This window comes from Amphiura filiformis, chromosome 13, assembly GCF_039555335.1.
Source record: "Amphiura filiformis chromosome 13, Afil_fr2py, whole genome shotgun sequence".
Taxonomy (NCBI): domain Eukaryota; kingdom Metazoa; phylum Echinodermata; class Ophiuroidea; order Amphilepidida; family Amphiuridae; genus Amphiura; species Amphiura filiformis.
Genome location: NC_092640.1, coordinates 36,298,266 through 36,360,368, shown reverse-complemented (window position 1 = coordinate 36,360,368; position 62,103 = coordinate 36,298,266). Strand labels below are relative to the sequence as shown.

At 36.2% G+C, this 62,103-nt stretch overlaps 4 protein-coding genes across 4 annotated transcripts; 3 read left to right on the top strand and 1 right to left on the bottom strand.

Annotated features, from left to right (window-relative positions):
- Positions 1-16,561: 16,561 nt before the first annotated feature.
- Positions 16,562-18,433, top strand: LOC140167621 (uricase-like). Its single transcript, XM_072190918.1, has 3 exons — positions 16,562-16,672; positions 17,220-17,437; positions 18,278-18,433. The coding sequence occupies exons 1-3, from the start codon at positions 16,588-16,590 to the stop codon at positions 18,431-18,433; spliced, it is 459 nt and encodes a 152-aa protein (XP_072047019.1). The 5' UTR covers positions 16,562-16,587.
- A 37-nt stretch (positions 18,434-18,470) lies between these two features.
- Positions 18,471-19,004, top strand: LOC140167619 (craniofacial development protein 2-like). Its single transcript, XM_072190917.1, has one exon. It carries the CDS (start codon positions 18,471-18,473, stop codon positions 19,002-19,004), a length of 534 nt encoding a protein of 177 aa, XP_072047018.1.
- A 2,506-nt stretch (positions 19,005-21,510) lies between these two features.
- LOC140168278 (uricase-like) lies at positions 21,511-26,001 on the top strand. Its single transcript, XM_072191632.1, has 5 exons — positions 21,511-21,569; positions 21,915-22,098; positions 22,986-23,109; positions 24,437-24,520; positions 25,499-26,001. The coding sequence occupies exons 2-5, from the start codon at positions 21,947-21,949 to the stop codon at positions 25,556-25,558; spliced, it is 420 nt and encodes a 139-aa protein (XP_072047733.1). The 5' UTR covers positions 21,511-21,569; positions 21,915-21,946; the 3' UTR covers positions 25,559-26,001.
- Positions 26,002-44,078: 18,077 nt separating this feature from the next.
- Positions 44,079-44,486, bottom strand: LOC140167618 (uncharacterized). Its single transcript, XM_072190916.1, has one exon. The coding sequence runs from the start codon at positions 44,484-44,486 to the stop codon at positions 44,079-44,081; it is 408 nt and encodes a 135-aa protein (XP_072047017.1).
- Positions 44,487-62,103: the final 17,617 nt, after the last annotated feature.

Sequence of the window (62,103 nt, the reverse complement as noted above, 5' to 3'; positions counted from 1 at the left end):
GAAGTTTTTGTAAGGCTGAGTAGCAATGATTAACTGACATTCCTCGTAAAATAATCGTGAATTATACGATCACCGGTACGATCTTTAGCTTCTTTTCGTTGTTGAAAGGGATTCAATCATGTTTCAAAAGCTGCCCGAGCGAAGTAAACCACGCAGACGGGCCGGACGCGAGTTGTTAATCGGTGATGAACAACGGTGAAACATGATTGAATCCCTAAACAAATACCGTAGAAACCCGTCTATAAGGAATAGAAGCGACTGTGATGATAGCATATTTCACGCTAGCGCCCTCCACAATATTATATCATTATGGAATTTGAGCAAATCATTTACCGACACAAGCAGGTATACAATGTATTATTTATCTTTATTTCGCATCTCACGAGCATAGCTCACTTACATTTTGGTTCTTTAGATCGGAAGATGGTGAGTTTGAGCCTCATCACGGTCACACAAACTTTTATAAACAAAATATTGTTCAAACTTTTCATTTATATTTTCTTGCATTTTCTAAAGACTCCTTTCGTGATCATTTTTTTTTTCATATTTAGTTTAATTTATTCTATTGTTTTTCTTTTATTGTTTCTTTTCTTTGTCTTTTTTTCTTGTTTAATTTTATTTTTTCTTTATTTTTCTTTGATTCATATAATATTGGCAGGATAAGGAGAGGAGGGAACTAAAGACCCATTCAGTGATTTGCTCATCCGGACGATCGTAAAAATCATCAAAATTCATAGCCTGCTAGTGGTTCAGCAGAAAACCGTGTGACACATAATATAGGCTACATTTTATTATACGATAAATACGAATTTATTAAACACGGTAACAAATATTCTCTGGCAGATCGGTTATACGATGGAACTGGTAGGCATAGGCCTATTATAAATTCGGGATATTAAATATCTTCCTGACGAGACAGATCTGCGCATGTGGTCAAAGACGATTCCTTACTAGCCACAGACCGTCCGCTGGAATTAGTTGAACATGAACCATTCGCTATGGCTGTTGGTCGGACCTCTCATCTCTCCACATCGATTGTGACCTATAATCCCCGACATTGTCCTTATGAACTCACATCCTCCTGTTTTATTCAATACGCTGGCGAAGTTATTAATAATCGGATTAACTACCATAGCAATAGGTGAAAACAATTTTTGAATATACCGCGTTATACACTGATACGTTCAGGCGGTACCTCTTCATTGAACCATATCATGCTGCACCTGTAAGATTTTTGAAAAGACCAGTATTGTATTCAATCTATGATTGCAGACATACACAGTACAGGTGATGAGTGTAACCTGCTTGTAGCGCAGCGCGAATGTTCAAAATTGTTTTCACCTATTGCTTAATTAATCCGATTAATTACGCAATTTCACCAGCGTATAATGGCCGAATAAATTCTGACCATCACTTGGCTTGTTGGATTCGTCTATATTACAATTCGCTGTCGAAGTGACGTAATAATCGCAATAACTACCGTCAAGCAAATTGCACTAATCACCCGCGTATGTCACCAAACATAGATTGAATACCACTCTTTTCATAAATACTAATCTTACATGGCGAGTGATTAGCATTTCTTTGACAACTATGGTTTAATGCATAGGTGCCACGTGAACGATGAAGTGCAGGGCTATATATTCGAAATTGTATTCACCAATTGCTATGGTAGTTAATCCGATTAATTACGTCACATCGACAGCGAATAGCCTATAGTATGGGTTCAAGTGGAACAAAAAATAGTGTATGTCCATTGCTAGCTATGGTAATTAATCATGTTAGTGTTTACATCACTACTTCGGTGAAGACAAGAGAAGTGTGCCTTCTCTACCAACGCCTGTGATATAACAGGTGCAAGCGAAACAAAATTGAATGACTAGAATAGTTTCCTTTGTCAGATGAATTGATTGAAGTTTTTGAAGACACTCTATTCTTGATGGGACAATAGATTCAAATATGGAATAATTATTATTCCTCATCTATTATTGAAAAACTGCAATTGTGGCAACAGAACAATATTTATTTTGATTTCATTTCAAGTAGAAACAAAATCGTGCTTAAGCCAAAAACGCACCCTACCTACCATTCCTCAAGAATTGGGATGGCACAAAGGTGCAACATAGGTTTATATTGCAAAGACGAGGACAGACAAGTAGTTACAACACATCTGTCTAACCGTGGGTTTCGCTATTATTTAGAATAAATGCTTTTACTAGTTTCTATAAAACCACAAAATTACTAAAAAAAACTATAAAAAAACTAAAAAAACACAAAAAAAACACACAAAAAACACAAAAAACACACCTAAAATTAAAAGTAGAAAGGTAGATTTGAAGAAAGATAAAAAGAACATGTCAAAAGTTAAAATTAAACGAGAATGAAAAAAACGGAACCGGTGCCCGGACCATGCTCTCTTCAGCATGTCTTCAGTTCCAAAGTCTGACGCTCTATCAATTGAGCTATACGATCCTGATATACGAACAGTCGTTATTATGTCAATACAATTGATTGGTGTTACAACATACTTAGATGGAATGCATAGCCACCCAGTGCCAGTATATATTTGCTCAAACTCCAAATACAACAAGCAACCAATTTTATTGAGGGCGTTTCTTAGGTATATCCTTGTAGACGGGGTTTTACGGTATTGGTTTTCCCTCGCTTTTTACTGTTGTCTGCGCTAAAATAAAATTTTCAGTGCAGTAGTTGTAGTCCTAGCCCCTATAACATACATATCTTACTTGTCACCAATGCGCTATAATTTTTGAGAAAAATGCAAAAATAGGCACAAAATTTGCCAAGGGTGTAGTACCACCTTAAGTTGTTATTCAGAACCTTTTTCATAGAGATGGTGTAAACTAAGCTTCATTATTTATGGCAGGTTCTTGTATTGAACTCCCAGAAACATTCTACAGACATGTCAGACTTAACATGCTTAATTGACGAATATACACGTTTCTATCACACGAACGAATTTGAAACACACACAAAATAATTATGACTTAGTTTTAGCCAATAAAGCTCAGGAATTATTATAATTCCAATTCTATAATTAATACATGTATCAGGATAAGTATAAACTTTATATCAGTTGTATTTTGTGTGTAAAATTTACATTGTAAGTTAACGATATGCTCTGTCCGTAATAAGTTGTGCTGTTTCAACATCAGCCGGTTCATGATATCAGAATACTATTAATATCTGCTCAGTGTCGTGACCTAAACCTAAACTTGTTCCTGTAAAACTCTTTGGCACTCTTCTGCGTAGCTTCGTAAAACAACGGATCCAAAAGTGGGTTTAACTGCGATACCAGTGACACTATAGCAAAACTGAATCCTCCTCCCCCGGCGCCAGATTTTCCAACACTGCTGTCTGAGAACATTCTTGTGAAGATATAGGCACATAATGGAAACACAGTCGGAGGGCCATCATGCGCGTTTTCCGTTAAAGGTCAAATTATTAACGGACGCGACCTTGGCAAAAATGACCGTCGCACTCTTGGGTATGCTTTTTTACTTTTCCCGCGGAAAATTTCGATTTGAAATGTATCGTATTATGTGTAGCCAATCATCTTGGGCAATTAACAAATAAGTTTTATTAGAAAATATCTTCACAATTCTCTACTTGATTTCCATTTTGTCTACTTTTTGTCGTTAGAATTCGTGATTTTGCGTTTGCTTTACCTTCAAATTTATTTTCGTTGCTAAGGACTTCTAACCCGGATATTTTCTGTCTTAACGCTTTAATCATTCTAATTTTTAGCCAGACAAGTAATTTCAACCTTTATCTATCGATTAGTCTTTGTCCCAAATTTTGAACTTAAAATTCTAAATTGTTATAATAGTTTAAATTGGTTACCCAGATTAGGCCCATCGACGAAAATTAAGTAAACAACTTCATAACAATACCGCGTGACTTGACACCATGAACGAGTACACGCGCGTGACTTTGTTGCGCCCAAGCGCGCCATTCATCTGCGTTCAGTGAAATACGCGCGCGCAGTTTAACACTGCTCGCATGAACCTTCTCAATGCTGTTGTCGCATGGCCTACTGTTTACTGGTATTTTTCCGTCTTGTAAAAATACCCTTTTCATCCCGGCAGGTTTTGTCTTAACCAACCAAAAATCTTGATTTTTAATATGAGGATAATAAGCCATGTTTCTAATCATATGCAAATTCCTGATTTATGAACTCGCACCATTTTTAAAATAACGCAGTTTTTCTTACTCTTTTATCTCAATTCATGACAAAAATTTGTGTTTATGTGCTGTCCATATCATATTCCTTGCAAAGTTACGGTATTTTTTGTGAACATATATGGAATGTTGAAAGCCTTTCTTGTAGTTATATATAAAATATATAGCTATTAGGAGTTGTAGAGAGAAATTTGGAAGCTTTTAAAACTGCAACCCAAATCAAGCAAATTTAAATTTTCGTTGTGTGCGTATTCATAGCGTACAGTTTAATAATAGCGCGTCAAAGTTGAATGGCCCTCCAACTGAACATACTAATTCCAGCTTCCGCGACGAGGGCAAATAGAGTGACGGCGGGCTTAATATATCGATTTCTCATGCGTAACTCTTCTGGACTCTCCTCATTTTGATAATTGTGTTGGCTGGAATTCTGTGCGCTTGTCACACTTATGGTGCTGATATTAGAAGGTGCTTCGGTAGCTGCCACCTGTCTGTTCTGCTTGATGCGACGACGAAGAAGACAGAAGAACACGGCACTAAGGATACCAATGAGCACCACAGGGAGGCATGTTAACCCTATAAAATACACCAGTGCGAACCATTTCAACCTTCTAGTCGGGTTTTGGCAAATATGTTAAAGTTAATACTCGCAGCATCAGGTTCGGTTACTCTTGCGTATTTCCAGAGACCAAGATCTGTTAAAACCGCTCCAAGACCAACAACATAGCAACCAAAGATTACCACCTTTACGCGGAAAACAGTAAGACATTTTAAATATCGTGGGTACGGCAATGAGATAAGCATAAGGCTGATGGCTAACAATGTAAAGTTCGCTAAAAGCACTTGTTAAGAGACAACCGATTTCTCCATAAGGATACCTATTATGAAAAAAGTATGGGATTGCTAGGAACACACACTCATAGATCCCGTACAGAAGATCGGTCACGGAGAGAGCAAGAATGAATATATTTCCGGGTTTATGTTTCATGCCACGAACTTGTAAAAACGAAACGATTATAAAACCGTTCAGTATGATCGTGAGAAGCCCAATGACATAAGAAGTTACCGAAAATGTGACACGGCTTGAAGCATTTGTCGTTGCTTTTCCCGTTTCCGACTTGGGTTGTGATGACATCAATGTGCAGAATTAGCCTATTGTTGACGCCTTCTTATCTGAATACCGCTGTATCGGCTTGTTCTCACTCTTAATGTGTTAGCACTTTTGCAAGCAAGCCGATTCTCCTGATACGCTGACGGCTTAAATTGTTTCAAGTTGCTTTAAACTTTGCTCATGTGCAATAAGAGTTTTCAATTTCTGATGCGATATTGAAACTTAAAACCAAGTCTGAAGAAATCCGTTTATAAATCTTCACAACGCATGCGCACGTACTCGGCTAAAACACATTTCAATTATGCATCTATGGACATACTTAGTGATTTAAAGGCGAGTCGGGGCGGTGCCTGAGCTAGAATTGTCTGTGCTCAAATATTGAGAAAAAAAGCCCACCTTCACAGGGAAATGCATGAGTTCAACACGTCAGGTCCCTAGAATCTTTTTATTAATTGTTTTTCCCCCATGTGCACGATTCCTTCCTGGCCTATTATTTGCATAACTCAATAACATAATTATAGAAATATAAATGTGACCATCATTGACTCATTTTCCTCATTTAACATGTATTAACCCTACATAAATAAACTGTATTATTAAGTAAAATAACCAAAGCTGGAAAAAGATGACACGAAGGCTCCGACTTCACCCGATACACACATATGTACATATGTTTTTATATTCTATAGTGTTATATTACCTCAAATATTTCTTCACTACGTTGAAAATACGTATTAACGTGAATTATGACCAACAGAGGGCGCTATTACTGTACTAAAGTACGTGGTATTTTGACAACGGGATACACCGTGACCATACGTATACTGTAATACAGAATATCCACCCCAGCACGGCATCTACCGTGCCAATACGGCCGTATTGACACACTGTGTTACGTGTACGATATGTGTGTATTGGGTCCCGACTTGCCTTAAACAAGTTAAAAATTGCTCATCGTTTGGATAAAAAAGTAAACACTAATTGAATCTTGATCAATGCGCTTGTGAATGGAGTTCTTATCAACGATAAATACCTTACTTGTCAATTTCAAGTAATATTTTTTTTTGAATATGGTAAATGTTATGATAACCAATAATACTACTGTAATTATGAAGTAAAATGTCAAGGTCACCATTTCAAATATTTACTAAATAAGAATGTTTACTAATATTCATTCATTCGTTATTTCTCGTAATTCATCTGAATAAGATTAAAAAAGTTGAATTATGGAAGAGAGCGTCAAACGGGGAATAGAGGAAAAAAACGTCAGTGGTTGTCGGTGGTTTGTCATCTTGAAGATTAGTTTCTCGCTTGTAATCATGAGAAGTTTAAGCATAATATCGTAGTTCAGACATTTTGGTGGGAAAAATATAGTTTTGGTGATTTTGGCCAAGTTCCGAAGATGCGTCCCGGGACAGGGGAGCATTGTCAACAATTGGGGTACAGTGATGTCCCCTCATATGAAAATGTTTGCCGTGAATTTCAGCAGAGAAAATACCTCTAAAGTATAAAAATTGGGCTCATTTGACCAATTACCTCCCAATTTTGACACAATTGGAACCTTTTTGTGAAAAGTTGTTAATTAATGGGTCGTAACATTTATTTCTGGATAGGTGTAGAGAAAGTCAAAATATTCCTCCCGGCACACCCTGTACAAAGGTTTTCTTGTAGACTAACAAGTATCAGCCGCTCGTGGCGTTAGGTGAGGCCACGTATCCATGATGATTTGGGCTGGATAACCGGATATACCATACGTGAAGAAATAAAAGCTCCTCAATGCGTACATGTTTAGAAAGGAAGACGTGCTCGTTTGCGGCTTTGCCAAAAGTATTGCTATCAGTGCCCGACGTCTCTACGAGCACCGAAGTTGGTACATGGCCGAGTGTGGTCTACATGCTCTGTTCTTATTAAAGCCATAATGTGTGATTTGCTTCACAGCGACGCCCCCAATTTTACTCGGATTTCTACTTTTTGCATAATTATAATGCCCAGTGGTGTACTAAAATACCACGTAAAAGACTAAGCCTGACCCGGTTTTATTCAGAGTTGATCGATCGAGTGCTTGCTAACATCTCCCGTGGATGTCAGCTTATGTGTACACACGTCGAGGGCGAGCGTAGTACACGCATGGCAGGCGCTGCAATGAAATCGCAATTTACTTCGTTATACCTCATTTGTTTGGCTCGAAATTAAAAGAGGATAATGTGATCAGTGAAACTAAACATTTAAATAGGAATCTATTCTTTATGCAAATCACACATTTATGCTTTAAGGCACCACTTCTGTACACAAACATTCTTTAATCAAATTAAAATCATTTATGTTTGCCTGAACTCTCTTCATAGGTGAAATGATTGAGCTCCACGGATGTTTATGGTCTATAGAGGCCACGGTTGTTTCATGTGATCGCAATAAAGATCGTTTATTACTAATTTCACATTTACTTAAAACTGACTACATTTTTACATGCCATTAAACATCCGTGAGGCCGTTAAGTTATTTAGCTAATAATGTTGGTTAATGCCCACGTATCAAAATAAAATGATCCTTGTGAAAAATATAAGTGAATTACGGCGTGTCCGTCCGTCCTCTGTCCGCGCGCTATCGCGTTCTCGTCCCGCGAGTTTCGCGTTCACGCGGTGCACTATCGCGTGCTCGAAGTGCGCTATCGCGGAATATCAACGGGAGTGTGCGCGGAGTACAGTGCTCGCATCGGAAAAGCATTACAGTGTGACTAACAGGTGCATCTCATCGGACCAATAATTATGGGCCTTATTTTCAACACATATTTCAATACCGAACACGTGCACACCCCAAACACGTGCATATAGGCCTATTTCAGCAGAACATGACTAATGGTTAACATAAACAATTATCCGTTGTGGTAAGGCCTATAACCGTTTTTGCGTTCACGTTTCTCGCGATTGATTTCATTACTTTAGTAACGGCCTATATCCACGTCCAGATACTAATTTCGGTTTCTCTAAATGTGGTAACATTTTTACATGCCATTAAACATTAAAAGTTATTTAGCTAATAATGTTGGTTAATGCCCACGTATCAAAATAAAATGATCCTTGTGAAAAATATAAGTGAACTAGATTTCGCGGTTCTCGGGTCGGGCGCTTCTCGTGATAGGCCTATTTCTAATTACCCAAACCCGTTACCCATATACCTACCCTGACTTTTTAAACTACTATGAAATGCGTCTCTCAATGATCAAGACCAACTTGACACAACTTAATCAACTCTATTTTATAGGTGTGATGCTTACTTCGGTAGCTCGGTAGGCCTACCCATAATCTAGAAACCAATCATTCGCCTCTCCCAAGCCCTGCCGGCCCTGTTACCACATTTAGAGAAACCGAAATTAGTATCTGGACGTGGATATAGGCCGTTACTAAAGTAATGAAATCAATCGCGAGAAACGTGAACGCAAAAACGGTTATAGGCCTTACCACAACGGATAATTGTTTATGTTAACCATTAGTCATGTTCTGCTGAAATAGGCCTATATGCACGTGGTTGGGGTGTGCACGTGTTCGGTATTGAAATATGTGTTGAAAATAAGGCCCATAATTATTGGTCCGATGAGATGCACCTGTTAGTCACACTGTAATGCTTTTCCGATGCGAGCACTGTACTCCGCGCACACTCCCGTTGATATTCCACGATAGCGCACCGCGAGCACGCGATAGTGCACCGCGTGAACGCGAAACTCCCGGGACGCGAACGCGATAGCGCGCGGACAGAGGACGGACGGACACGCCGTAATTAGTATTAAGATATGCTATAAATGACTATATCATGAAACGAATATAGGTGCCATAATTCTCTGGTCCAAGTGATTATCTTATACGAGTACATTTTGCCCATAAGAAATGCGAGACGGGAAAAGCAGGGAGAATATTTATTGTTAATCTAATCAGCTCAGTCATAGGCCTATTCAAGCCATGGATATGGCCTATTACTGTACTTGGAGTTTATACCCTTATACTACTTTCACTACGGAAAGGGAAACTCCAAACTATATGGTACTTACAGTTAGATTGGGCTTTACCCACGACGAACTTCAATCAAGTTACTCGTAATTAGATGTTTCTTATTCATCTTAGTAACATTTTGAAACGTATTTTAGTGACATATTTTAACCTAATTTGATGATGCACCTAACTACTTACCGTGTCGTGATAGGTAAAAAAGTGATGAAACGTACTTGAAAAATGCAATTTTTGCTTGTTGCCATGGTAACAGCAAAAACTGTTATTGGATGGTTTATTAATGAAGTCTTCCCTTAGCTAAACCCAGCAAACACAAAACGTTTTCGACATCATTCGCAAAAGGTTATAAAAGGTTGTCAGAAAACGTTTAAATGTCGGGTTATATAAAGGGTATATTAAGAGTATAAAACGTTTTCATAACCTTAAAAACATTTTTGATAATCTACTGCTTAGCAAACAAAAATGTTTTACAAAAACGTTTAAATGTCGGGTTATATAAAGGGTATAAAAACGTTTTAATAACATTCCAAAAACATTCTTGAAAACTTAATACAAAACATTCTAAATAGAATGTTATTTTGGGGTTGAAAAAATATTTTGCGAAAAATGTTTGCCCAAAATATTTTCAATAACGTTTTAAAAACGTTTTCATGACCTTTATATAACCCGACATTTAAATGTTATTAAAAGGTTTTGAAAAAACATTTTAAGAACATTTCTGTGTTTGCGGGGTTCAAATATTTTAACATAATGTTATTTAAGTATTGACACAATATTTGGCAGAAATGTTTGCCAAAAATAGTTTACAATAACATTTTTTGAAAACATTTAAAAATATTGTTGTAGTGTGTTTTCATACAAAACGTTTTAAAACGTTATCATGGCCTTTATATAACCCGACATTTTAATGTTATTAAAACGTTTTTACCTAAACTAAAAGCCAAAATATAACTTATTTAAAATGTTTTTAAAACGTTTTTGTGTTTGCTGGGAACGTATAATATTTTAACCATTAATGTTTAAATATCCATTTTGTTCTTAAAAAGGTTTCCCTATAGTTTAATTATACAGATGTAGAAACTAGTAAGTTCAGACCATCGACTAACATTGTTGAAGTTGGCGTGACGTGAATCATCTAAACTTTGTTTGTTGTTGGGGTTTTTTTTGGGGGGGGGACAAGGGGGCACCGACCATGATTGGGGAAGGCAGGACCGGGCCTGGTTGGGGGCACAAGCCATTTTTTGGCAATTTTCCTGTGGGATTTTCTAAATTTTCAAACTGATGGGGGAATGACCATGTGCCCCTATGACGATATGCCAGTCTCCGGTTAATGCTAGGTCTATTATTGACTTTTGTGTTAGCAATGGGTGAATGACCAGTGATGATCATTCTAATGATCGGTCATCAACGGTAAGTGCCGGAGTACTCATTCAAGTGCATGAGGTTTAAACGTGCTCCAATGTTATTGTAATTATTTGTGTTAACATTCGGTCATTTCAAATATTGAGTTTTAGTTTTGGTTTTGGTCACGTGGTTTCCTATTATCCTGCCTAAGCTCTTGAGTGACGTCATTATCGATAGCTATTGCTATCTTTGTCTGTACCATTTGTTAGAAACTTAAAATTTGTAGTAAGCCGTTTTGGTTTGGTTTGTTATGTAATCGGCCATCGAAATATTTCCACCGATATAACAAAAGAATACCCTGAAAATAGACACTTGAGTGATATATACACTATTATACACTTCTCTATTAATTTTTATGTATATCGCATGCATACGATTGATAATAGAAAGCTATATTGACTTCCACTATCTAGGCTGGTTGACTATCTAGGCTAAATATCTAGACTTTTATTTGTTACTCGAGATATTATAAAATGAGAAGAGGGAGAAAGAGTGGTGTGTGTGTGTGGGGGGGGGGGGGGGGGGGGGGGGGTGGGGAGGGAGAAAGAAAAACATATGGGAGAGAGCTTTGGAAGTGGAAAGGGAAGGGGGAGGAGAGCTCGAAATAGAGGAGTTATTGAATGTAGGGGGGAAGCGAGGAGGGGGGGGAGGAGACACTTGGGAAGAGAATGTTATATAGGTGGGGGAGAGGGCTTAGGTAAGAGGTATGGGATGTACTTACCGGGGACAATAAACTAATTCATTATCAAATCCTCTCCATCATCATGCATCGTTTATGTTTTAAACAAAGCTCCCCACCGCTCAATATACGCGCATGATTTCTAGGCCTAGAACTCGGGTGTAATTATACGGTGACATATGAAAGTATACCACCTACGACAGACTTCTCTGAAGTAAAACTAAGTCAGATTTCAAAAATCATTTACCGCCCGCAGTGATAGATATCCGATAATAATTATGTTGGCACATTAGGCCATTATATACTTCTGGTTATATACCCTATACTGTGTCCTCCCAGCACAGACAATAGTGTTATGATTGCAGACCAGATCTGCTCTACTTTTTAATCCCTTGATTTTTGGTTTCTGAACAAAAGAGAAACCAGAATTTATAATTTGAAATGAGGGAATGTGTGTATGACCAGTGATGACCATTTTACTATGATCGGTCATCAAATAAAGGTCATATATATTGCTCGGCAACATCATATCATTGGCAAGCTAATATTATGAGGACAATGAAAATGACTCCTTTTTGAGAAAATAAGACGTAAAATTGATATTCAGCAAAAAGCAACTTAAGCGGCGAGTTCCTTCGAACGAGATAGATTTGACCAAGAAAAAAGTTGACGTCATGATATGAGATGTGCGCTCAATTGTTGATAACTGCGTGTTCTATATACAGAAATCCGACAATAAATGAGCCTAAACATGCACAACAGTTTGTTCATACATTATATCGATTTTGACTCGCACGTGGCTACTCGCCGTATATGTCGGTCGGTATGTGGCCTACCATTTTTCTTGTGGCTTCTTGTATACGTCGATGTTTTGATCATTTATACAAGAAATCCGCATTAGACACCTAATTTTATTTCAGGAAATAAAAGATTAGATTACCATAAAAACGAAACAGTAATCTTTGGCGGGGTCTAATGTAATTTTTACATGGAAATTTCAACGTTTTTTTTTCTATCGCCATTCTTGTTCAATTAAAAAAAAATATTTTGGCGTATATAAAATTGAAATAAAATTCTCTGCCTCATAAACGACATCAAATGTGCCACAATTGGGTATCATGAATCGTTATATGTGACCGTCCACGGCGAATGAGCCGTAAATTCCTCCCCGTTCAATTTTGTTTTATTTCGTGTTTAAAAAATAAACATCATAAACTTAAAAATGGTATATCATTTGACTTCAAACGATATCCAGAAGCGGGGTTATGGTTTGTTAAACTTTGCTCCTTCAACAAAATTATAGCTTTTTACGTTTTTACACGTGTCTCTTTTTCCACATTGCTGGCAATAAATATCAAACAGTCATAATTGGCGGTCATTTCAAATCATCCCCAAGTCAACGAGGTTTAAGAAAATTCTCTCATTGTTAATTGTTGGTTATGCATACCTGTACAAAATACAATGCCCGGTAACCCACCACTTGAACAGGATTTAGCAAAAGCAAACAAAGACCTGAGCTATTAAAAGTTCTATAGCCATCTAAGGTAGAAGCTTATTATCCACTTCAACAATAGGAGAATTGATTAGTTTTTGACTATGAAAATGAGACGGATGTCGGGCCAGCTTAAGTTGCCGATGAATATGACCTTCGTACACATTTTACACCGTAACTCAGAATACAATTTAGGGAATTTACGGCTCATTTGTGCTGCCGGGTCACATATATGAAGTGCAGTTAATATTCATATTTTTCTTTTATACAGAGGATGCTTCAGTTTTGACAGGAAAAATATTTTATTGAAAACCCTCTCACTCGGTCATTTCAAAAAGGTAACCACGCTTCCGTAGAATGTGCAATAAATTAGCATTAAAAATTTTCTTATTTTAACAGCATTCTAGAAACTTTTGGCGTTTGGCGAATAGAGGAGTAACATGAATCATAGATCATCTAGATGATCTATACATGAATGAACATAAAAAGAGCTCTATTATAGCTCATGTGTTATCGTGATCATAGCTATATAATGTCCGCTTCATTTACTTACGTCATCAGCCCGCTGCCTTGAACATTAATTTCGCATCGAACGGGGGAAGGACCCGTACGAGCCCGAACATTACCAAAACAATTTCTCTTTTTTCCGGAGAAATACGCCGAATTGCAACGAGTCTCAACTTTTAATGTAATAATTATTCTCTTCGAATGAAGTTTAACTTGTTTTTTGAATAGATATGCCCTTTAGGTACTGGAAATGTTACCATTCGAGTGCAAGAGGTTAAAGCGTGCTTTATGTTATTATCATAATTACTTATAGCAGAAACGTTTCCTGGGGACAGCCAATACTGACACACTTCTGCATTTCATTGTCGATCTGCTGCACATATTGACAACCACGCACACGTATCACCAGGGCGGTTTTCTAGGCATTTAGGTAAGTTTGGTTTACAAAAATTGTATATTACAATGTAGACAATTTTGTATTAACATTGTAAGGCCCATGAAATTTATGTAGGCTAAAATCTGTATGTCAAATGTTTTGTGGAAAATCAGTCACCCCTCACAAATTTTGGTACAGTCCAGTGAGTTGTGAAGATGCTTAAATTGGAATGTCATCACTCTACTGAATGGCATCACTGATTACATTTGGTCCTTGCATCATTACAGGTATGTGCAAATTATTTGATTATATTAAATAAAGTGCTTGATATGTGATTCTTATCATTAAAATGAATATTAAAGGATATTCTGAAAGATGATTTTGAACTATTGATATTGTAAATTTGGTATGCCAGTACTGATATAGTTACATGTATTTCAAAGTGTTTAGAACTTATGGTTGCTACATTATAACTTATTAAGTTGAAACTTGATCGATCGCTCATAATATGTTTCAGGACCAAAAGTATAAAAGAAATAATATATCAGTACATGATGTTCTTAACAAATTAAGGACATGCTTCAAATGATGTTAATATTATTAACTTAATTATGTAAGTCATTTCATGTTAGTCAGAAGACTAGTAATCATGGTATAATACTAATAATATGAACATGAACACGTAGGCCTTATAACATGCTATCGCTCTCGATAGAGTATATTACATCGGCCTAATTAAGGTAACTACTAACTATGCAAAGCTACTTTTTAATAAGATTGGATTTTAACAACCAGTTGATATAGATATTTATGGCCAATATCAAATTGTGAGTTTCCATAATAGTAACTGCAAAACTTAGTAAAGTAATGCGAAACATTGTATAAAGATGCTATGTGTAGGTGTGGTTACTGCCACTGGTGTAAGTAGGAGTAAATTGGGAGTATTAAGCAAGAACCCAAAACTAGGTGTGTTATCTAAGGAATTGTCCTTAAGTTTAAGCAGTCATGCATAGTGAATAACCAGTAAAACAGAATATTCTGTTTTACTGGTTATTCTATTGTAAGTGATTCAGAAGTTAGAAATCTCCTTTTGTGGCAAGATAATCGTATCAAAACATTGGCTGGCTTGATTTCAAGGCGTAAGTACTTCTAGGATAGTGGTTTCTACACAAATACAACTTTGAGAAAGTACGTTTTAAAAACATTTTCATGACCTTTATATAACCCAACATTTAAATGTTATAAAACGTTTTGAAAAAACAAAACATTCTAAAAACATTTCTGTGTTTGCTGGGTGCAAATATTTTAACATAATTTTATTTAAGTGTTGAAAAATATTTGGCAACAATTGTTTGCAAAAATAGTTTACAATAACATTTCCGAAAACATTTTTAAAATATTGTTGTTAATGTGTTTTCATACAAAACGTTTTAAAACGTTTTCATGACCTTTATATAATCCGACAATTTAATGTTATTAAAACGTTTTTACCTAAACCAAAACCCAAAATGTAACTTATATAAAACGTTTTTAAACCGTTTTTGTGTTTGCTGTGATAATTTCCGCGAGGGTAACAATTAGTTATTGCAACATTCTCTTACTATTTGAGCTACTAGAGTGAGTCTTTATTATGTACAAACTGTAGCTTTTGCATGTGATGCACATGTCTATATGTTACCCAATATAAACATCTCAAAAAAAGTAACTAACCCCCTTAAATAATGACCCTTATTCAAAACGGGTGATTATATTACAAATCTGTAAAATGCGTTGGAAGCAGAATTTATTTCTGCACATTTTGACACCACATTTGCAGCAATTGACTAAATATTGACGTCACAGCGTACATTTAAATCAATGTACCCCAAGATTTGAAAGTTGCAGTAACTTGTATTGATTTTGTATTCAGTGTAATGGAAGGAAATCTGTGTAATGATATCTGAGTGTTTTTGTATTGTAAAAATTTGTATGTAAGTGCAACTTTCAAATCTGGACCTCACTACATTAAATTGACCGGTGGTTTATTGTTTTCTGGGCTATCGTATCAAATGAGGTATCAACATGCGCAGAAATAAATTCTACTTCCAACGCATTTTACAGATTTGTGATATAATAGCCCGTTTTTGTATAATGGCCATTATTTAAGGGAGGTTAGTTACTTTTTTTGAGATGTTTGTTTGGTTAATCCCATCTATTACCATTAAATACATAATGTACGGTATTCAAAGGCAAATGAAAAAATGTCTCTCGTAAACATGTAAAAAAAGTGTTACGCTGTGCGGGATTTTTGTGTGCGGTATGGGTAGGTGTTGTGTGTTAACCCACTTTAAATTTTTCCCTTTAATAAATAATAAAACCTGTAAAAGATCCACAGCGCACAGAGCTACGCTAGGCGCTAGGATTGCTTTCACATAGCTACATACCTAACACGCGGGTTTAAGAAACAAACGTACATTTTTTTTGCCAAAAAATAAATTCGGTTTTGTGTGTTTTTCTTCTAACAACCCAACCAACACTTAATTAGAATCAGCCAAATTTGTTGTATTTGTGAGATGTAGAAGAACATCAATTTTGTAGTATTAATGTAGAACTAACGAAATTAAGTCCCCATGGATCACCACAAACCATCTCAAGTCTTATAATAAATCAATTTTACCTTGACAGTCGCGGGGGTCGTTTTGAACGTTCCAATAAGTCCAAGAGGGCCTATAACTTACGCTAGATGGTTGAGAACTTAAGCAATCATTGTTTTTTTATCTCGCTTGGAATTATTATATTATATATTTGTTTTACAGACATCACTAACACCCACTGTAAACGATGAATACAACCATAGTCAACGTTGCGGTGATAGGCTTGCTCTGTCTCCTTCTTGTTGAAGCGCACAAGAAAAAGGACAAAAAAGGTAACCGAACCGTTGCTTTTAGACATACAAATTTGTTATACAACAGTCATGTTTTGAGGGGAAGCACTACTTCTCGACGCGCCAGCCGGATGGAAGTAGTTCAAATCAACCAATATCGAGGCCGTTGGAAAAGGACACACATTTGACAAAGTTTGTGTATCGACTGTGTAAAAGAAAATAGGAATAATTTTTATTGACCATATATACCGAAACCAGGTAGAGCGGCACATTCACGGTCGTTTTGCTTTGTTTTTCAAGTTTGAAATAGCGAAAAATATTTTTGAGGTAAAGTAATAGAATTCGGGAAAATACATTATGCTGAAAACTATTGGTCTGATTACGAGAAACAATCAAGCGGATGCTTTTTTTTTACAATAGTCACATCCACAAAATCGTCTGTGTGTAGCAACTCTCTACCGTATGTGGTCTATAGAACAGTGACGATCGAGGTGGGGTTGATATTGGTAATTGGTTTTGTGTGTCATATCTTTATTTTGGTGGAGTGTTATATCTTAAAAAGAAAAAAATACCATATTCTCTTTGTCAGATTTTGAATTCATAGAAGAACTCACTAATTACGGCAAGGAAGGAATACGTGTTATGCGCATGCGTCAAGAAGGAAATGTTTACTTCATAAAGGAAATCGTTGTTGATGTCAAAATGAAGCTAAAGACACATGACGAGTATAAGTATGGAAACAACACCAACGTTTTTGCTACAGATACCATGCTTAACAGAGTTTATGCATTGGCAAAGGAGAAAGGGGTAAGTTTCCCGGAGCGTAAGTTCCCGGAGCGTGTTTTCTTGCAAAAATAAAAGTGATCTATAGCGAGCAACGCCAAACAGTTCCAACTCATTCAGAACCCTAATCAATATACATCTAGAAACCATCGCAACCAGGACTGAAGTGAGACGATTATTGCATGTTAATGGGATACTATTGCCACCTTCTATTCAGGTCATTATGGTAGTTAAGCTTGCACTAACATTTGGCCTATATTCTGGTGGATTCTGGTAGAGCAGCGCTAGCGATTTTCCCTTGACCGTTGGCCATAGAACAATAATTGAGAAATATATTTGAGAAGTTATTTAGTCCAAACTCGATTGGTCCATATCCTATTTAGTCCAATCCCTTCCATTGCCACTTGTCCCAATTGCAAGTTTGTCCAAACCCCATTCGGAAAAATTCTCACTTGGAACCACTTCAACTTCGTATGATATTTTACATAGACTAGGCCTATTATGTAGCCAGGAAAAATGCGAAATTCGTAAAATTGGGATATTGTTTTGAATCATAGGGAAATGGGAAAGGTCGTACATCTATAATATTGTTCAGTGATGTATACCTTTAATGTTGTATGTTAGTCAGGGTTAGAGTGGACTTGATTTTTGGAATTATGTTTTTGAGAAAACCAATTCGTCCTCATCCTTCTTTTGATCCTCCTCCTCTTCTTTTTCTCCTCTTCCGCTTCATCTTTATCGTCATTTTCTTCCTCCTCTTCCTCTTCCCGCTCCTACTTCGATTTCTTCTGCTACTTCGATTTCGCATTCTTCGAATTCTCTTTCGGAAGTCAATTATACTGATTTTTGCTTGCTTGTTAACAGATAGAGACCATTGAGCAGTTCGCCATAGATATCTGTCAAAATCACCTTGACGCTTATGGACAAGTTGTTAAGTGTAGAGCACACATAGAGGAGGTACCATGGCGGAGAATGGACAATCTTGGGGTTGAACATAACCATGCGTTTATCAGGGCATGAAAATGATGATGCCCATCACACAGAGGGCGTTGGATTTATGCTTTCTAAACAGGCTCAGAACTCACTAATAGGTTGGGAAGCTCATGGATCAAGAATTATCAGGGCTGCATTCAGGACAACAGAGAAGAAAATCAAGTTGAATGTTATACAGTGTTACTCACCAACGAATGAGAGTGAGGACGAAGTCAAGGAAGAATTTTATGATCATCTGCAGAGTGTCCTAGACAAGTGCTCAGAGAAAGATGTCAACATCATCATGGGAGATTTTAATGCAAAAATTGGAAATGACAACACTGGTTATGAGGATATTATGGGAAGACATGGAATTGGAGATATGAGCGAAAATGGAGAGAGGTTTCTCAACACATGTGCATTAAATAAATTTGTAATAGGAGGCAGCGTCTTTCCACACAAGAGAATCCACAAGGCAACATGGGTATCACCAGACCACAAGACTGAAAATCAAATTGACCACTTCTGCATTGGCAAGAAGTTTACATTACAAGATGTAAGAGTGAAAAGAGGGGCAGATGTAGCATCAGATCATCAAGTCACAAGGAAACAACTATAAAGAGACAGAAGTACAATGTAGACCTCCTGAAAGAGGAACAAACAAGAAAAAGACTTTGGCTTGAAACTTTCCAACAGGTTTCAGGCATTGCAGGATGGAAGAAGAAAATACCGTTGAAAACCAGTCAAAGCATCAAAGAGACAATAACATCTACTTGTAAAGAAGTAGGGGACACAAAGCATCAGCAGAAAGATTGGATTACAGCTTACACTTAAGATAGAAGTAAGAAAACAGAAGAAATCATTTGGCAAAGGAAAGAATATGCAAGGGCAAACAGGGAGGTTAAGAAAAGCATCAAAGCTGATAAGAGGAAGTACATAGATAAGATGGCAGATGAAGCAGAGGCTGCAGCAAACAATGGAAATATGAAACATCTTTATGACACTACAAGAAGGTTGGCAGGCAAATATAGTAAACCGGAACGACCAGTGAAAGACAAGACAGGGACAAAGGTCGCGGAATCGGAACAGCAACTGGACAGATGGGCTGAACATTTTGAGGAGTTGCTTGACATTGAACCATCTTCAACTGTGAAAGACCAAGTAAATTTGAAATCAGAAAGGCAATTTCAAACTCAAGGCAGATATTGACACCACAACTGAGCTATTGTACACACTGTTTGGAAAAATCTGGGATGAAGACAAAGTTCCATCAGACTGGAAGGAAGGCTATCATCAAACTCCCAAAGGATTTCAAAGAAAATACGGGTGAAACCAGAAAAGCATCAAGAGACAATAACATCTACTTAAAAAGTAGTGGGACACAAGCATCAGCAGAAAGATTGGATTACAGCAAACACTTAAGAAGCTAGACTAGACAGTCAAAGGCTTTGGCATGCAAGGGCAAACAGGGAGGTTAAGAAAAGCATCAAAGCTGATAAGAGGAAGTACATCTGCGGCAAACAATGGAAATATGAAACATCTTTATGACACTACAAATTGGCCAAATATAGTAAACCGGAACGACCAGTGAAAGACAAGACAGGGACAAAAATTTTGGACAAGGAACAGCAACTGGACAGATGGGCTGAACATTTTGAGGAGTTGCTCAACAGACCAACACCACCAAATCCACCAGACATTGAACCAGCAAAATCAGATCTCAACATCAACTGTGAAAGACCAAGTAAATTTGAAATCAGAAAGGCAATCCTCCATCTGAAAAATGGTAAAGCAACAGGACCTGATTCAAACTCCCAAAGAAAGGAGATCTCAGTAATTGCGCTAACTACAGAGGAATTACACTCCTGTCAGTGCCTGGAAAAGTTTTCAACAGAGTCATCCTCGAAAGAATTAAAAATGCAGTGGATCCACAACTTAGAGATCAACAAGCAGGTTTCCGCAAGAACCGATCTTGTATAGACCAGATTGCAACTATCCTTAGAATGGAATTCATCAATATATGTAAACTTTGTTGATTACGAGAAAGCATTTGACAGTGTGAACAGAGAGACTCTTTGGCAACTTCTACGACACTATGGCATACCCACCAAACTAGTCAATCTAATAAAAAATAGCTATGATGGTATTCGCTGCAGGGTCTTACACGAAGGGCAGTTCACCAGACAATTTGAAGTGAAAACTGGTGTCAGGCAAGGATGTCTGCTCTCTCCTTTCCTGTTTCTTCTAGTCATCGACTGGATAATGAAGACAACAACGAAACAGAAAAGAAATGGAGTTCAGTGGACATTGTGGGAACAACTAGAGGACCTGGATTTTGCTGATGACCTGGCATTACTGTCGCATACTAGACATCAGATGCAAGATAAGACCAACACACTTGCAGCCATCTCACATTCAACAGGACTCAATATACACAAAGGGAAAACAAAAGTAATGAAAGTAAATGCAAGTAGTACTGAACCAGTTACATTGGAGGGTGCTGCTCTGGAAGAGGTAGAGTCATTTACATACCTTGGCAGCATCATTGATAAGAAAGGAGGCTCAGATGCCGATGTTAAGGCTAGGATTGGAAAGGCAAGAACATCATTCATGCAGCTTAAAAATATCTGGAACTCAAAACTATTGTCACAACGTACAAAACTCAGGCTTTTCAATGCAATAGTCAAATCAGTACTGTTGTATGGTGCGGAGACATGGAGAATGACGAAGAGCAATACACACAAAGTGCAGACATTTATAAATAGCTGTTTAAGACGAATTCTCAAGATACATTGGCCAGACAAGATCAGTAATTCTGACTTGTGGAAGAAATCCCATCAAGAACCAGTGAAAGAAACAATAGGCAGAAGGAGATGGAGTTGGATAGGACATACGCTTAGGAAACCAAGAAGTAACACAACAAGACAGGCACTCACCTGGAACCCTCAGGGAAAGCGGAGTATAGGCCGACCAAGAAACAGTTGGCGAAGGGACTTACAGACTGACACTAAAAAGATGGGATACAGCTGGAGTGAGATTGAAGTCAAAGCCCAAGACAGGCAGATCTGGAGAACACTTGTTGGCGGCCTATACCCCGGGAAGGGGTGAAAGGCGATAAGTAAGTATGCGTTTATCAGCAACTCAGAAGCGATCAGATTCACTGACGTGCATTATGAAAGAGAAGGTAAGAGGCTCAAAATATGGTATTGACCCGTATGGTGTAAGAGGCTTTAAAAATCGACAATGAGCACCACAAGTCGAATACTTTACAAGGATGGATCCCACACGTCTTACATTCATGTATATAATTATGAGATTTCATTTCAAAGTACTCGACTCGGCAAATGAACGTTTTATATTATCGTTGATTCAAACTATCACATATACCATTATATTACAATATTGGTTTGTTGAAAAAGAAGAACTAAAAACAATAAGAAACGAAACTTTGTTAAAATATCATACGTTTGTGACCATTGACCTTTGATAATTTATTTCATTACATTGTATGTCATTTTTAAATATTCAGAGCAAGCCAAGATTTTCTCCGGTATTAAGGGCATGCGAATCTTGAAGACAACCCAATCGGGGTTTGCCGGGTTCTTTAAGGATGAATACACTTCTCTCCCTGATGCGTATGACAGGGTGCTGTCAACTGTTGCATATGTCAAATGGCTGTACATCGATACTGCTGAAGACTACGACGAGACATGGTAAGCAACGCAAGAAGACCGTAAGTCCACTTGGCCCCTCAACATGTATACACTAAAGTTACGTATAGTTTCTTAGGGTTTTATAATGTTTAATAGTTACATGTTCCAGGGTGAAAACATCATGAAAGGTTGTGAAAGATTTGCTTTGGCCCCTGAACATGTATAAAACATTACCAAACTATACGAAACTATACGCAACTTGAGTGTATACATGTTGAGGTCTTCTTGCGCTCACATCTTCAGTTGCTTTTATACTGACTAATCTAAAAGAGAATTGGGAGTTGTTGTTGTAATAAAATGTCTTAACCCCAATATGGGGGAGGATGTACAACCTGTTGCCACAACCCTATCGGTACTACCCCCACACAACGTTTTACATAAAGGGTTTAAATGTCGGGTTATAAAGGGCATAAAAACGTTTAATAACATTCATACTAACATATTTGAAAACGTGATGCAAAACATTCAAACAAAATGTTATTTAACTGTTGACAAAATATTTTGCAAAAATATTTAATGTTTGCCCAAAATATTTTACAATAATGTTTTAAAAACGTATTAAAATATTATTAAAACAATAAACGTTTTAAGAACATTTTTGTGTTTACTGAGATGTTCTGCGCATAGCTAAAATATGCCGTGATGTCATAGCGCGTACTGATGTGGAAGATGTTGGTACCTTATTGTATCACTGGTTAGAACTGACCCTCGACTATCCATTGATGTTGAAACCAAATAGAAAAGCATAGGGCCCGGTGTTGAACCTTAGTACAGCATATTACCAAGAATAAGTCAACGTAGTAAGAATAAGTCTCTTATTGTTATTAATTTTTACCCTCGTTTGGTGTTGAGGCAATGTATTGTTTTGCTATTTATTCTTAACGCAGGGAGTCAGTGAAGAACGTTACATTAGAAGTATTCAGCGGTCCTGCAGAAACTGGAGAGTTCACTGAATCCGTACAACGCACAGCGTATAAGACTGCTGAGAAGATACTGAAGGAATTCCCGGGGGTATGGAAATTATTTTTTTATAAATATAATGGGTTAATGGTGTTTAACCAAGACTCGATCATTGACTACTTAAAAATCCCAGCTGGAGCATTGAAAAAAAGTTTTATCATTAATATTAACCAACACTCATAGCGCCTTTACCGCTGGATTCAAAGCGGAAACAAAGAAGCAAAAGCAAGAGAAACGAAACATAGGCAATCTGAAACAGATAAGTTTTGAGAGCAGATTTTAAGGGGTTAGAGAATTACGGATATGATTTGGAAGATTATTCCAAGCTTTGGGGCCAGCCACTGAGACGACCCCGTCTCCAGCATATTTGTGACGTGTCATGTCAAAAGGAGACACTTTTGGGCAGGTTATCAATTTTGAGGTTTTTAAATATCTTAAATAAAGAGATATTTTGATCCACAACGCCGTTTTCCCCAATGAAATCGGACATTCCTAAGCGAAGATATTGAGTTCGTAAGTTACGAATTACCTCGAAAAATGTCTCAAAAATACAAGATGCCAGTTATATTCCGGTCTGAAACTATCACACAATATTTTTAACATTAATAACATCACAAATTTGCAACAAACCCAAATTGTGAAAAAATCACCCCGGCAGATTTTTGGCTATTTCTCCATTTATATATATACAGACAGCTATACAGTGCTCATAATTGGTAGAATTAATTAGAGCTGGTGAAATTTTAATATCTGTGTCTATATTTATATATATATATATATATACATTACATATATATATATATATATGACCTGTAATTTGGGTTTTTCACTGTTACGATATATTTACGGCACGCGGCACTTCCCATGTAAACGTAATAGAAGATACGTCAAGACAAGTATTTAAAAGGTGTCAAAACAGAAGGAACGACAGTGTTAATATTAAATCATTACAAAAGCTCGATTTCATTTAGCTACTAGTGTCCGTGCGGACAAATTCTCAATCTATCTGTTGTTAGCACACCCCCAATTCTCGTGCAAAAATCATTTTGATACATCCTGTATGAGCTCAACCGCAGTGGAGGGACCCCGACAGAACTCTAAAAAAGTAAAAAAGTCATTGCATATCATGATATCATGATATAGAGTAGAGCAAACTAAAGAGGATTACCAATTTGACAATTGACAATATGTACTCATGATGGGTGACCGGATCGACAGCTTCAGCCTTCCCTCCCGCCAATTTACTTTATCAAAATTTTGATATCAGAATAGAGCTCATATTTTTCTTCCAAAAAATAAATAAATACAATATCAAAGATGAACCACCCACCCTTAAACATGTATGTTTTAATATTAATTTGTTTTATAATGATTTCAGATTCATCGTGCAGAGATCGCGATGCCCAATGTTCACTACTTCTCGGCTAATTTAGGCAAAATTGGCATCGAGAACAACAATGAGGTATGTTATCCTGGAGAACAAAGAATAATAATCAACTCAATTTCATTGTTAGCCTATATATTCTAGTCGCAGGTCCTACATCCGATTCATAATGTATGGAGTGCTTTAGTATTGACACATTCTTAAATTATAACCGATGTCAGGTTAGCAATTTTAGTTTAAATATTCCGAATATATTAACTAAATGGAAATTATTGAATACGTCTTGTAGCTAGCCCGTGGTGATGATTGTCCTTCATGATATTACGCTACTGAGTCAGGCGCCTTAAACAATTTGCCATAGTTTACCCAACATGTTTAAATGAATAAGGAGGTAATGCTATGGTAACCAATTCAAACATATCCTGTCCAATGCCTGACACATGTCATGCCAGTTGTGAAAATTAGACAGCTACTAAATTTCTCACTTTTACTCGCATCTTGGTCATCTACTACAGACGAATCAGAGGCCCCATTTCACATGGGGAGAAGTGGGAGATCATCAAAAAATCAAACAGATTGTTATAGATTATGGGAACATTGTGAAAAAAATTGCTGTAAATTACCTAAAATTATCATAATGCTGAATTGTAATCGATCACTGCAAATCTTTTGCATAATTGCGACCGATCAATACAAATCGTGATCAATTTTAATAAATCACCGGAAAATTGCGGTAAATTTTACAAAGGTTGTTTCGGATTTTGATCAATGTCCTAAGGTGGGCAGAAATCGCAACAAAATCTGTTGAAACACTGCTGAATTCTGCAAAATGGTGATAAATGAGCAGAAATGCTGCTAAATATGTGCGATTTACCATTTTCCCCCATGGGGCCTAATCGGGAAAACCGCTTATCTCTAGGACAATAAAAATGTTCCCTTTTAAAACTATAGCTGCCAGAGAGAAATGGTTACAACTGAAAGAGACAAGTAACGTAAAGGGTATATCAAAAATGAAAATAATCATGATAATCATTAATTTGTTTTGTTATCACACAGGTATTTGCTCCAGCAGATGACCCCCATGGCAATATCAGAGTAGCTCTGAGGCGGACGTGAAGCAAGGCGATGATGGAGGACACGTTTCGTTGATCAAGAGTTCGAAATTTAAAACCGTAAAAGTTAAAATGGCTTAAATTGTATTACACTTAGGCCTTTTTTTGTTATAATAGTAGAGGGTGTCCCTGAAATGAAAGAACTGCATCGTCGGTATTTTAACGCATAAATTAAACATAACAAAATAACCGATGCGGTTAAGGAATATATCGACTATCACATACTTTTTGAATTTTGACAATTGACCGCTCTGTTTTTTAAATGAAAGACGTTTACGAAACCACCTCATTTTCAATCAGTTCCACGGAGTCACATATCTATAAGTGACAGTACACGCCACATGCGCTGATGATGCGCAGTGATTAGCACTCCTAATACAGATCATCGATAGGCTTGAAAATAAGGGAGTTTCGTAAAATCCTTATATTTCAAGAACGGTGTGGTCAATTGTCAAGATTAAAAAAGTATGTGAAAGCCGATTTGTTCCTCAACCATACCAAGTTATTTAGTTATGTTTAGTTGTGGCGTTAAAAAATAATAGTAATAATAATAATATTTATTTCTTATATAGCGCAATTACATCAAAAGAACTCAAGGCGCTTTACAAAACATGACATTAAAAGCACATACATTTGTAAAATATGAGAACAATATTTGAATTTACCATTTTAAAACATACAAATAGTTTGAGGAAACCAAAATATTAAAAACCAGTTTGAAAAAGACAAGCAAGATATTGCACAGCATGAGCCTAAAAAGGCAAGATCGAACAAAATGCAATTGACTGTGAAATTATACATTATAAAACGACAAATAGCAAACAATGCACACAATACATATTGCACAACATAAATGCAACAGCAATTTCGAGATCAAGAAAAGCAAGAAGCCATGCAACATGCATTATGCAAAAATGAAATAAGAGAAATGTTACCGCAATACACATTCACAAGTAAACACAGCGCACGGAAACAAAAAACCCTTGGAATGCGATTGCAATTACATTTCACAAAAATCATACAACAAGATATATGAACAATATTTAAATTTACAATCTTAAAACAATATATTAAAACAAGTTTAAAAAAGACAAGCAATATATATATATTGCACAGTGTTAGCCTAAAAAGGCACGATTGATCAATCTGCAATTAACCTACATTATAAAACACGCAAAATAGCAAACAATGCACACAATACATATTGCACAACATAAATGCAACAGTAATATCGAGAACAAAAGCAAGAAGCCATGCAATATGCATTATGCAAAAAATAAATAAGAGAAATGTTACCGCAATACGCACTCACAAGTGAATAGGCTACAGCGCAAGGAAACAATAAATGCCTTGGAATGCGATTGCAATTACATTTCTCAAATCATACAATAAGATTTATGAACAATATTTGAATTTACAATCTTAAAAACATACAAAAACCAATATATTAAAACCAGTTTAAAAAGACAAGCAATATATATATATTGCACAGCGTAAGCCTAAAAAGGCGAGAATGATCAAAATGCAATTAACTGTGAAATATATATTGTAAAACCACTAAAATAGCAAACAATGCACACAATACATATTGCACAACATAAAAGCAACAATAAAAATCGAGATCAGAAAAGCAAGAAGCCCTGCAACATGCATTATGCGAAAATTAACATAAACTATACATAATAAATTACACATGCAAAAACAAATATGACTCAAGATAACAGCAAACATCAAAATGACATAAAAATTGTTTAACAATTGTATGCCTTCTTAAATAAATGGGTCTTAAGCAACGTTTTGAAGTTGGTGACAGAAGACGCTAGCCTGATGTGATCCGGAAGTTGATTCCATAGATGAGGAGCGGAAGCACAAAAGGCACGGTCACTATAATAAATAGTGTTTCCTTTTGACGGCGGACGAAGAAGGTTCTTTGACGATGAGCGAAGAGAGCGACTCGGGTGATATGAGCAGACGAGGTCTTTAATGTATGCTGGTGCCAAATCACACAAAGATTTGTATGTATAAGTAGAAGTATCTTGTACTCGATACGGTATTGAACTGGCAGCCAGTGTAGTTCTTCCAGAACTGGTGTGATATGGTCGCGATATTTGCACCGCGAAACCAACCTTGCAGCTGAATTCTGGAGACGCTGTAACTTGGCGATATCACAATCAGGGAGGCCGAAGAGTAAACTGTTGCAGCAATCCAGGCGTGATGACACAAATGCGTGAACAAGGCGTTCTGTTGCGTTGGAATTAAGGTACTTGCGTATCTGACCTATTCTGTAGATGGCAAATGATGCAGATTTGGTGATGCTCTTAATATGTTGCTTCATATCAAGTCTGCTATCAAAAATGACACCAAGATCGCGTGCTGACTCAGATGCATTAATGACAGAATCACCGATCGTCAAAGGTGGGAGAGGTGATGACTGAACATATCGGGAACTCATGTGAACGACCTCCGTCTTTGAGTCGTTTAGCATAAGCTTGTTGGAAACAGCCCATGACTTCACATCGCTGACGCACTTTTCAAGCCTGCTAAAATCTTTGGATCTCTCAGACCGATCCAGTATCATATATAGCTGGGTATCGTCAGCATAGATCATGTGATTTAATCCATGAGAAGCAATGATATCACCAAGAGGGGCAGTGTACATAGTAAAAATAGAAGGACCAAACACTGAACCCTGTGGAACACCTTCTTCCAACAAGTGCTCATCAGAAAGCACACCGCCAATATCAATGCACTGAGTACGACCCCGTAAATACGTGGAGAACCATTTCAAGGCTGTTTGAGTGATACCGTAGCGTTGACACAGACGATGGAGAAGGATGTCATGATCAATCGTGTCAAACGCTGCCGAGAAATCGAGCAGGATCAGCACGGCTTCTTGATGCTGATCAACTGCCCGCAGGAGATCATTTTGAACACGCAACAGGGCCGTCTCAGTGCTATGATACTTGCGGTATGCTGACTGCATTGGTGCAAATAGACCTTTATCTTGCAAATAAGCATTGATCTGTGATGATGCTACCCTTTCGATGGTCTTAAACAAGAACTTTAGATTTGATATGGGTCTGTAGTTTTTCAATGCTTCCGGATCAATACCAGGCTTTTTCAGCAGTGGAACTACCCTCGCGACTTTCAGCTCAGATGGCATTTCGCCCGTCGTCAGAGATTTGTTGACTACGCTAGTAATACACGGAAGAATGACATCTAGGCAGTCCTTGAGCAGCGAAGATGGAATCGGGTCAAGAGGGCATGATTTTGCGGCTGATTCGAGAATAATCTTCCCTACTGTCTCTTCCGAAACCGGGCTGAAAGCGCTAAACTCACTATTACATGTATCGCGAATGTCAACAGATATCTCTGGACACGTAGATTTATCCATTTCTTCCCGAAGCTTCTTGATCTTTGTGCAGAAGAAATCGGCGAATCTGTTAGCGAGAGACTTTGCATCATCGTGGGATGGAAGCGCAGGTGTTGAAGCAGCAGCTGGACGACTCATTTATCGACGACACGAAATAGCTGGCGGTCATTACACTCAGATATTTCTGCGCGATGGTGGTCACATTTCGCCTGTTCCAACATGCGAGTGTAGCTCTTACATTGATCAACGTGAATTTGTCTATCAACTTCAAGTTGAGACTTCTTCAAAAGCCAAACAATTAAGTTTCCGACGATACAGTTCTTTTAGGGACACCCTGTATGCTGACCATATTGTCAAGAAGCTTCTATTATAAGATGTTCGTGCAACTATTTTGGACCAACCTTCCAAGATGTATTATTACACACTCAGTTTTTTTCATTTACCATCTCTGATCTAGTGGTCATCTCTGAAACGCGATGTGAATAAGCATTATTTTTTGAAATATGGCGGGCATAAAAGGAGAGGGCGTACTTTGAAGTGAGTAATCTTTTGTATGCTTCTCAGCTGACAAACGATTACTCACTTCAAAGTACGCCCTCTCCTTTTGCGCCCGCCATATTTCAAAAAAGGCTTATTGAGATAATGATATAGGTCAGCTGCAAAAAAACCATTGTTTGTCATTTTTGTACTATTTTTTACCAAAAATGTCAATTATTATCTTTAACTTTGAAGGTAAATTGAGCAACTATAACTATGAACATAATATTTTTTTTATCTTGATGTATTATTTGAAGCGAAATACATTGTTATTATGTTTGTGATGTTGTTCAATTTTGACTCCCCAAAATTGAATTTTACATGGTAGATCATGGTATTATTTTTTTTCAATATCAGATTTGATATAAAAAGTATACCAATACAATAAATGTTTTAATCAAAAAGGTTCACCATGACAACTTCCTGAAACCATTATTGTTTTGAACTTTATAGCCTCTGAAAATCAGGTCAGAATATAATACACGTTTTTGACAGTTTGCCATAGGCATTCCAGAAGTGTAACTCGTAATAGTTTCTTTTTGTATTTTTTATGTATTTTAGTGTCTATTTTAATCTATCTTGAAAGCACTTTGCCACAAAACTCTCCCCCTTTTGATGTGCTGCATCGCATTTGTTTCTTATAAATATAAATATGAGAAATGAGTACCTTCATTTTAATATCTTCTTTTCAATATCTGCTTGTAATATCTTCTTTTTAATATTTTTTACTTGTAATATCATCTTTTTATAGAACTGTTTAATGACGCGTTCAATTCAATGAAATTCTAAAATCGGAATAACTAATGCTTAATTCGTTCCCCCCCCCTTAAATAATGTATAACCCTTGCTTAATAGCTCTGTTCATTGGCACCCCCCTCGCTCTCGCTCTATTATCATCTTTCTCAGTCTTTTGATCTGTCCTCCCTCTCTTCTCTTTCATCTTTGTTCCCACTTCGCTTCTCTGTCTGAAATTGGTGTACTCTTGCATTAAATGATATGGATTCTCATACTCATAGTTAAGCAGTATAAACCATGGAGCTATTAAGAATGGAGAGGCAATAGATTATGTAACGCATTGTACACTTGTGCCGATTTGAAATCTGACAAGCTATTCATCGAAAGGTACCTTTTATTTGGGACAAAGGGCTTCCACCATTAAATCGGTAAGCTGACCCGACAGTGTATTAACGCTTTTCCTAGCAGGCTACTGTCAATAAGTGATCAAACGAAAGTCGCGTGAAAGCGCTTACTATAACGAAAAGTGTACCTTTTGTTGTCATACCACCCAAGGGTGTGATTGAGTAGCCGTAAGCACAAAAGGCACACATTAGCCGCTGATGCAGTTCGTTGTCACCCCACTGACTGTAGGTGCTTCATTTAAATAAATTGAATGCGCTTGCTGAATGATTACACACCAAGGCTGCCATGTCTGCATGTCTAGTACTGTATAATGCTAATAGCTACGTATACATGTAACATATAATAAGTATACCGGTATAGGCCTGTATAAAATAGCCTGTATTAAAATAAAATAAAATTGATTTTTATTTTATTTTAAGAAGGAGAATGTCATAAACAGTGGCATACTGAAGGGGGGAAGCTCTTTTGTGAGAGGTCTTGGGAGGGGATGAGGGAGGAAGAGGTGGAGGAGGGAACATGAAGAATGAGAGGGGGCTGGAGGAAGAGAGAAAGAGGGACAAAAAGTATGAGGGGATGGAGAAGGGAAGGGAGATAAGAAGAGGGAGTGATACTTTAGCAAGGAAAGAATAAGTACAGAGAAAGGAAAAGAAAGGAATGACAAATAAATGTAGGCCTTATAATAATCATTATAGAAACTAAACACAGCCCCCCCCCCACATAGGCCTAAGACTAACAGCACTATTATAGGCAGTCATTCGATGATGTCAATGCCTTTATGCGTTACGTATTTAAAACGCCCAGTCAGATGTATTTTACACCTGCCAAGCACAAGTCACCCAATTTTGAAAATTGGACGTTGAATGTACACTCTCATGAATATTGATTGGCAACATTTTCCAATATGTCAGCGCTCAAATCGGACACAATAGAACAATAGACCATTCAGTGCGCTGGTATAAACCTCTAATATGACTATATAGTTGATTGTTCATATTTTATCGTGTCACATCATACCTACAAAAGTTAATTATACCATATATAAAGCTGAGTGTGGAAATAAGCTACCTATTCGCTGTAGAAGTGACGTAATGATCGGATTAACTACAATAACAATAGATGAATACAATTTTTACTATACCGTGTGCAATAAGTTCGTTCCGCCCCTACCCAAAAGCATTTATAACATGTTTAAAATGAAACTCACACAATGCATTTCAAGGCTACTTGTTATTTGTTATGTTGTTACATGAGTAGAGACTAGAGATGTTAAACAATTTTATTTGAAGTCATAGGATCCTTGGTGGTCAATCACCATGATACCTCCAAACCACGCTTGCCACAGAAATAATGTCAACTAATGGCACAAGAAGTTCCTTATTCTTATCTAGGCTTTGCCATACACTCTGGACTCTATCTGTAAGTGGTGTTATGATTTTGCAATAAGGAGTTTCAAAAAACCTTTCTTTTAGACTAGACCACAACATTTCTCTATTGGGTTAAGACCTTCTTCTTCCATTCTCTTGCAATTTCTCTCTCCTTGAACAAGCCATTGTTGGTTTTTTTGGACGCCATCTTAAAATTCTCCGAGGTTTGGGGTTCTTTAAATTCCTGAAGACACACGTCTGTCCGCACTAGAAGAAAATTAAAATGGCTGGATAATTTTTACAGTGTGTATGCCTTAGGCCAAAAAAAAATAGTTGTTTGTTTGTCCTCCACCGCCCGCTCCTCAAATTAAGGCCTGACCAATTTTTTTTTTTTCAATTTTTTTTTTAAAATAAAAATAAGTAAATTTCAATTTTTTTACGCGGTACCTATGCATTGAACCAATGTACGGTCGCATATTGGAAAATGTTGCCAATCAATATTCATGAGAGTGTACATTCAAAGTACAGCTTTTGAAAATGGGTGACTTGTGTTTGGCAGGTGTGAAATACATCGGACTGTGTGTTTTAATTACGTAACGCATAAAGGTTTTGGCATCATTGAATGGTTGCCTATAGACTGCCCCCACAGTCTCGGTTCCATCTCTGGGTAAATACTTAGAGCTAAAACCACCTTCCCTGTCACTCCACAGATAATACCAACACACCACTAAGCCCTAACTGCCAGCAACAAAGTTTTAGTGCTCCTTTTTTTATAATAGCTCTCCTAATCCGAGACTGTTAGATTTTGAACAGAAAAGTACATCAAGCTATGTAACATGACTGTGGCGTCAATTATGATAGCCCCACCCCATTGTCAATTCAAATATGGTAGGCACATAACATGCATGACCCAGTTCTATTGTCATTTTGCGCGCGTTGGTTATGATCAATAGACTATCAATGACAACTACTTCAAATATCGCCTTGCATGCTGAGATCTACATTGATTGGTCAGGCTAAGTAGCCGCTTACACAAACGGCAAGACAGTGAGACCACGGACGTGATATACAGAAAACTCGTCTGACCCAGGATCGGTAAAAGTGAATCCCCACAAAATGCTGGGAAGTGGAAGGGAAATTGCCTGCAGATTGTGAGGGTCCAGGTATCAGTTTTATTTAATGTTATATAATCTACATTACCAGTCGTTCTCCATGGGTCCGAGGGAAGGTCTAGGCTGCCTAGTGCTGTTTTGTGTTTAGTTTTTATAATAATAACTATCATTGTATTTATTCATTCCTTTCTTTCCTTTCTCTGCACTTATTCTTTCTTATACCTACACTTTAGGGCCTATCACTCCCTCACTCTCCTTCTTCCTCTCCTCTTTTCACCCCTCGACCCCTCCTTCCTTCACTTCCTCACTTCCCCTGGCTTTTAAAATGGATATTCGTGATATTAAGAAACCTGTTTGATTTACTAGTACGTCCATGGTTTATGATGCAAATTTGCGCAAAAATTGTCACTTTGGGGGCTAAAATGGCCAAATATGAGGTTAATTTAGTCAAAATTCCACATACACATGATACATGTGTCAACATTGGGGGGGGGTGATTGTATGGACCATCCCCCCTGGCAAAATATTGGGGGGTATCCCCGGGATCTACGCATAGCCTATGCATTTGATGCACCCTTTTTACACTATATAGGCCTACTATTCCCAGGCTACTATTGCTTTCAACAGTGGCGTAGCGTCATAGGGGCATGTGCCCCCAATCGATCTGAAATTTAAAAAAATCCCATATGAAAATTGCCGAAAAACGGCTTGTGCCACCCCCCCCCACTCCCACCCCACTTCAGACCCGGATTTGGTGCACCATTTTGGCACCATTGTTGTGCACAATTTTAGTTGTTTTCACTATTGTTCAGTATTATTATATAAATTACGGGGACCTGTTTAATCATACACGAGGGGTGTCTGCCACCACCCCCCCCCCCCCACCCCCACCAAGAAGTTGGAAAATTGTGCAAAATGAAGGCCCAATTGAACCCATTTGTCGACCAATTTTCACTATTACTGTAATCATTGCGAAAGTGTACGGGTGCCCAAAACATAAGCAAAAACGGCCACTTGTTAATCCATACGCAGGGGGTGTCTTCCACATCCGAAGTAGGCCATTTAAAAAGAATTGAAATCTAATTGAAGCCATTTGGTACATTCATATTTAGGTTTTTACATTGTTGTTTTTTAAAAAAATGCGGGTGTCCAAAACAGAAGCGAAAACAGCCACCTTTTCAGTAGCGGGCACACTCGAAGGTTTGCCGCCGGTGTCAGAGAGAGAGAGAGAGAAAGAGTCAGAGAGACAAACACACACAGTGAAGAGATTAAGAGATAAAATGAATCTAATGCTTTTTGAATTCATTGAGTCGAGAGTTGTTTAAAAGATGACATTATACGTAAGAAAAAACCTCTTTTCATATTTTGTAGGTCGTATTATTAAGTGAAAATCTGCAATTTTTAGAAGAGTTATATTTTTGTGTTTAATTGTCTAGAAAGAAGTCCAGTGTAAATGCTTTTAGAGCTTTGTTTACATCTTTTGTGAAAAGCACTCTTTTTTATATCCACCAAACCACCATCAATCATCATCGACAAGTGCCTTCAAGATGGGTTATTCCAGTTGATAACTCATTCCAGTTGAAATCCATACACCCCCTTTAGAAGACATGACTTCAACTCCCACCATAGTTTTTAATGCTCCCAAACAGGGAATGTGGATTTAAAATAGAGTCACCCATTCAGGGTTTTTAGGTAACCCCATTTGATATTCACACTCCCTGTGTGGAATATTAAGGTCATATCTTCATCTTCTATAGGGGGTGTATGGATTTGAACAGGAATAGCCCATTTTGACTAAAAGTAACAACTAACAATAGCTAATGCAATTTTAAACATTATTAGAAAAAATATAGCTATTTTTCTCTTAACAGCTTTCGACTGGATTTGTCCCTTAAGAGCTTTCGACTGGATTTAATACTATTAGTTGGTGTATGGATTTGAACAGAAATAGCCCATTTTGACTAAAAGTAATAACTAATAACAATAGCTAATGCAATTTTAAAAATTAGAAAAATATAGCTATCTGTCCCTTAAGTGCTGTCGACTGGATTTAACTCCATTAATAAGTAGTTTTACACATTACACTTTTATACTTGTTTGAAATGCAATGCAATAATATATACTTTGTCTGTATTTTGTCCATACAAATAGAAGGAAGCAATTACATTCGACTTTGAGTTGATTACCCAACACTCTAATATAAAGTGTTCTTTGTGTTGAACTAGAAGAAAGGGGAAATTTCTCCCGGGATTTCTCCTCTACATCAAATATTGCCAATTCGTCATAATTGAAAAGAGCTTTGGATTCTATCAATTCTAAAAGGTAATCATTAGATAGGAAATCATTTTGTATTCTTTATTTGAATTTCATCTTTTGTTTTTCCTACACTTTCACGCCTCGTTAATATCAGTTGGCACACATGATATTGCAAAGCTCCTAAATCTTCTTTCTTTCTTCCAAATGTGTTTGTTTGTTCTTTGTTTGTTTGTTTAACCGGTCGGTCCGGGCGGAGACACACTTGGGTGGTATAAGGTAGGGCATGTATGCTTACAAGACCTAAATTGGACCATTTGACATCCTTTTCATTTGAAATTCAGCTTTTTAGCGGATTTCAATATTTTTTGTTGGTGCTCAATTTACCATTTTTATTTTATTTTTAGCCCAATTGGAGCTATTTTACCCCAATTTTACACTGTTTTCTAGCTTTAAAAAAACCCAAACATTTTCAGTTTTTTTTCTCTAAAGGTCAGTTTCAAGTCTTGAAAGTAATGTATCTCTGAAACTATACATCTGACAGCAAAAAAATACATGAAGACATGAGCGAAAGAAGACCGTAAGTCCACTTGGCCCTTCAACATGTATACACTAAAGTTACGTATAGTTTCTTAGGGTTTTATAATGTTTAATACGTGTTCCAGGGTGAAAACATCATGAAAGGTTGTGAAAGATTTGTTTTGGCCCCTGAACATGTATAAAACATTACCAAACTATACGAAACTATACGCCGCAACTTTAGTGTATACATGTTGAGGGGCCAAGTGGACATACGGTCTTCTTGCGCTCAGGTCTTCACATTTGAATGCTTATATTCTTAGAAATCATGCTGTATCGTTGGTATAAAACACATAGGGTGATATCACAATATACCGGATGTTAAAGTTTGGTGGTCCAATTATATAACATGTTGTTTTCTATATGCCTCACATCAAGGCCCGTCGCCCATCCATTCTTATTTTAAGTTTTGAGTTTGCCCCCAACGATTTGAATTCTAATTTGGAAGTAAAACTATATGAGCCACACGGACTTTTCTAGATACAACTTTACTGTTAGCAACCACCAAACCATGTTTTTGATCATAGCGCCTAAATGAATTGCATTTAATAAGAGAAATATAAAGCTTTCAAAGCTTTTCAACTGATACCAAAATCTGCATTTTGTTGGGAAAAAGTAGGGCGGATGAGGCAGTCAATCGTTGATCAAACAATGTTGTAAGCGACATCATTTTTTTTATAGATTTTAAATTACATGTCAATCTGTACAAAATTGCAGTTTTGTGCATTTATGCCCTGTTGCACTGCAGTAAATCCGATTTATTACGTCACATCTACATCGAATACATTAAATTACTCGATGTTGAGTAAAACAGGAGCTGGGTAACATTACGAGTGAAATGGAAATCGATATTGATTTAAATTGTATTCTTTTTTTAAATTAATATTGAGTTCAATCGAACCGTTTTGTTCTTCTGTTCCCCTTTTTTCAACATCGAGTATTTGCAGATTGATGTAATACATAGTTACAGGATTTAAAACATGTGTCTCTGTTTAGTGTCCATGGAAATACTCATAAATAATGCTGAAAATTAATAGAAATGCTCGCAGAAAACGTGATAATTGGATAGTGTATTCATTTTTTCGTTGCCATTATCACACAATAGACACAATAATGAAAACATACCGCAGAAAATGTATTATGACATTTGTCATATGTCAAGTTTACTACGTTACTTTGATTTGAAGTTCGATCATTGAATAGTATACACGAAGCTCATTGTCCGATGCGGAAATGAAAAATGAAAAAGAAAAAGTTCAAGGTTTTTAACGTTTTTTATGATATAGAATTGTTACTGTACAGATTCATAGCGCTATAAACACAATAACACAAGTAGGCCGAAATATCTAATCGTGATATATAATAGAATAAGAAAAAGTGTAGCTTCATCTACCTTTGATGAACAGTTCTTGTCAAAAGGTCATGTCAAATCTTGTTCCATCATATCCACATGGGTAAAAAATAAGCCCTTAACTAGCGGCCATTTTTGTTTTATGCACATTAGCATTTTTCCCCTTCCCCTATTTGTCATTTTTGGATATATGTTGTTTAGGAAAGTGTTTTGAGCCACTAGCAAGCAAAAACATTGGTGTTCCAATTTTGTCTAGGTGCATCCATTTTCAAAATGACTTGTCAAATGCAGGTTACAATAATTACGTATAATATCAGGTTATTAGAGTAAACATAGAAAACACGTCAAATAAAGAAAGTCCACAGTGCTGTAACCAGTCCTATACCAAAACTTAATCTTGTTATGACAATATGATTGATAAGGTCGTGTGCAGAATCTTGTTAGTTCCAATTTGATACCAAATTTTATACCACACTCTAAATTGACAAAGCTTGATACCAGTATATTAAATTTGGTGGATTTTTACAAGTTGCAAATCAAAACAATGCACGCGGTCGAAATTGTTAAGCGTGGTCAAGCTTGCTTTCCAGCGATGGGCCCCTGCCGACTATCCCACGTACCGATACAATAGGCAATTTCGACAGCGTGCATCGTTTTAGGTTAGGGTTAAGGGTTGGGGTAGGGCAGTCTTGTAATAAGACTAGCAGAGTTGCACCTTATTCGGCTTTCGCTCCTGCTTTGGTATAGCCTACTTAACCAACACTAAGGGATTATGCGCAAAACTATGAACTGATCAAATTTAATATCAGGAATTCAAAGTCTTCTTTGCATACCAAAATGGCATTTCATATCGGCACTGGGAAATGATTAAAGTGATCAAGTGTTTCTCTTCACCACGAACAACATAAACTGTTAGTTTTATATGTATTTAGTATAGGCTAATACTATTCTTAAAGTAATACTATCTTTTTTCGCCAAAAGAAAAACAAATGAAAATACTGTAGCTTAGTATTTCTAGTCATTAACTCCTTAAAGGAACGCTCCGGCAATCACAACATTTTAGAAAAACAATTATCACGCACGAATCAAATGGTTTGATTTAGAAAAAAAATCATATTGACTATAAAAACGAATAAAAACAGACGGCTCTCAACACGCGATATTCAAAATTCCCGCGCCGAAATTGTCTAGGGCAATGACGTCGTGGTTATTTGTGCACAATTGTAGTTAACTTCATTGTGTTACTGGGACAACATTGCCAGATACAATTTCGGTGCCCGGGACATTTGAATATCGGGTGGTGAGAGACGGCTGTTATTTGTTTTTAAGATCAATATGAGATTGTTTTGAATAAAACCACGTGATTCGTGCTTGATACTTATTTTATAAGAAATGTAATCATTGGTAATTGCCGGAGACTTCCTTTAATATTCATAACAGAGAGATATAAATGATTCCGGAAGTTTGCTGTAATTTCCAACTCAAAATTGTATCATTCCTTGAAATTCTAAAAGATTAAAGACAACGTTTTCTAAATAAAAAGAATATCTATCATAAAGAATATCATTATATAGTAAAAGAAAACGTGTTGAAAACTTTGAAAATATTGTCAATTTTGAAAAGACAATATAATTTAGAAAGTATAGTATAAAAAGTGTTGAAAAAAGTGTCGTTTTGAAAAAGAAGATTGCAAATTGTGAAAATAATGGTAAAATATAATGTGTGAAAGTAGTAAGAGAAAAAATTTTGAAAAGTTCAAAAGTGTTCATTTTGAAAAGACCAATATGATTTGGAAAGTAGGATAATACAAATTCCCTTTAAAAGGGAAAGCCAGACTCAATGTAGAAGAGGTCTTGTAATTAGTTTTGGTCAATGTGAAAGGCATTTTTAGGATCACGGCTTACTACATCCATGTTACATGACAGTCCACCAAACCATCAACGGTGAGAAGATGTACACTGAAACTGCAGAAAACATTAACTCCTAATTCATTATTGTTCATTATTATTAATTCATTATTGTTCTCTAAATTGTACTGTTCTGGTTTTATTTGTCTTTTCAGCTTTTTACCCACGATATTTCAATTTCCAATTTTTAATACCATAACTTACGAACTCAATATCTTCGCTTAGGAATGTCCGATTTTATTGGGGAAAACGGCGTTGTGGAGCAAAATAGCTCTTTATGTGAAAGCCTCCAAATTTATAAGCTGTCCAAAAGATGTCTGTTTTTGACATGATACGCCACATTTCTTAAAGACCCATTCAGTGATCCCAGCGCAAGAGTAAAAGAATTAAAATTGTTTATAAATTGCTTAAAAGAGAAGGATAGGCCTAAGTCATTCAAATTGTCATTTGCTATTTTTGAAATGCCAAAGTTGGCAAAAAATGAAGAAAACAGCAGTACTGACGAAGTTCAAGCCCCGCCATTCAAATACTTGTAGCTAATTTTAGATACTGTCAGTATCTAAAAAAATACAGATTCGTGTAAAATGTCTTATTTTGTCTTAAATAGGCCTACACGGCTTTCGGCTGAACCATTCGCAGACTTAGCACATCTATGTAATAACAAAGGTACGGTACCAAAATTTTGATGATTTTTACGATCGTCCGGATGAGCAAATCACTGAATGGGCCTTTAATATTAATAATAGATAAGCTGCCTTTAAAAATATTATTGACAATGTTGAGAGTAGGAATTACCTTGAAAAATGTCTCAAAAATACAAGATGCCAGTTATATTCCGGTCTGAAACGATCAGACAATATTTTAAACATTGATAACATCATAAACCCAAATCGTGAAAAAATCACCCCGGGTAGATTTTTGGCTATTTCTCCATTTACGATCCTGCCCAAAAGTGTCTGCTTTCGATATACCACGTCACAAATACTACACTGCACTGACTGCAGATTTTAGTTGAAAGGGCATTTCGTGATCCACAGCATCATCCCCCGACTTTTCTCAAAAAAAGTTGAGATTTTTATATCACTGGAACCTCTGGCTACATAATGTTTATGTACAAAATATTTCTTGCAGATTAATTCGTTTAGCAAAGTAATCGTGAAATTTGAATTTCGTTCTGGTATACCAGAACAAAATTGCAACACATTGTCTACACAGGCTCTACACATAACCATGCATAACTCGTAAAGGCAAAATCGGAATCAACTGAAATTTTTTAGAATAAGCTTTTTTTGTGGATATCTACTGAAAAATGTCATAAAAAGTGGATGCTAGGATCACGAAATACTCCTTTAATTCGCCATATAACATAATATAAACTCACCTTACATGTACATTTTTTATTTTAAAATAATTTGATATTAATTCGCAATGTATAGTTTACTATATGATAGATGGTGGCAAGAACATTTATAAAGGGCTGATTACTCACTGCAATCTTCACTCTTGTGTGTTTTGACTGTAAGTTTATGAATCAAATAAAAAAGATAGAAAGTAGCTTCACTTACGTTATGTGTCATTTTATTTATAACATAGAAGTTATTAAATTGAATTAATAAAGTAAGACAATTTATTTATCTATAAGTGCATGTCAAGAAATTGGTGAAAAAGAATGTGGTGAAAACTTGAAAAGGTGTCGTTTTTGACAGGGCAGATTGCAATTTGTGAAAGTAGTGGGAGAATGTAATGTGTGAAAATAGTAAGAAAGTGTTGAAAACTTTAAAAAGTGTCGATTTTAAAAGGCCATATCATTTGAAAAGTAGTATTAAAAAATTGAAAAGTTGAAGAAGTGTCGTTTTTAAAGTGCGAATGTAAAAGACTATTTTGAAAGAGCCAATGTTATTTGAAAATTAAGTATATAAGAATAAAAATGTTGACCACTTTAAAAAGTGTCGATTTAAAAAAAAAGCCAATATACATGTAATTTGAAAATATAATAAAAAAAGTGTTGCAAAGTTGAAAAAGTGTCGTTTTTGAATTCACCAATGCAATTTGTGAAGAAATAATTATAAAAATGTTGAAAAGATGAGCAAGTGTTGATTTTGAAAAAGCGAACTCTATTGTGTGAAGGTATACCATTATATGATGTGATTTTATTGAGCTATGTGGTTTGTAATGGCTGATATGTGCTGTTCTGAGGTTGATTCTTTTCTGTTTTCTCTCGTGAGCTTTCTTTTTGCTATTGTTTTAGAGTCCTAAAAACGCTTTTAGCCGTGTCCCGAACTGTCTACATTCGCAAAAAGGGGGGCAACCGCGACGAAGGTATAGTTTCTCTCGATCCGTATACGATCCACTGTTCAAAACAAAAACATCATCACTTCCGAGAAATGTCAACAGTGGCGTAGCCAGAGGGGACAGGGGGGCCGGTGCCCCCCCTCCCCCCGCTCTTCATGGCCGTCGGTTCATGTAAGGCCGTCGGTAGACGGAAGGCGTTGGTGAAAAAAAATGGGTTAACAATAGACTATTTTTTAACCAGGGTGAGAGAAAAAAGGGGAGAATTATAAAAAAATGATGAAAAATTGTGAATGAAATTGAATTTTACAAAAAAATGTTGTGTTTTTATGTTGGTACCGCCTATCATCCTTTTTTTTTTTTTTGCTCATCACTTTTTCAAACCATGCACAAAATATTTGGGTCAACAAATCACAACTTCCGTCGGCAAAAAATAATTCCGTCGGTACATTTACAAGTTGTGCCCCCTCGGTTCCAAAATCCTGGCTACGCCACTGAATGTCTTTTCTGTTTTCTCTCGTGAACTTTTTTTTCAAACCATGCACAAAGCAGTGGAACACGTAACTTGTGATCAAGCCATCGGCCCCGATGGCGAAACCTAAAGTAGTGAGTACTCATTTAATGGATTTGTCAAGCAAATATGTTTGAAACAGTATAAGAAACTTTTGAAAAGTTGAAAAACTGTCGTTTTTGAAAAAAGTGAATTGTAATGTAATGTGTGAATTAGTATAATAGTGTTGAAAACATGAAAATATATCGATTTTGAAAAAGCGAATTGTAACTTGTGGAAGTAATAGAGAATGTAATGCGTTAAGTCATAAGAGAAAAAGTGTTGACAATTTTAAAAATCTATGATTTTTGCTATTGTTATAAAAAAAAATGCCCGTGCAATTATGCTTTGCTCTGATTGGTTCTCGCTATCTAGGAGTTGACACATTAAAATGTATGTTATGTTTGTAAAAACAAAGTCCGTAGGTGAAGAACTCGTAGAAATTGACGTGCTTAAAGATAGTCATGTGATATCAAAGAGACGGCATTTCTTTACAATGCGCTTAACATTTTTACTTTGTTTCATTCCATAAGGTTCCAATTTATTTCAATCTCGACGAAACCATCGTAGAAACCTTGAAAACCTTTTCTTGTACAAGTTCTGAATACTTCTTTGCGTTGCTCCATAAAATATAGGATCAAACAACGGATTCAACTGCGCAATAATCAACATCACGTGAAGTACTTCAAAATTGTTCAGACCTGGGCTTGCAACAATAGTGATATTATACAAACAAAACGGCAGCGAGCTAAAGCACATTGCCGCAACCAAAGCTCCGAGCGTAATTGCAGGTTTTAGGTATTTCTTTCTTTCACCCGATCCGCCGTCGTTATGTTCCTGATCCCCCGACGATAACGCAGCTGAGACTGATGCAGATCCAGTACTACTGTTGCCGTGCCCAATTGCGTTGGTGTGTCTAATTCTCCCGCGAAGAAAAGCTAGGAAAGTAATACTTAATACAGCTATAAGAACCACCGGGAGGGTAAAGTAGCCAATACTTACGACGAGGATGTACACATGCATTCGTTTTGCCGGATACAAGCAGTATGAACTAAAGTCAAGATTTGCAGCAATATGATTTACCCTCTTTGCGTAATTCCATAAACTTAATTCGATTACCGAGATGACAAGTCCTGTTCCAAAACAAATGATGATGAGTAGTTTAATACGATTTGTGGATTGCAATTTGGTATATTTTGAGTATCCTAACGAAACAAGAAAACTCGATCCAAACTTATGGCAACGAGAAGAAGTTTACTTACAAAAACAGGTACTCCGGAAAACCGATACCATACATCCAATTTCCCCATATGGATATCCAGAAAATGTTACACCATAATAAATGAATAGGTATATGCTATTGATCAAATCGCTGATAGACAGTGCAAGAATGAGCAAGTTACTTGGTTTGGTTCTTAAGCTTATTTCCTGGTAGAAAGCAACGATTATCAACACATTTCCAATTATAGCAAGAATTGATGTCACTAAAGTGGAGACTCCATAAATGAACAGGTAATCAGCCATTGCTAGAAACTATGATATCCAATGGCTGATGTGTAACTGCTTATGGTCCGCCGTATACTGAGTCAGTTTAGCGTCGCAAGGAATCGGTAAAGTACTTTATAACAAAGTCTGTGACAAACATAGCAATAATAATTATTGGTTATTCAGGGAAATTGAAATGCTGTGAATTCTCATTCGCGATTTTTCAAATCCGGTGTTAAATTAGTTGAACACTGCACCATTCATTGAGTTGCACTTAATTCAAGTTTAATCAATTTATGGAATACTTTGACACACGTCAATCAGATTGTGATCTTCGATTCTTTCTACTGCAATGTATAGTTAAGGAATAAGGCAACAAAACTACATAACCAAACGCGAGACATTAAGTCACAAGAACCTTTCTGGTAGCAAGTAGCCGTAGCAAGTAAAGATATGATTATTATTTCCAAGCATATTTTATATGAACCGTGACAGACATAATAAAATATAAAATAGTGCACGTGGCGCCTAAGATTGGTTAACAACGTCATAGTAACCAATCACCATTGATTCATCATCCATCATCATAAACGCTTCTCGTCAGCAGCCTGACATAGCGCCATCAATAAAGTTACTCCAGGCAGGTCTCTCTTTCTCGGAAGTTCAGTCGCTTTCTTTATGGTTAAGTCTTCTTTGATTTCTGTCAGCTCTTTTTGAATTGCTGATATCCACGTAGTTTTTGGTTTCCCTCTTGGTCGTTTTACGTGTCTTTCGTATTCTTGAAGAGCTTGCTTTGCTGGTGTATCGTCAGGTAGTCTCAGGAGGTGTCCTATCCAAAGGAGCCGCCTTTTCTTGATGTTATTACTCCATTTAGTTTCCTTGGTTTTCTCGTAGAGGTCTTGATTTGAGATTTTCTTGTGCCATATTTTGATGTCTAATAGCCTTCTCAGCAGAGATCTTTGGAAAGTGTCAATTTCTTCCTCTGACACCATTGATTACATTGATTATTTTCCATTTCTTACTCAGCAATTTTTTAATCCTAGCATTTTTTTTTGATCCTAGCATGCTCATTTTATGACATTTTTAAGTAAATTAATATCCACGAGAAAAGATAATTCCCAAACTTTCAATCGATTCCGCTTTTAGGTCTGTTAATGCATGATTATCTGTATTACACCGCTCCCTAGGGCAATGTGTTGTAATTTTATTCTGGTTAACCAGCAATGCAAATTCGACGATATTTTTACTTAACTAATTAATCTGCAAGAACTTGTGTGTACTAAACATTGCGTATAGCCAGAGGTTTCCAGTGGTATAATAATTTTTTTGTATTTTTATTTTATTTTATTTTATTTATTTCCATCAAAAATTACAACAAAATACAATAATTATAAAAAGTACAACACGATGGAGGGGGTACAACGATAAGCGGAGCCTGTAAATGCTGCACCCCCTGTATAATTAAATTACACAAATTAAAACAGAATTTACAAAAACAAAACGAGGATCTGTAGCCAAAAAAATTAAACACAAATATAATGAATCAATCAATTTAAATATAATATTGTACTATAATCATGAGTATTTAACATTAACATATAGCAAATTACAAACACTGATATAAAGCATAAAAGCAATGATAAACAACTTTGAGATGACATATTAAGTGGAGGCAATGATTTAATAGAATGATTAACAGAAATATCACACTATAATAATGAAGCAAAACATGCTTGGATCTACTTGTCATTCAGTAAGGCATGTACTCCTCTCTTAAAGAGAGAAATGTTGGTAGCCTGTCTAATCTCATAAGGTATTTGATTCCAAATTTTTGGACCATTTGAGACAACAGTACTTGTTTTGTGCAGTTGGTAATTATGCTTATTTCTAGTATTATAACTGTGAATATCCTTAAGACTCTTAAACATAGCATCAAATGATTTTGGTAACATACCTTGGGTATACTTATACATAAAATAGACAACTCTTTCTTGTACATATCAAATATATCAAGAACATTGTATTTATCAAAAGTGGTCTTGAATGGCTTAAATACGGACTATGAGATATTATTCTTAAAGCTCTTTTTTGTAGCTTAAATAATTTGTTCAGATATGCCTTGTTTGCATTTCCCCAAAGTAAAATACCGTAATTAAAATAGGGTACAACTAGTGAGCAGTAAAGGTTATACAAAGTTTGTTCGGGTAAATAATGCTTCACCTTGTTCAAAACGCCAATATTTCGAGAAGACACATTACAAATATTAACAATCTGTTTCTTCCAAGAAAGATTTTCATCAATAGTTAGACCCAGGAATTTGGCTTCTTTAACACGAGCCAGTTTACAACCATCTAAAGATATTACAATATTATTGTCATTGATTTCCTTGGTTTTGGACACAGTACCTAAAAACATGAGATTTGTCTTTTTGCATTGAGTGAAAGTTTGTTAGCTTTGAACCAGTTAATTACCTCCCTCAGCTCATTATTAATTACATTACAGAGTTCATTAATATTTTCATGTGAGTAGAAAACAGTGGTATCATCAGCGAATAAAATAAATGATAGTAATTCTGATGTGTGAGCGATGTCATTCATATAGATGATGAAAAGCAGAGGACCCAATATTGATCCTTGTGGAACGCCACATAAAATCGGTTCATAAGATGAGACTTCTGAATTGTATGACACATAATCTCACCTTTTTTGTGAAAAAAGAGGGGAATGAGGCTGTTGATCGCCAAATATCCCTTTAATATACCATTTCGATTAATATGACAATTTTTGCCAACTCTGAATTCTCAAAACTATTGAGTCGTTAAGGATATCTTTCGCATATCCGCGTATTTTCCATTGCCATATTTCTCGCCAAAATTAAATTACTTAATATTATCCTTACATTTAATTATGTTTTTATTGGATGTGTAGATAATTCTATTTGACTGTATAGACGTAATAACACACTGTGTGAATATGACAATGGTTTTATATTTTTTCCTTTAGATGAAACACCTTTATCAGAAGTATAAAAGTTACATAAAAACAGAGAGGGGCCTATCTGCTGTCCTGGCAGGACATCAGTCAATGTGAGACATTAATAATAAAAAAGATGATCGCAAAGGATACATGCCTGATAAAATAATAAAAAGAAGAAGTGAAGCTCAGGGGAACTGGCAATATAATATAATTATATAGGAGAGAGAAAGAAAAAAAACCAGGACCGTTCGGATTCGAACCAGCGTGCACTCACGATTTCATGCCGGAGTTCATCAGCACACGTTATAAAATTATATTAAAAGAGAGGACGTTTGATATGTATTGAATTATGGTTTTGTATGTTTTGTGATAATTAAGTCTTCATGTTGAATGTTTTTACTGTTAGCTACAAAGTGACATGATTACAACATATGGCAGGTGAACTATTATATAGAAAACATAATTTACAAAAAAAAATTAAAAAAAAAAAAAGTATTAATATATTAAATAAAATAAATAAAAAATACAGACAGAAATAAAAAAATAAAAATAAAATACTCCCACCACACACACACCCCAAAGACCCAACCCGCCACCCCTTACACCAGGAATTTTGTGGGGTCCAGCATATGTGTATTAAATAACGGTTTGAAGATAATATCTCAATCTAACAATGATTTCAGTCGGGACACACGCTTCATGTGATTACTTTTGAGTTTCTATAAAACTATTCATGGATTACGGACATTCATTGTCCATATTATTAAACATCAAAGCTGTGTGAACGGATAACTCGTGGATAGAAATTACCCTGTTCGATACACAACTGCCTAATTGTGTGAGGTGTACTCCAACCGTACAATGGTCTAGAACATGTTTCCAAACTGAAAATAATTGCATTGTTTTTTTATTACTTTGTTTCATTTTCAATTTATTCATACATAATTACAGAAAAAAGCTAATTACATTAGGGTTCTATGAATTGCGATGAGGTAGTTTTGGCTGACATTTGTGTTTGAAAGTCTTTCATTCATATGTGATACCATGGAAACCAGAGCAAATACAGCATTCGGATGCTCATCATCATCATCATAAGAGCAATTATGCAAATGACAGTATTGGCTAATTGCGTACAGGAAGCTAGGCAATAAAGATAATTGTTTTTATTCATTTCTAAGTTGCGCAGGTTGAAAATGACAGTTTCTTTCGCGGGTTCGATTAAACATATCATATGATGGAATTTAAAACATACATTCTGATTTATCTTATGATGATCATCATAAAAGGTAAGCATAGTACTTCTGTCTCAAGCCAATGATTTAAGTCTTTCTTTGGAAATATCTCACACAATTGTTTTAGAGTACTTATATAAAAGACATGTTGCCACATGTCAACTTTAAGCTTAAGTATAGCATTAGTAAAAAACTTAAGTCTTTGTTTGCTTTGGCTAAATCCTGTTCAAGTGGTGGGTTAACCAACAATTAACAATGATAGGACATTCCTGAACCTCGTTCAGTTGGGGACGATTTGAAGTGACCGCCAATTATGACCATTTGATATTTAATACCAGCAAGTGGAAAAAAAAAGAAATAATGTAGTGCCAAAATAATGTACCCTTTTACGGAAGGAACAAGGTTTAACAAGTTATAACTCCGCTTCTACAGTACGAATGTCAGCGGCGAATGTCAGGTTATTATTTCCCAGTCTTTAAAAAAAATTGCAGGCAGAGGTGGGAATCGATCTCGGTACCTCCCGGTTAAAAAGCACTATGTAAGACCACTAAGCCAACTAAATATCTGTTGTGAGATGCTTGACATTAATCATTGATATTGCTTAATGGAACAAATCGCGGAATTAAATTAGTAATAAAAGAAGTATATAGATTCTTATTTAGCGGTCAAATTGGATAAAAGGGGACATATTTGTCCCTGCTCTAAAGAAAATATAGGTTAGAAAATTATCAAATAAATTTAAATTAAAAATAGAGATTTTATATTTATTTCTTTCACAAGGCGGCATTATCACAGACAAATACTGTATAAGCTAAAAACTCGACCATCAGCACTAGATGCTGTCATAGCTCAATGGTAGAGCATCAGACTGCTAATGTCAATATCGTTGGTTCGAGTCCTCCTGCCAGCAATGGTTATATTTATGATTTTAATGCTACGCTACAATTTGTCCAATTTATTTATTTATTTATTTATTTATTTATTTTTGTTTATTTATGTAAATAATTTGATATATTTGAAAGAGGTATTTGAGCAATTGAAATGTTGATTTTATAATCCTATGGGGTCATTTTGAACCCCACCCCTCCCAAATTGGCAAACGCACAACACCTATGAGTTTGCATCATACATGTCATCATCATAAAAAAAAACATTCTACAGGGTGAGTCAAAAAAAGTGCAATAGAGAAAAGAATCCATTTTTATTTAAGAACTGATTTGAATCTTTTAGGTTTCAAAACATTTTATAAATGATATACCCATTAGTGACCTTGTGTGAAAAAACCAAGGAATTAGCATTTACCGTTTTGTTTTTATGACACATTTTATAGCGATACCCAATTTTAACGTTTGTCCAAGAAGCATCTCAAATTTGAATGTCAGCCAACTCTGTGTAAGGTAGATTTGGAACAACTGCTATTTCCTTAACCTGATTGGCATTGAAATAAAATACAGCACCCAAATTGTTATTGTCCTTGGTCTTGTGTAAGGAAAAGATACATTATTTGTTGTTATTTTGATTTTACCTTTACTTTAAAGATGTTTATTCTCTATCAAAAACATACACATTTGTAGGCGGATTTGTCCAAATGTCGAAATGAAATGCGCGCAAATTGAAGTGGAGTGAATTATAAAATATCCAGTAAGTTGGACATATTGGGATTTAAAAAAACTGGAGTTGGAGTCGAGTGAGGTATGAAGGACTTAAAGTAATGTTAGAAAGTTAGTTTGAACAGAAAAAGAAATTAAAATAACGCAAAAATCAACCTTATTTAAGTTAAAGTCAGTTTCAGAGCTGGCGCCTTTATCGTGCATTGTGTGCTCTCATTCAAAATACATGGTACCTCGTGGACAAATAATGAAATTGGGTATCGTAGCAAAAGGACTCATAAAAATTAAACGGTAGATGTGATTGACTTCATTTTTTCCAACAGGTGACTATTGAGTGTGGCATTTATAGAAAATTTCAATAATTGGAAAGTTCAACGTGGTTCTTACATAAATATCGATTCTTTGCTCTATTGCACTTTTTTTGATTCCGACTCCTCGCTAGATCTAACATCCCCTTCTACTCCGGGAAAAAACCTCGACTTAGCTGCATACCGCATCCCGAAGCTACTGAAGTCACCGGAGATGATGGAGACCAATGACAGCCAACCCACCCCTGGACAGAGAGTTTCTACCAGCACCAAGAGAGAAAAAATTCATCTGACTGATCGCGCTAAGAAAATGGTGTGGGGAGAGTTGAGCAAAATCAAACATGTCCGATCTACTGTGTCCAATGTTCATTTTCTCGGATTGGATATCAAGCAAGCTACAGCAGATAAAGTTATTCTTCCTATGTTCTCCATTTCAAAACACCTTCCCCAGTTACCTGGGGGAGCTCTGAGTTGGGCATTCCAATCAGAATGGGAGAACATTTTGAGAGAATGCTCACAAAAGCTGATGGACACCACAGCTAACTATCTGCTAACCGAGAAAGTGAAAGATTTGGACGAATTAGCATCGGACATGGCTCAAAAAGCCACACTAGACTTCAAAAAAGCGCTACCATCTGATGAATTGGAGAAGGGTCTAACGCTTTTCAACATAGTTGACCAATCTATGAAGAAACAGAAGAGGAAAAAGAAAAAGGCAGCATCCTCTGGGAAGATCACCAAACGATCATCTAAGACAGACAAACACCGAGTGAAGAATCTCAAGAAGCAAAGAGGTGCAGTCAACCGCCGGCTAAAAATATAAGCCGGTACAATAACCAAACGGCCTTTTTTAAGGCCACCCATATCTTCTAAAAGAGAGATGATCTTAGGCCGTCATTACACTATGCTTGGTATCAATTAAAACACAGTACATGTACTCCTTTGATACACAGTTAATATAATGGCAAAAAACAGGAAGTTCCGTAAACAGAGTATCAAACGGCAAACTAAGGACAAAATCAAGTCTAGAACTTGCCATTTGAATTCCCAAACCCTCAAAAAATCACAGAAGTCCAAAAAAATAAAGGACTTAGCCAATGCGAACAAAAAGTTCGTTATAAACTTAGCAAACGAAAATTTCTCTGATGCAGAATTATCTGTACTAGGGAGAGGTTTGAAATTTGTAGATATCCCAAAAGATCCTAAAGCAAAAATGCTTGATAGGGATACAGAAACATTCATGAGAATAATGCGCATTCGTTATTTAATGTCCAATAAGAAAGCAAAACGAACACACAAGTTCAAACGAGCTTCTAATTGGCACCCTTTGTCTACACCTTGTTTGGATCTAGAAAACTACTTAGAATCCACGAGGTTAGAGCTTTCTAAAATTAAGAATAATAACATAAACGATAACTTGACAAAACCCGAACGTCAAGCTCTCAAATCATTAAGGGAAAAGAAACATTTGGTTTTCCAAAAACCGGATAAATCTCGTGGCGTGGTCGTAATCAATAAAAATGATTACATACATGAAGGTGAAATCATGCTGGAAGGTAATCAATACACTGTAATCGATGCAGACATGACATTTGATACGGTAAAATTGGTTCAAAAACAGCTTAACCTCATGTTATGGGATCAAAGTATTGATAAAAATACACACGACTATCTGTATCCGATAGAACATAAAATTCGAACACCAACTTGCTACTTTTTGCCAAAGTTCACAAAACCACCCCTACTGGCCGGGTCTTTACTGGAAGACCTATAGTCAGTAATGTTAGTGGACCATGTGAAAAATTGGTGAATTTATCGACTTTTTTGCAGTCCCTCTCGTTCAAAAACAAAACACATACTTGAGAGACACAAAAGATGCGATAAGAAAAATTGAGCAATTAAAACTTCCAGCCCAATGTCTTTTGGTTACAATAGATTGCATTGGAATGTTCACTAATGTTCTTCAAAATGAAGTTGAAAAAGAAGTTTTAAAGACTTTTCAGAAGTTAATCCAGGAATGTACTTTCCTAGAATGCCACATATCCGTCATATGGAAGCATTATTAAAACTGATTTTGCATAGAAACTGTTTTCATTTAATGAAAAATACTATTTGCAAACGACAGGCGTAGCTATGGGACAAAAATGCTCCCCAGAACTATGTGACATAATGTTCCATTCGTTGGAAAAGAAATTCATTTCCTTAGCGATAAAATCTTCAAATGGTTCCGTTATCGTGATGATATTCTTATGTTTTGGTTAGGAGATGAAAACGAGTTAGCTAATTTCATAAGTCGTATCAACTCTATGCACCCGACTCTGAAATTCACACATGAGTGGTCAAAAACAGAAATTAATTTTCTAGACTTAACTCTATACAAGGATGAAAGATTTCATGACAAACAGATCTTAGATATAAAATGCTACAGCAAACCCTGTGACACATTTCAATATCTTTCAAGAGATTCGTCTCACCCAAATTCGTGTTTTCGTGGCATGGTTAAGGGTGAGGCTATAAGATATATTCGAAACTCCAGCTCGGAGACAGAATATGAGCACAAACTTGATTTCTTTATCTCAAAACTTCTCACAAGAGGATATAAGAAACCAGAAGTGCTCGCATGCCTAGCAGATATTTCATACAATAGACGAAATATTTACTTAGAGGATGTTCCAAAAAAACGTGAGGAAATACCTCTAGTTTTCTGCACGCATCACTTCCCCCAAAGAGGTAATGCAAAAATCAAAAAGGCACTTCTCAGGAACTTCCCTTGCCCCCCTATACTAGCTTTAAGACGCACTCAAAACATAGGAGAGCGTCTTATCAGAGCAAAGATAACTTTAGACCAAAACCCTAATATATCTTTGACTCCGACTTTGCAAAATATAGCGGATGCTAACTCCCAAACCGGAATTTGCCCTATGTCTCCTACACTGAGAGATTTGTTGGATCTATTAGATGAAAATTAATTATCTATCATCACATTATCTTCATGAATGTTTCCTTACGAGCTTCCTTGACACTTTAGTTGGTTACACTAGTTCCATTGTTCTTATACGTACCTGATCTGCATATTAACATGTTATTTTAAATATATAGACCTTATAATGAACCATAATAAAACCACACCCAATCGGGTAATCATATGGTCCTCATAATAAGGCTCTTTTATATACACATTTATAACGCTGCACTGTAGGCCTATGTATAGAACTTTATAAAAACATGCCTAAAACGGGCTCATAATCATAGTTTCAACCAACAAAAACCAAAGTATGTTGTATTTTCAAACTTGTTCATTATATCGGTTTGTTTTCTTAGTCTTATCAAGACCAGATACATCCATATAAGTAGTGAAGATTAAAATATAACACGCTTTTGTGTTTGATCCGCACATCTACCAATTTGAATATCAAAAAGCTAGACGGTCATTTGGTATATATGTGCGACAAAACAGCCTAAAATGGGCATCTATCCTAAGATCAAACACAGCAAAATGTAGCTGATGAGATTAACCAAAATAGATCAAATTAATTTGATCACAGTTAATCGAAACGCGTCCTACAATAGCTTCCAACGAGTTTCTTAAAATATTTAAAGAACCTCTCGTGTCTATTCGATATTCCTATATATTTTAGGAATAATTTTGGCTGAGTGGAATTTTAATATAAAACCACATAATCCGGCCTCCATGTGCATGTTTTGCAAAAAGCAAAAATTATAGCTAAGAGTGCACCAAAATATTGACATACTTTTTGGTATTTCAATCAGGTACAGTGAAAAGCTATCTTGTCATGTTTCTCTGCAAAGTTCTAATTGATAACTAAACAGCAGATTGCGTAACTCTATCACTCTTTAAACATTTAGTACCGTTCTGTGCTCCTTCGTTTTGGACATGGAACACCCGATAGACAGTGCGCGTTGAATTCTCTCCTAATGATCTCTTTATTTCATTAGCGAAGGAATCTCTGTTTGTTTGTTATCACAAACGTATTAATTAGACCCTATCTAAATAAGATAAAGAGAAACATTAAATCCACAAAAAGACAAAAGTGGTTTTAATTTCTGAGGGGTAAATAAGGTCAATGCTCGTTCGTGATATGAAGAAATAAATGGACAACCAGGTGTGCCACTTTCTTCATCTTTATTAAACTGGATCTTGTTAAAACATGGCAATGACATATTTATTTGCCTTAAATGAGAACAGTTTCTTCCGTGCACTGGTATATATCAATATTATAATAGATATATCAATCATGTCTTGCTTTTGAAAACTCCCGGTCGGATCCGACCAACGACCTTTTGCAAGACATTGCACTCTGCTCTATATCACGCATACGTCAGGCAGCCCCAGCGTCCAACATACTTGGAAGAGTGGCGCTTAAATCAAAATGTCAATTGCCATCCCACTCGCATACTCAGCAATTTGCTACTATTGTGCATTATGGAATTGCTTTTTGAAAACAAACAAACTGTGATGCGCATGTGCCTTTATGGTTCGGTGATCTAATACTTGTTTACTACGGCTTTACTAAGTCATCTCGTCTGGGCCCTCTCAAAACCTAATATAGAGAAACCCGAGACTGCATCATTTTGCTTTCTTCCTCCGTTCTACCATGGCGTTATCTGATTCCGACTCCTCGCTAGATCTAACATCCCCTTCTACTCCGGAAAAAACCTCGACTTAGCTGCATACCGCATCCCGAAGCTACTGAAGTCACCGGAGATGATGGAGACCAATGACAGCCAACCCACCCCTGGACAGAGAGTTTCTACCAGCACCAAGAGAGAAAAAATTCATCTGACTGATCGCGCTAAGAAAATGGTGTGGGGAGAGTTGAGCAAAATCAAACATGTCCGATCTACTGTGTCCAATGTTCATTTTCTCGGATTGGATATCAAGCAAGCTACAGCAGATAAAGTTATTCTTCCTATGTTCTCCATTTCAAAACACCTTCCCCAGTTACCTGGGGGAGCTCTGAGTTGGGCATTCCAATCAGAATGGGAGAACATTTTGAGAGAATGCTCACAAAAGCTGATGGACACCACAGCTAACTATCTGCTAACCGAGAAAGTGAAAGATTTGGACGAATTAGCATCGGACATGGCTCAAAAAGCCACACTAGACTTCAAAAAAGCGCTACCATCTGATGAATTGGAGAAGGGTCTAACGCTTTTCAACATAGTTGACCAATCTATGAAGAAACAGAAGAGGAAAAAGAAAAAGGCAGCATCCTCTGGGAAGATCACCAAACGATCATCTAAGACAGACAAACACCGAGTGAAGAATCTCAAGAAGCAAAGAGGTGCAGTCAACCGCCGGCTAAAAATATAAGCCGGTACAATAACCAAACGGCCTTTTTAAGGCCACCCATATCTTCTAAAAGAGAGATGATCTTAGGCCGTCATTACACTATGCTTGGTATCAATTAAAACACAGTACATGTACTCCTTTGATACACAGTTAATATAATGGCAAAAAACAGGAAGTTCCGTAAACAGAGTATCAAACGGCAAACTAAGGACAAAATCAAGTCTAGAACTTGCCATTTGAATTCCCAAACCCTCAAAAAATCACAGAAGTCCAAAAAATAAAGGACTTAGCCAATGCGAACAAAAAGTTCGTTATAAACTTAGCAAACGAAAATTTCTCTGATGCAGAATTATCTGTACTAGGGAGAGGTTTGAAATTTGTAGATATCCCAAAAGATCCTAAAGCAAAAATGCTTGATAGGGATACAGAAACATTCATGAGAATAATGCGCATTCGTTATTTAATGTCCAATAAGAAAGCAAAACGAACACACAAGTTCAAACGAGCTTCTAATTGGCACCCTTTGTCTACACCTTGTTTGGATCTAGAAAACTACTTAGAATCCACGAGGTTAGAGCTTTCTAAAATTAAGAATAATAACATAAACGATAACTTGACAAAACCCGAACGTCAAGCTCTCAAATCATTAAGGGAAAAGAAACATTTGGTTTTCCAAAACCGGATAAATCTCGTGGCGTGGTCGTAATCAATAAAAATGATTACATACATGAAGGTGAAATCATGCTGGAAGGTAATCAATACACTGTAATCGATGCAGACATGACATTTGATACGGTAAAATTGGTTCAAAAACAGCTTAACCTCATGTTATGGGATCAAAGTATTGATAAAAATACACACGACTATCTGTATCCGATAGAACATAAAATTCGAACACCAACTTGCTACTTTTTGCCAAAAGTTCACAAAACCACCCCTACTGGCCGGGTCTTTACTGGAAGACCTATAGTCAGTAATGTTAGTGGACCATGTGAAAAAATTGGTGAATTTATCGACTTTTTTGCAGTCCCTCTCGTTCAAAAACAAAACACATACTTGAGAGACACAAAAGATGCGATAAGAAAAATTGAGCAATTAAAACTTCCAGCCCAATGTCTTTTGGTTACAATAGATTGCATTGGAATGTTCACTAATGTTCTTCAAAATGAAGTTGAAAAAGAAGTTTTAAAGACTTTTTCAGAAGTTAATCCAGGAATGTACTTTCCTAGAATGCCACATATCCGTCATATGGAAGCATTATTAAAACTGATTTTGCATAGAAACTGTTTTTCATTTAATGAAAAATACTATTTGCAAACGACAGGCGTAGCTATGGGACAAAAATGCTCCCCAGAACTATGTGACATAATGTTCCATTCGTTGGAAAAGAAATTCATTTCCCTTAGCGATAAAATCTTCAAATGGTTCCGTTATCGTGATGATATTCTTATGTTTTGGTTAGGAGATGAAAACGAGTTAGCTAATTTCATAAGTCGTATCAACTCTATGCACCCGACTCTGAAATTCACACATGAGTGGTCAAAAACAGAAATTAATTTTCTAGACTTAACTCTATACAAGGATGAAAGATTTCATGACAAACAGATCTTAGATATAAAATGCTACAGCAAACCCTGTGACACATTTCAATATCTTTCAAGAGATTCGTCTCACCCAAATTCGTGTTTTCGTGGCATGGTTAAGGGTGAGGCTATAAGATATATTCGAAACTCCAGCTCGGAGACAGAATATGAGCACAAACTTGATTTCTTTATCTCAAAACTTCTCACAAGAGGATATAAGAAACCAGAAGTGCTCGCATGCCTAGCAGATATTTCATACAATAGACGAAATATTTACTTAGAGGATGTTCCAAAAAACGTGAGGAAATACCTCTAGTTTTCTGCACGCATCACTTCCCCCAAAGAGGTAATGCAAAAATCAAAAAGGCACTTCTCAGGAACTGGCATTTTATATCATATAATCATAACCTGTGCAAAATCTTCCCTTGCCCCCCTATACTAGCTTTAAGACGCACTCAAAACATAGGAGAGCGTCTTATCAGAGCAAAGATAACTTTAGACCAAAACCCTAATATATCTTTGACTCCGACTTTGCAAAATATAGCGGATGCTAACTCCCAAACCGGAATTTGCCCTATGTCTCCTACACTGAGAGATTTGTTGGATCTATTAGATGAAAATTAATTATCTATCATCACATTATCTTCATGAATGTTTCCTTACGAGCTTCCTTGACACTTTAGTTGGTTACACTAGTTCCATTGTTCTTATACGTACCTGATCTGCATATTAACATGTTATTTTAAATATATAGACCTTATAATGAACCATAATAAAACCACACCCAATCGGGTAATCATATGGTCCTCATAATAAGGCTCTTTTATATACACATTTATAACGCTGCACTGTAGGCCTATGTATAGAACTTTATAAAAACATGCCTAAAACGGGCTCATAATCATAGTTTCAACCAACAAAAACCAAAGTATGTTGTATTTTCAAACTTGTTCATTATATCGGTTTGTTTTCTTAGTCTTATCAAGACCAGATACATCCATATAAGTAGTGAAGATTAAAATATAACACGCTTTTGTGTTTGATCCGCACATCTACCAATTTGAATATCAAAAAGCTAGACGGTCATTTGGTATATATGTGCGACAAAACAGCCTAAAATGGGCATCTATCCTAAGATCAAACACAGCAAAATGTAGCTGATGAGATTAACCAAAATAGATCAAATTAATTTGATCACAGTTAATCGAAACGCGTCCTACAATAACTTCCAACCAGTTTCTTAATATATATAAAGAAACTCTTGTTTCTTTTCGATATTCCTATTTTTAGGAATAATTTTGGCTGAGTGGAATTTTAATATAAAACCACATAATCCGGCCTCCATGTGCATGTTTTGCAAAAGCAAAAATTATAGCTAAGAGTGCACCAAAATATTGACATACTTTTTGGTATTTCAATCAGGTACAGTGAAAAGCTATCTTGTCATGTTTCTCTGCAAAGTTCTAATTGATAACTAAACAGCAGATTGCGTAACTCTATCACTCTTTAAACAAAGATACATTATTTGTTGTTATTTTGATTTTACCTTTACTTTAAAGATGTTTATTCTCTATCAAAAACATACACATTTGTAGGCGGATTTGTCCAAATGTCGAAATGAAATGCGCGCAAATTGAAGTGGAGTGAATTATAAAATATCCAGTAAGTTGGACATATTGGGATTTAAAAAAACTGGAGTTGGAGTCGAGTGAGGTATGAAGGACTTAAAGTAATGTTAGAAAGTTAGTTTGAACAGAAAAAAGAAATTAAAATAACGCAAAAATCAACCTTATTTAAGTTAAAGTCAGTTTCAGAGCTGGCGCCTTTATCGTGCATTGTGTGCTCTCATTCAAATTACATGGTACCTCGTGGACAAATAATGAAATTGGGTATCGTAGCAAAAGGACTCATAAAAATTAAACGGTAGATGTGATTGACTTCATTTTTTTTTAACAGGTGACTATTGAGTGTGGCATTTATAGAAAATTTCAATAATTGGAAAGTTCAACGTGGTTCTTACATAAATATCGATTCTTTGCTCTATTGCACTTTTTTTGACTCACCCTGTATGTATACCTGACGCCGGCAACTAGACTACTATACAAAAAAATAGTATCACGTCTTTCCTGCTCAATCAATATAATACTTGCAAATAGATCATAGTTTACTAATCTAGTCCTGTAATATAGACCTGTTATATCACCTGTAATATAGGTGATCATTGTTTACATGGTTTGTTATGGTAGGGACAGGGATTAGTGTCCGATCTCTGTAATGTAATGTAAATGAAGCATATTGATATGCAGGAAGAATCGATCAGGGCGCTATCTATTTAGGGAAAGATAAACACTATTCAAAATATCAATAGACAAGAAGAAAGGGATGTACAGATTTGTAATTGAGTCATGCATGATTTAACAGAAGGTTCTTTCCAAAACCCAAACGTAATGAACCACTTCAAATGAAACGTGTAGGTAAAATGTTTGAAACATTTCATTTTTTTACTATGTAACACAAAGGTACCCCAGATTGTGACACAGGACCATAATTACAATCAGCAATAAACGTAAAATTATGAACACATTCTTCTGGTAAAGAACATCTGGAAGATAGACATGGAGGCAGTGTGTAACATTCAGCCAAAAAGCAACAGTCTGACTGCTCCTAAAAGTAACTTATATATATATTATGTGTGACTTTGGTTTTCATGTATAGTTATAAGATCTTACAAAATCTCCAAGGTAGGCAAAATTGTTCAGATGACCCGCTAACAAAAACAAGACGTAAGATGAATAGCGATATGCACACAGCTTATAAGTCAAGACGTAAGACGAATAGCGATATACACTCAGTTTATACATCACTGATTCAATGATTCAATAATGTACAAACACGCGATATTTTTAGCCGCCACTCGATCAGTGAACTCTGAATAAAACCGGAGATCTCCGATTTTATTATAAACTTAAAATGTTAACTGTAATTAAAGCACTTCATACTTAGTCTTTCACGTGGTATTTTAGTACATCAATGGGCATTATAATCATGCAAAAAGTATAAATTCAAGACAAATTGAGGGCGTCACCATGGAACAAATCACACATTATGGCTTTAAGTCATACGGATGCAGGAAAAGTATATAATTCCACCTATTCATGGCGAACCGCACATTTTCGATGTCAAAGTTCAAAAGAAGCTTCCAACTTATTTTGAAGAGCATCGTAGTGCGTTATCTGTATATCTTGACCTGATACATATATATACATTGACCCTGGTCACGTAAAAAGTTTTCCCTGTCGATTATATATATATATAGAGAGATAGAGCGCTATGAAAGAAATCTCTATAGTCGAACCATTTATAATACTTTTTTTCTATTTTGTCCATTTATCCTTAAAATAGTATTTTAACGTAATTCTATTACAGATTTACCTTTTATTTTTAAGCTATTCTAATAAAACAAATTATCACGTTCTCACGCGGAATCACTGAAAATGTCTTCCACAGGGGATGTATGGTATTCAACTGGAATAGCCCAATGCATCCCTGAACATTTTCCTTTTATGTTTGTGTCTTTTTCAAAACAGGTCATTATATTTTAGTACGAAGTCATTTTTGCATTCTTAAAAGGAGACCAGATCCTACAAGGAGTGGCACTTTGAGATGGTCTCTTCTGTACAACGAAATATGCTTTTGTCATCTCGTTGTTACACTTGATTTTGCACAAATTTGTGCGAAGGAGGATGAGTATGGCCTATATGGTGATCTGTGGTTTGTTGATGATCCGAGCCCATTCACTATGCAGCATAAGTGGAACAAGGCTGATCTCGACCAGCTTTTAAATCGACATGAATATTGCAGTGAGTAATATAAACATCTCAAAAAAAAAAAAACTAACCCCCTTAAATAATGGCCATTATTCAAAAAGGCTATTGTATTACAAATCTGTCAAATGCGTTGGAAGCAGAATTTATGTCTGCGAATTTTGACACCTCATTTGATACGATAGCCCAGAAAACAATAAAACACCAGTCAATTTAATGTAGCGAGGTCCAGATTTGAAAGTTGCACTTACATACAAATTTTTACAATACAAAAACACTCAGATGTCATTTGACTAGAGGAACATACACGTATTGTTTGTAACCAAGTCTGAGCAATTTTGAACTTGACCGCTGCGTAAAAGTCATTTTTCATTTTCCACCAAATAAGGGCGCGGTTGAGATGCCTTCATAGCCTATGATGATCAATGTTACAAGTACTATTTCTCTGCCAAATTGGGCATATTTAGCATGATTTTCACGATGGTTACGGGATTCTATTGGACTAACGTAGAAAAATGTATGAAATGTGTCCGACTTTCAAGGACATTGAACATGAACATACGCAGGGAAATTTAATTATTAATATGATACATTTCTTTGCAAGAAATCATTATGACAAAGCAACAGTGAGGCGCGGAAATATTTAACTTCGCTCATACGTGCGGTTCAAACGTACAGATTGTCCATTGAAATGTGTGTGAGATCGGCCGTATAAAAAGAGATTGCGATTGGCAGACGCACGGAGTTACGCACAGCGGAAGTTACACTGTGCCATAGTCATGATAGTCCCGCATGATTATTTAAAGGTTTATCGTATTATTGCACTGCTTGGAATATCTCTTGTGGTTGTACCGATGACTGTTTGACCATTGGTTACCTATTTCCAAACCACTTTATTCACAGTTGGCGATTCCGATGATCCCCCAACTTCATTGACCACAAAACTAAGTCCTGTAATTACCAGTATACCAACAGGTAGGTTACATTTATGATTCTATTCAATCAATGTTGTGTAGATCCTATACATTTTTCAAGTACTAAGTTTTCACTGGGGTTAGGGCAACCTATAATAAACACTAGGTGTTAACAAGCTTAACATCGATCGTGATATTCAGCATGTTGAGTGGTAAAATACGAATGTTGCTGGTTGTGTGATCGAATGTGTGATGTACCAGATATACTGGATATACAAATATATTAATAATTATTTGTAGCATACATTATGAGCTGTTTTATTTTAATAAGTATGAATGCTGCAGCAATGCTAACCACAGAACCTTTGTTACTGTCTTCCTGATTTTAACAAAATGTTACGTGCCCGGTTAGCTGTTTTGAACAGGTATTAGTTAACCAATATTCTATAAAGCAAGTACAAGGACTACGTTAGTATGTATATCCAAAGTTACTATTTTTCTGGCAATACCAACACAATTGCGTTACAAATTTCTAGTGAACAAAACTTGCTGCCAAAAGAGTGATGGAAGTAGGAAATAGAAAGGTCCGCTAGCGTTCAGATAATTAAAAACAAAACAAAAACAAAACTTCCGCCCCTGAACGCCCCGTTTGATCTAAATAAATGCAAACGGGTGTTATCATAACGCTGTAGTTCAAACCAATCAAATGATGCAGTGGCGACGGAACAAATACCATTTAGGGAGGGATGAGCAGATTTTAGACCGGCTTTACTGGAAAATATTTAAATTTCAGACTATTTTTGCCTAAAATGAAGGTAATTTTTTTTTATAATAGTGTTTGAGCAATTC

Excerpts from the sequence above, each read along its gene's own strand:
- LOC140168278 (XM_072191632.1), top strand. The coding sequence starts at position 21,947 with ATGCGAATCTTGAAGACAACCCAATCGGGGTTTGCCGGGTTCTTTAAG. Across the intron at positions 22,099-22,985 it reads GAAGACTACGACGAGACATG|GGAGTCAGTGAAGAACGTTA; the intron begins GTAAGCAACGCA and ends TTCTTAACGCAG. Across the intron at positions 23,110-24,436 it reads TACTGAAGGAATTCCCGGGG|ATTCATCGTGCAGAGATCGC; the intron begins GTATGGAAATTA and ends TAATGATTTCAG.
- LOC140167619 (XM_072190917.1), top strand. The coding sequence starts at position 18,471 with ATGCTTTCTAAACAGGCTCAGAACTCACTAATAGGTTGGGAAGCTCAT.
- LOC140167621 (XM_072190918.1), top strand. The coding sequence starts at position 16,588 with ATGAATACAACCATAGTCAACGTTGCGGTGATAGGCTTGCTCTGTCTC. Across the intron at positions 16,673-17,219 it reads CAAGAAAAAGGACAAAAAAG|ATTTTGAATTCATAGAAGAA; the intron begins GTAACCGAACCG and ends TCTCTTTGTCAG. Across the intron at positions 17,438-18,277 it reads CATTGGCAAAGGAGAAAGGG|ATAGAGACCATTGAGCAGTT; the intron begins GTAAGTTTCCCG and ends GCTTGTTAACAG.
- LOC140167618 (XM_072190916.1), bottom strand. The coding sequence starts at position 44,486 with ATGGTGTCAGAGGAAGAAATTGACACTTTCCAAAGATCTCTGCTGAGA.